Source organism: Paralichthys olivaceus, chromosome 2, assembly GCF_024713975.1.
Source record: "Paralichthys olivaceus isolate ysfri-2021 chromosome 2, ASM2471397v2, whole genome shotgun sequence".
NCBI classification, from domain to species: domain Eukaryota; kingdom Metazoa; phylum Chordata; class Actinopteri; order Pleuronectiformes; family Paralichthyidae; genus Paralichthys; species Paralichthys olivaceus.
Window position 1 is genome coordinate 25,156,214 of NC_091094.1, and position 72,089 is coordinate 25,228,302.

At 40.6% G+C, this 72,089-nt stretch overlaps 3 protein-coding genes across 7 annotated transcripts in view; 1 reads left to right on the forward strand and 2 right to left on the reverse strand.

The window, feature by feature from the left end:
• The window catches only part of wnt4 (wingless-type MMTV integration site family, member 4), a 21,338-nt gene extending 1,731 nt beyond the window's left edge, over positions 1 to 19,607 (forward strand). For 2 of the 3 annotated variants that reach the window (XM_020087057.2, XM_069513200.1), the window contains 5 exons: positions 14,349 to 14,430; positions 15,608 to 15,761; positions 16,058 to 16,189; positions 16,577 to 16,719; positions 17,626 to 19,607. In XM_020087057.2, coding sequence (XP_019942616.1) covers positions 14,349 to 14,430; positions 15,608 to 15,761; positions 16,058 to 16,189; positions 16,577 to 16,719; positions 17,626 to 18,096 — 982 coding nt within the window. In that variant the 3' untranslated portion in view covers positions 18,097 to 19,607. Of the gene's footprint in view, positions 1 to 11,211; positions 11,281 to 14,348; positions 14,431 to 15,607; positions 15,762 to 16,057; positions 16,190 to 16,576; positions 16,720 to 17,625 lie in introns of those variants that run through there. The other variant, XM_069513208.1, reaches the window with a different exon arrangement.
• Positions 19,608 to 29,093: 9,486 nt separating this feature from the next.
• Positions 29,094 to 44,327, reverse strand: cdc42 (cell division cycle 42). 3 transcript variants are annotated; one of them, XM_020086676.2, is made up of 6 exons: positions 44,004 to 44,327; positions 37,537 to 37,677; positions 36,835 to 36,907; positions 36,017 to 36,126; positions 35,179 to 35,376; positions 29,094 to 30,899 (listed from the first exon to the last, which is right to left on the reverse strand). In XM_020086676.2, the coding sequence occupies exons 2-6, from the start codon at positions 37,639 to 37,641 to the stop codon at positions 30,810 to 30,812; spliced, it is 576 nt and encodes a 191-aa protein (XP_019942235.1). In that variant the 5' UTR covers positions 37,642 to 37,677; positions 44,004 to 44,327; the 3' UTR covers positions 29,094 to 30,809. The 3 variants fall into 3 exon arrangements, with proteins under 3 accessions (XP_019942235.1, XP_069369311.1, XP_019942236.1); XM_069513210.1 differs by having other exon boundaries at positions 43,970 to 44,008; XM_020086677.2 differs by lacking the exon at positions 29,094 to 30,899 and adding an exon at positions 33,574 to 33,800 and having other exon boundaries at positions 44,004 to 44,143.
• Positions 44,328 to 44,768: 441 nt separating this feature from the next.
• On the reverse strand, positions 44,769 to 48,240 carry snrpe (small nuclear ribonucleoprotein polypeptide E). The gene is made up of 5 exons (XM_020086360.2): positions 48,012 to 48,240; positions 47,036 to 47,062; positions 46,877 to 46,939; positions 46,184 to 46,262; positions 44,769 to 44,965 (listed from the first exon to the last, which is right to left on the reverse strand). The coding sequence occupies exons 1-5, from the start codon at positions 48,063 to 48,065 to the stop codon at positions 44,910 to 44,912; spliced, it is 279 nt and encodes a 92-aa protein (XP_019941919.1). The 5' UTR covers positions 48,066 to 48,240; the 3' UTR covers positions 44,769 to 44,909.
• Between the last annotated feature and the right edge of the window lie 23,849 nt (positions 48,241 to 72,089).

Genomic DNA, 72,089 nt, shown 5'->3' on the forward strand with positions numbered 1-72,089 from the left:
GTGGAGGATGTTGGAATAGTCAGACTGCAGGGTAACTCTGAGCCTGTAGCTGAGCTGCACAGTGCCACCTCTTCCTGGGGCCGGTCGGTCGGGTCGCATGTGTGTGCCTGCTCTCCCAGCAGCCTGTGGGAGGTGGCCAGGTGGGTTTCTGCATTCCTCCGCAGGCTCCACTCCATTTTGCACTGCCATTCATTCCTCTCGGCTTCTGCTAATTTACAAGCCTCGCTCATCACTCAGGGAGGACCCTCCTCAGGTGATACGAGTTATACCTGACGCTGGTACAGTTACTGCACACTCACCTACTCTTAGAATCTTACGACTGAAGTGTCTGCTTTGCCGACAGTGACTGCATGTTGACTTTTGTATTTGCATTTAATTTCCTTGTGTTAATCCATGTGTAATAGTCATAATAGTTTCACCCCAGCCTGCCATGTTTACATCGGCTGAGCGCTGCAGACGGCCTAACCGACATTGTTGACAGATTCACCAAAATAAGTCAAATCAAGGCCATGCCAAACAGCAGTGCCTACCTCACTGAGTGCAGAGGTAATTGTGCTGTTCAGGGCTGAAGGCGTGGTGACAGCAGCGCAGAGCAGGCATGTACAGGCAAGCTGCCGAGCTGCCAGTCCGCTCTACGGGGTTGCACTGTTGAGGACTGTAAATCTGAGTCCTCAGCACCTTAGTCTCACCTTCACGCTGCTGTCAATACACTCAGGGTCGCAGGATGAAGAGCACTTAGATTACTGCTGTATACAAGCAGTAAGAGATTGAACTGTACAACATGCATTGAGTAAGTCACTGCACATTCAGAGAAGTTTACCACAACACCACTTGATTGGAAACAGCAACATGGGTGTTCATTTCAAGTGTGATACACATGGGGGTATGCTCTCTATTTGTCTTCATGAGCCACCCGCTCACTGCGGCGTCATGTACTTATCTCGTACTCTAGCTCACTGTGGATGACATACTCCAATGAAATGATGTGAGGGCATCAAGGGATCGTGAGACAAGTAAAAGATCCTCTCCTACTTAGGAGCACAAGGGGTCAGGGGTCCCTGGGCCAGTGCCTGATGGACCTGTTCTGTAATTCATCTGAGGGTAGGAGGAGTGTCCATCTACATGACTGAGGCTGTTTTTAATGCATTTTATCATTTCATGTGTTCAGATTAGATTTGTATTGCGTTTATAACAAAACAGTGGTTGCTTTTGGTATTTATGTTTATTTACCTAAAAACTGTTTCAGTACTATAGAGAACGTAGCCATGGCATTGGAAAAAAGTTTGGTGCTGACATCATTACTCTTCTTCATGTTTCTATCCACTGTAGACGTTGTGTTGTGGTTCATACTATTTTGTTTCTGTGTTGCAATTATTTGCGAAAGTGATGACTTTACGACCACACAAAAAAATAGCAAAAAAAAATTCTGGTTGTCTGAATCCTTTCAGGGTTTTGGTTTATATATAATCAGTATTTATTAATCATGCAATTCTCAGAAGATTAATAATAATTACAAATGATGAACAGCGGCCCTCATGCTGTTGTATGCGAAAACTAAATATATATTTGACAGAAGTCCACTGTTTCATCTGAGCTGCTCGTGCTTCACATTAAACTGCAGCCTGGCCTGGACCTTTACCTTTTGACTGGCACCTTCAGCACCTTTACAATCACTTTGCCAAATCTCGGTGGCTGCTGAGTCACGTTCAGTGTGCCGCTGCTGAAAAGGGATTTCAGTGCTACTTTTCATTAGTTTGTCTGTCATCGCCCACCTCCTCAGCCTCTGACTCTGCACTGACTGCTTCTGCTGCACCTGCACGCTGCTCCAGGTCTGCGTATCTGTCTTTTTGTTCATTTTTGTTTTTGATGGAATATATAAATCGCATCGCCCTCAGCAATGGCAAAAAGTCAGTAATTACCAGGCTGGGTGCAGAACAATGGCAACCAGTTGCAATGCAGCACATGCACACAGCTGTTAGCCATAGAATAACTTGACAGTAATATTTTGCAAATTCCAAAAGACAACATCAATTGTTCCAGCGAACTTTGTTGCATTTCTGCCTTGTTTTTCCAAGCATGAACAAATTGGACCGACATCTTCAGGGCAAGAATTTAGCAAAGGAGACACTTTCAATAGACAATGTTTTGACAATGGAAAAGTACATCAGCTTGTTTGTTGCCCAGCATTTAAATGGTTTGTTTCTTTGTAGCTAACATTACTTGTTAATGTAAACTGCGACTGCTGATATTATCATGTATTCTTTTAAGTTCGGGAGATAACACATTTCTCTTTTTGATCTCAAACTGAAAAAGTTTGGGGAACCACTGTCTATAGGGAACTAGTTAAGGGATCACCAACCTGATTACAATTCCTTCCGAGGTGGGCATGAATGCAATAGCTGTCAAGACATTTCATCTTGTGGGGATCATTAATCTACAAAATTAAATCGGACACTCATGCTTCTCTGAGGATGAATAGAAATCATTTTGATCCTCTGACTTGAGTGACATCATCAAATTTCCATTTTTCCAATACTTTGGCCGAACAACATTTCATTTAGCAGACATTAGTATGCAGACACATTAAATAAGATGGTTAACATTATACCTGATTAATATCAACATCAGTAGCAGTCACACAAGTCATGGTGGATATATTCATGTTCAGCTCAAGCAAGCATGGCTTTAAACTCTCTCTACCTTTCTACCATAATTACTGTTTACTCACTATTTTTGACTGAATCAGTTGGTTCAGAAGTTATTTAAAATGTTGAGATGTACTTCAAAAGATCTCAGATACTGACCTGAGTGTAGTTGTAAATCATTTCGCTCACCACTCCTGTGGTAAAAGAAGGATTACATCTGGCATGTGTCTAAAGAAAAGACAGAAAACAAGAGGCCTTGCTCGTCTTCATTTATTTGTTTAGTTAAACTGTCATGAATCTGCTCTGCAGAGAGGATTAGAAACCTCAGATGTTTGTTCAGGAAAGCTCGTCTCTTTTAAAACCTAGAAAGAGTCGAGTGTTTGCTTTTCAAACACTTCACTTTCAGTAGGGAACAGTGAGTTCAAGTTTGGATGCCATGTGCTGCTGTCAACATGAAGCAAGAGATACCAGTGTGGAGATGACTATGATTGGAAAATCATATATTATCACCAAATGTTCTGGTTTATGTTAAATATTGCTTTGCTATTCCTGGTGTCATGGTTGTGTTATCACCCGACAACGAGGCTGGCAATAAAATAGAGTTGCATTAGGTCATTTATTGAACCCCAAATAACATCAGAATAATTCAACATAACCGTGAGGTGTATCAATAGGACAGGCGACAATTGTGTGTGCAATGAGTTTGGCGTACAATTGTGTGTGCAATGAGTTTGGCGTATAGGGTGTTGTATGGTGTAACAAACCAAAGAGACAAAGGAGGAAGGTTGGGGACAATGCCGAGGGAGAAAGAGAGAGAGGAAGGCGGACCAAAATGGTCGTTCTTCATGTTTGAGAGGCTCGGCCCAGATGCTGCAGGTCCAAGCAAACAGTCCTCTCCACCTCGCAGAGGACAAACACAGCAGAGAGAGGGTTGTCACAGTTATCGTCAAAGTCCATTTATGTAAAGCAGGAATAAGACACACACAAACACTGGTCTTTTCTTTCTTTCTGTGTCCCTCTCTTTGTCTTTCAGTTTCTTTGTGAGTGTGTAAGTGCATGTGATCATATATTGTCTGCTTGTCTCCTGGACAACCTAAAGAGATGGCAGCTGATGGGTAACCAGAGAAAGCAGAGCCCTTGGGTATGCGGTACTTCCGGTAAAAGCTGGCGCCTCGTACACACACACGTACACACACATGAATGTGGTAAAGCTGCGGCATGTTATTTCGAGAACTCTTGTCACCAGAGCGTGCGTACAATTATCGTGACACGCTTGGAGCCACAGGGAATCACTCAGGGTGACCAGATTAAGGCCAGGACAGCTCGGGGCTGACGAGGAAACATCAGGGTTGCTGAAAGATGAGAGACAGAAATGAACACACAGAGGTGCACAGGGTTTTTAGGAGACACTACACCGGGCTGTGAACAGCTGATTGAATTCCTAAATGTATACTGAATGCATTGGCTAGACAGCAACTACAGTCACCTTTCTTACAAATGTTTCAAAATATCTCAATCATAGCATCTGCAAATACATGGGAGGGGGAGTTTTGCATGTGGTGAAAGTGTCAGGTGAAGGTCAGTGCTACTGACTAGGCCTGTATGTCAATATGGTCGGCAGTTACAGAACTGTTGAGAGTGACACATAACTCGTGGAGGTACTAAATCTATCAATTACTGCAACTCAGTCAAATCAGACTCAACACAGAAACTTGAAGGGCACAAACCTCCACCAAGGATGATGCCATTTTAAAGCAGTGTTTCCCGAGAGACATCACTTACTTTTTGTTTTGCTCTGTTTCTGTATTGTACAGCTGTGTGAAGTACTATTATGTCCATAAAGTTGTCACTGTCCATACAGACTGTCAGACCTCATAGTTTCATCTGCAGTTGTGCATGATACGATGTAGTTCTGACTCTCAGACGAGAACTTGTCTTTCGATCTTTAGCCTGTATACTTCACTTTCCGTCACTCGGAAACTGCTGCACTACAGAACAATGTTTGTGCGCATGCACGTCCACCCCACTACCGCCATAGGTTGAATTCATTCTGTGAGAAACGCAGCAAGGAAAGTGAAAAAAACTTTCAGTATACACCCATTTTTTTAGATTCACCAACATTTACTGGGTTCTTTCCTGACTCACACTGCATCCTTCCACCAAGTTTCATGATAATCTGTCAAGTAGTTGTTGTGTAATTCTACTAACACACAAAGGAAAAGTCAAATATAACCTCTTCAACAATATACACAGTTTTTGTGTAACCTCTCATTTTGACCTTTATAAAGCTGTTTTCAATCTATCAAAGTAATCAAGTGATTGTTTATCAATAGGAACACTGCACACAGGAAGTGCTAATAACTAATTCAGTGTAATTTAATGTTGTTAATTTTTAATATTTTGCCAAAATGTGAACACAATTATTCAAATTATGATTAAAAACATGGAGCTGAAGTTGTAGCTCGCAGCTCGCTCATAGAATCTGTGGCAACAGTATCTCAGTATTGTCTGTGTGGGGCTCACAGTGGCAGACTTTTAAAATCCCTACGTCCCTGTCCAGGGTAATACCCCCTAATTATCACAGCAAGAGCTAACTGAGCATTAGGAACTTGTAAGGGCATTTAATGTGGTGTTCAATGCTTCACTTTAGTCTGCAAACAAAAAGTCAAAATGTAAAACCTGAGGATTCTGTTCAGGCGAGGTACCAAAAAAGTGAGAAGCATGCTGAAATGAATCCTAACCTTGTGCACAGAGAGTTCTTTATACATACAAACTTGTGCACAACACATAAGTTACACATGTGTGTTAACTGTGTAAACAGTAATCAGGAGGGGTAAATGCTGCATGTTCAAGCCTGCCCACTGTGCATGACTGATTTCAACTTCACAAGCAAGCTTATCTTGTTATCAATTGTGATCAAAAAATGGATTTGAAAATAATACAACCATGAATTCATTGAATTCAGATATGGATGCAACTTACTTTTGATTCAGTTTACAACTTTATGAATTTTTGAATCCACATTTTCAACGTAAGAGATCAAATCATTGGTCTTGTAGTGACTTGTCTAATATCTCGTGTATTATCCAGCTCACATGCAGTTTGCTTCAGTGTCATTGCAAAGTCTTAAACTTGTAAAATTTTTCAAATTTCCAATTGCATGGATCATACCTCTCCTAATTTATTAATATACAAATTATTTGAATCTCATTCTCATCTTGTAGCTCATTGACTTTTAAAAGGCCATTATCAAAAATGTAGCTTACCACACATTTGCCAAAAGGACAGGAGCATTTGTAATTCATTCTAGGCATGGTTATGCTCTCATCAATGTAATAACATCGACACCCATTTTTGGCAAACAAGCTGGGACAAGCTGTCTGTATCTGTGTAAGAGAGAAGATCTTGTGAGCTGTTGGTGGAGACCAAAGCATGAGCTAATGTATTTAGTTTTTGTAAATGTAAGTTTCTAAATAATCAATGTTAAGCCTCTGTTTCTAATCATCAATATGCCATTAACTGTAAATAGCTGGTGTCTTAAACTGTTGGACATTTGAAAACTTTGCTTATTCATTCAATGTTATTTTTGTCCCTTGTCTGACATATAGTACAATTGGCCTACAAACTACTTAATATCACAAAACTGACTTAATGGGTCAGAGAGATCAACGTCCACTGGAAACTGATTGACCACTTACAGTCTTACTGATCGGTGACTTAGATGCTGGTTAATAACAGATTACTTTCAACCTGTCTTTTGGTTTGTCAATCTACCAGCAGATCTGGACATGCTACTAATGCTGGATGTTGTACAGACATGCATGGAGTCCAGAAGATGCATCATACTGACTTTAGTGATCCTATCTTTTCCTCTTGCCTCACCATGATGTTGCATTTGTGTTTTGTAGTTTAACATCCTCATGATTCCTTTACTGACTTGACATGCAGCCATTAGATTTTCAAAATTTCCATTTGTTAAATACTTTTTGGATTTGATTTGTAACAATAATAAACCGAATGATGCCAGAGCACTTAGTGTAACTTTCGACTATTAGTCTTGTGTAGAAAGGCTGAAATGGCAAAATATCACGTGAAAAATCCAAAGACATGTTTCAGCGTTCTAGAAAATACATTGAAAACTAAGGGTGGACACCTGCTAGCGGATGATGTTTCACAGAAATGCAGAGAGCTGCACCAAAGCTATTATGATCACACATGTCGATAATCTTTGTCCAACCAACCCCAACAACACACGTCCACCACCATGCCACTTAGGTGCTGCTTTTAGCCATGTTTAGCAATCCAGCTGAGTTTACCTTCAAACCCAAACGGTCACAGGTACATAGCACAGCAATCAGCAGCAGCCAAGTCCTGCATTTAGAAACAATCAGCTGTTCACAGCTATTGTTTCCTGAAAGCTACAGACAGCGCTGGTTACATCACCTGAAATACAATAGAAAGTAGAACAAAGAATCACAGGACAGTTGGATGAGGCTGGTGCTCACGTACATTATAGTGACACACGTGGACTTAAATACACACACACACACACACACACACACACACACACACTAATTGGTTCCTAGTCGTTTGGGGCACCAGCGCTTACACCAAGCAGTAGGTTAATTTCATGGCTTTTAGGGCCTCTTTTCCCAAATGTGTGTGTTTGTGTGTGTGTGTCTGTGCGAGTGTGTGTGTGTGTGTGTGTGTGTGTGTGTGTGTGTGTGTGTGTGTGAGTGTGGGTTGTGGTATTGGCAGAGCATGTTATTTTTAGGGGGAAATGAGCTCTAGTGGAGCCAGCAGAATTAAAAATACACTCTGACACGTGTGGGCACACACACACACACACACACACACACACACAACCACACAAGTGCTGGCAGACACACACACAATATAAGTGTTGATTGAACTCATCAGGTAGTTTTTATTTTCTCCATTAACTCTTTCCCGTCTCATTCCTCCCTGCCTCCTCTCCTTTTTCTCTTCTGCACTGTCGGACTTTACGTGATTCCCTGCGTCCTTTTTCCATTTTCTCCCCCTCCCTCTTTCTTATCTTTCATTCTTTCCATTCGAGGTACTGTCTCCCTCCTACATTTATTGTAACTGTCCCTGAATACAGAAAGAAAAAGGCTATTTTGAGTGTAATGACTCAAAATTAGATCCACCTAGTCTTTCAATACAATGACCTGCCCACCCATTATTACCACCACCGCCCTCAGATTTGGGAACCATTGACTGAACGTCACCAAAGCTTTGTTGTTTTTTGGATGTTTTGGTTAATTCTCAGTGAGATATCCATCTGTTGAATGGTTTGTGCGTTTCAAAGCACACATTATCTATAGAAAACATACATTTTTGAACTATAGTTTTGATATTCCCATCATCTTTAACATGACATCAACAGCATTGCAATCAAGATAAAGGGTCATTCTAAACTGCAGCCGTTCCCACATCCACCACATTAATGCCTTTGTGTTTATGTTAAGGTGTTTACATGTATTCAACTATGAGCGACAAGTATCAAACAATTTCCTCTAAAAGTCAAGCTCGAGCACCGGCATGCTCTCCAGATAATCTCCAGAGCAAATGTCTGAGGGAGAGGCTCTGGAGTTTCTGCTGAGTTTTTCCTGCTTGCCCTCAAGTGAAAACTAGAATGTCTGAAAGAACCGATGAGAAAACACAGCAGGAGATCCCCACAGACAGGATTCACCAGGAGCAAGTGGGTGTGTCAATGGTGTTTCTAATGTGAGAGACGCAATAATGAAAAAACTAAAAGAATGCAAACATCTCAGGATGAAAAGGCACTGCCTCACACGTAGAAGACAAAGATATCAAGCAAGCTTTTGGTGATAAGTGCTGATGCAGGTGTCAATGTGCTGTAAACAAAAATCTGTGATCTCAGCAGCGAAATTTCTAACTTTATACATCCTGCATGCTGCACGACCCCTGATGTGAACGGGCGAAGAATCTCCAACTGCATTGTTCATGTGTAAAAAGGTAAACTCCGGAGAAAGTCCAGGCCCAGTTCTGAGGACATTCACCGGAGTTCATGTCTGAAAATGACTATAGCATGAAGCTGATGTGCTGTTTAGGTGGTTAATGGCTCTTCTTAATGCAGTGATACACTGTTTTAATGGACATGTGTTTTCTGTCAATTGGCACCACAGAGCGATGTGTGTAATAAGGACATACATTACAGTGAATTTGTGACAAATATGGCAAAAACATTGGATCTGATTTTCAGAGATCAAGGGTCAAGGTGTCAGTAGCAGGACAGGAGCTCACTGACAGTGGACTTGACTCAGGTTCAAAGGTCAGTCTCATATTTGTTGGTCAACAGCGGTCACTAAGAGCCATGTTTGTTTTCTTTGCAGCTGTGCTTTTTCTTAGTCTTCAGGAATATATGATCATGAATGGTGTCAGTACAAGGACAGTACAAGGTGAAGAAAATCCAAGTATTTTATATTTTATCGTTTTTTCCCCACCTGCTACTTTGGAAGGAAAAATAACAGCAGCATGAATGGTCTGAATTACAGACCACAACTTTTTAAAAGTCACAGACCTTTAAAAACTAATAAACACACGTTCAATTCAGAAAACTGATCAAGATAAATTGATAATGTTTCTTTTTTAACCACATATTTGTATTTAAGAACTTAACCAGTACGTTATTCACATTGACATGCAATGGGCAGCTGGAAGACACTTTTCAGGAATAAGGTGAACGCTGTATAAAGTCTTTCCTCAACTGCCAACACACTGACGTCTAAAACTGTTCTCTAGAGTGAGATATCTACAGGTAAACTGGGAGAATAGTGCCCTCTAGAGGTCACAACATGTCTTACATACAGTAGGTGTCCACTGCAGACGGGACAGGGAGGGTTAGCTCAGGTCACACCAGCATTTATCTTTACTTGAAGTCTCCTGCAGCCTCTCTGCTGGCAGCGCTGAATCTGAAGCTTTATTGTTTGTGGTTGTGAAACTGAGCTGTCGCTTCATTTCAGTTTAATTCTCCTCATGGCAGTTTGTTGGTCTGAAACTAAAGAAAAATATTGTGCCTCAAGTAAAACCTCGACTGTAACTTGTTGTTGCAGCGTTGCCTGCAGTTCTGTTGGTTCCTTTAAGAGCCGTGCAGCTCAGTAGAAAAGACGTTTCTTAGACTCTTTCTTGCAGCTCTGCTCCTTGCATTTCCAATCCATGCTATATTTACCTGTCAGTGTGTACCTCCGCTGTGTGCTCAGTGCTGGAAAGGCAAACACCAGGATATTTTCATATAAATACACATTAGAGATGATGGAGGCAGAGAGTGAGCTACAGTTTGTGAGCATTTGTGTCCCTTTGTGCGTGTGTGTGTGTGTTTACTGTCATGCAGATGCATCCAGCTTCCTTACGTCCTCTCCCCTGTTTGTTCCTTTTCTGCACTGCTCTTCCTTTATAGTTAAAGATGTAAAAATATTTTTATAAGCAATATATTCAATGTTGAATTGAGAGAGTTTCAACCCAGAGTTGCGGAAAATTGATTGGTCAGATACATTTCAGCCAGAATGAGTGTTTTATGGGAGTAAGGTATAGGAAGGGTGCATGGGACTTAACCTTGAACTACATAAAAATAGAAAACAGTGGATTGTATAAGGTTGAGGTATCTTAACTACTGACCTAGATTTCCCTAGAATTGACAGAATTAGAAAAGGAATATCTACAAATCCAAAGATAAAAAATTAGGAAATTCTTAAATTTCATTAAGAAGCCAAAAATTCATTTTTTTTAATTTATTGTCTTAAAAAAATACATTTTTGGAAACATACATGAGTAATGAATAATGCCAATTCCATTCAATGTGAGGTTGCTATTCTTAATACAAAACCACCCCAAAAATAGTTTCACTCCAGTTTTTATACCTCAGTCCAGTTTAGAAAATGAGTAACATGTTTATTACAGAGCATAAAGGATGCACATGGATCTTCTCTCAGGCAGAGCTATGCAAGATGTTTCCACTCTTTATGCTCAGCTAAGCTAACTTTCTGCAAGAAATTCATTTCCAGGAAATGTCAACAAAAACTGAGCTTGTGGTGATAGTATGTGCAACAAAATAGGCCATATCTAAGATTCAGCTCCTTCTCTGTCTTCATTCAAAATGAAGCTGAGTTTAGATTGTTTTGTTACGTATGACTTAACTATGATTTGACCATTAAAATTGTTGATTTATTTCTTGTTTTGATCAACTAAAACATGAATCCAGCACTCTTACACTGAAGCACCTAATCTGATAATAACTATTTGAATTGAAAATGCAGTAATTCATATTTAGAAAGGTTAAAAGCTGATATATGCGTTTTATCCTTCGTTTTCTTGTCTGCAGATAAGAACGTGCGTCATAGTGTCTCCTCTGCTTGAAATTATCTCGCATTTTCAGTTTTAGCCTCCCTTGAGTCTGTGGGGGGCTCAGGGTGGGAGGTACGGAGCATTCCACCTGGACACTAGTGTGTTCGCAGGCCGCTGTGTGTTTGTGTTGCATTACACATGGCAGCCTTCACAACATGACTGGCTCCACTGGGCTTAGGCCCCTGGGATTTAAGCACGCAACCACCAGAGGCTAGAGAGAGAAGAGGGAGAGGAATGAAGATGAGATGTGGTATGATGCATGTGTGTGTGGGTGCGTGTGTGTGTGTTGCTCTGTCCTTCTACGGTTTGACTCCTGTGTCTCTGCGTTGAGGTGTTTTGTTAACCTCGTCTCTGGGAAGTGAAGGGTACACACAGTAGAATGAGCAGATAAAACGAGACAGGGCAGCAAACTCTCACACACACTCGCTCAAGGCCTGCACTAGACTTTTCCCACGCATGTATATACACACACGCAGGAACATCACCTGAATAACAGCTTATCCGATGTTTATTAAATGTTTCCAGGGTGAATGTCAGGCCAGTGGGATGCTGTGTGTGTGTCTTTTTGTGTGTGTGGTGCTGCCCGTCGGTGGAGCAGCTCTCTGTTGTTGTCGCGTATTTTCTGTCTGATGCTCTCCCAGCTGGATGCCTCAGCCCGAACGCAGTGCCCTGCCCAGGGCTACGCCAAACAACAAAGGGGGATCAAACATCCCACATGGCTTTGATGAAAGCCTCACAACTGCAGTGGAGTAAATCAGTGCAGGGCAGAGCTGAGCTGGAAGGGGGGGGGCATGAGGGGGACCTGTTGAGAAATAACCTCATAGATAGTGAAGCCTGTTTTGAACCTCTTTTCATTTTCTGGTTTTCTGTTCAAAGAGAGTCGGAGTCACGCTGTTGTTCCTCTAAAATTGTGAAACTGAATTGACTGTGTGATCCAAACTGTTTGTAAATGATGTTTGGTTACATATTTTGTTACATGTGACATTACATTGGCATCCTTGCAACGAATGAACGAGACTCCTCTGTTAAATCTGCACGGATTGATTTTTCTGACCTTGTGGGAGCAGAAGAACGAGCTGAAAACACAGCCGTACTTTCATGAAGAATATGTTAAAAAAACAGTGTAACACGCTCGTGCCACCGCGGGCTCCTCGTCACAGAAGATGCAAGTCAGCAGTCGGTTAACTTAACTTAATTTCTTTTCACACACATATACACATGCATATCTCAGTGTTCGTTAGCTGCGCTTCTCCGGGTTGCCTACAGCCTCTCCTCGTGTGTGTGTGTGTGTCGTGTCCAAGCATGCTACTGATGATATAAGGTGGGGAGAGAGTCATTAGCCAATGCAGTACACCTGTACACAATCAGACTCTCTCCCTGAGCCACCTGCCCTCTCTCTCCCTCCTGCCACCGACACTAACCACCCCCCACTACCACAAACAGTTATCCATTTATACAAGAAATACACAGCAAAAAAACATTCCATTGTTTTACTTAATTTGCTTCCATCCACCTGATCCTTTTGTTTCTATTTTTGGTCTCCACCAGTTCCTTAAGGGAAATACCTGGCTGTTTAGCTGCCAAATGACCCACTATGTTTAGCAGCTAGTCTTTTATTGGGTAGTGTAGTGCCCTTATCAGAGCCAGTCAAGTTTTTTTTTTTTGCAATCCACCAAACAGTCTGCAAAGGTGAGGGAAACTACAGCAATCCTTCACACATCAGTCACTTAATGCTAATGAATGGATTTCCAGACATGAAGATATTGCAGACACTCTGAGGAATATTAATGATAATGACGCCTCAGTGGTGGTCAACGTTACGAGCGAGTGAGGTCACCAACAAGGGTGGATGTGAGCGGATGTGGCTGAGATGAGGTGGAGTGGGAGAGAGCGGGGTTATCACAGCGATGAGTGTTAAATACTGACACTGTCTGGATGGGAAGAGAAGAAGGCAGCCATCAAAGAGGCGGGGAGAAAGAGAGGAGAGATTATCTGGGCTGTTGAGAGGAGGAGATGAAAGGGTGAATGGAGGGGAGGAGCTGTTTGACCTGTGTGAGGATGATATACTAATTATACTACAACATCATGCACTAACGCTAGACGTCCAGTACTTCTGTCCTGTTAGCAACCAGACTCAGGAGGGTTCACAGAGCTGAGATGTAGCTACCAGCTGGACCTTTGAAGATAAATAATCGGGATGTCATGCAGAAATGCTCATACCTATCAACCATGTGCTCTGGTGTAAAACACTGCTGCTAAGACCACTGTCAATAATCTGACGGCAGAATCCTTTGCTGTCTGGATCTGTGTCAGGGTTTGATAGAGATGGGCAGACAGGGCTTCACTGAGGTATGTGTGGTCTTGGGAAACTCATAACCTGAGTACCAGAAAACAAGCCTGAGAAAAACATGTCTACTTGTACTTGCAACAGCCTAAAAGTTAATTTTGCTGGAATTTGTTTTTATTAAGTGCCATTTGATATTCAAAACCTGCCTATTGTACGCAGGATCCTACTTGTTTTCCCATGTGTTCTGTGATTTTTAGATCGTGATTAAACAATCTGAAAACATGAATTAATACTATTTTGTGATAAAAATATAGGAATACGTCTAAATATTCAAATGAGAAAAATCTAAATGGCAACTAATTTCCACTTTTTACAGTGCAACTTGTGGTAAGTTTCTTTGAATCAAGTGCATAGAATAATGTCTGTCAGGTGAGGAATTATCACCTCTCTCTTTGTTTTAGAAAAACTTACTGGACTTACAGACTCAACATGTGTTTAAATGACGTCGTCAGACACTTTGCAGTGTAGACAGTACATAATCAGGGCTGCTCCCTCTGTGGGACACTCACTGAAGAAAACCTATTTCTGTAGGGTGCAGCTGGCCGACGAGATATGAGACTGAAGTGAGGTGAGGTGGATGTGTGAGGGTCAAGGCATCCAGACCAATGCCATTTTCTCAGATTATGATATCTGCCTGACCTGGAGGTGGTGTGTGTGATAAACCACTTTCCCTCCTCTCAGTGTCCTCAGTACCAGACATTTACCCAAAACATTCCCACAACCTCATGGGAACAAACTCTCCTCTCCTGTCGTCCAATTTAACCACCGTGGTTTGAAACGAAACATTAAATGTGGGGGTAACTTGTTGAAATCATGTGTGTGTCTTAGAATTTACCTCTTGAACCTGCAGAGATCAGACTCGGTCATTTCAACATCTCCTACTTGTACTTTAAAGTCCCCTGTGAATAACATTCTTTTTACTTTTAAAATATTAAAAAAGGTCCTTTTGTGTGCTTTTCTTTTTCTGCCAGGTACTTGGCCAAGCTGTCGTCAGTGGGAAGCATCAGGGATGAGGAGACGTGCGAGAGGTTACGAGGCCTCATCCAGAGACAGGTTCACACCTTTAACTACTGACAATTATGATTCAAACATGATAACTCTGTGTCCATGGTTCTTTTCATGCATCCTGGTTACCCAATTAACACAAACGCTCAAACATGGCGGGACTCATTGCACTGCCTGTAGAGGCTTTTCTTAGAAAAGCAGATTCACCTGTGTTTAGTTCGACAGCCCATTCATGGCAGAGACCTGTCCTTTTCAAATAGATGATGTCTTTACAATATGGCTGAACAAAAGCTTTCACATGTGGAGGGTTGCAATGGTGCACCAAGTGGAGCGGGCATGCATCGAAAAGTTTAGATTTTGTTGTTGCAACTAGTTCCTGTTGACCAAAGCATGGAACATAATACAATTCCGATTAAATCTCTAGATTTTGTGAGTTCAAAGGTGAAACAGTGGAAAATAGGTTAGGTTTCTGCAAAATTAAAGCTAAATTAACTAACGCTAACTGGAGACTCCAGAGCAAACAACTCACTGTCTCAGCTAATAAAAGAAGCTTTTTAGCCTGTGAATCAGCCACAGCCATGTCTTCCAAGAGCTAAAACTGTCTTGAAGTCTCGCAGACCAGAAGCGTGTTGACGTGACTGACATCTCTGAACTCGTACCCCTGTCTTTGGCCTTCTCTGAGGCTCGCACAAAATATTTGGAGAAAAATATCTGCACTGTTGCCAAGCTGTTCAGTGAGTCACACACATCTTTGACAGCACATCCCCACATTAAGATCTATTTCGTGGCATATTTCAACAAAAAACTTTGAAATTAAATAACTGATTAATAATAGCAGCAGGAAATACAACTTTCAGATGGTTGAGGAAAAGGTGAAAATTGAAAATCACTGTTGCAAAGATTGAGTCTATAGATGAGCTGTGATAACACATCATTTAGTATCTGTAATTCATATGAGGACAATATTTATTCAGGTACTAGGAGGGATCGCATCATACTTCAACATTACATTCAAAGAGAAGGATTAAATGTGTAAAATAATACCCTGAAGCAGAATTTGACGTGTCATGTACATGCTGATAAACGCCTGGAAACAAATATGCTTCTTTGAGACTTTCAAGCCATTAAAAGTCTTATCTTTCAATCTTGTGTATTTGATACCAACACATCAGTGTCTAAATTCATTTCTTTAGTTTCACGTAGCAACTGTGTGTTTCTGCTCCAGGTTCAGATCTGTAAGCGCAGTGTGGAGGTGATGGATGCGGTGCGTCGTGGAGCCCAGCTGGCGATAGATGAGTGTCAGTTTCAGTTTCGGAACCGTCGATGGAACTGTTCCACGCTCGAGACAATGCCTGTGTTTGGCAAAGTGGTCACCCAGGGTAAGATTACACACTGCAGTGATTCCTCACTATAGAGAACCAATCAGTTAACTTAAATATATACAAAATATTTTAACATGACTCATGTCAGTTTAAAATATTGCAACAACTTTTAGTTTGGTTCCATTTGTGGTTTAACCTCCTCCTGTCCGTTAAAGTCTGGGCTCCCTCCCTTGGACTTGAATATACCCTTTATCTGTACATACACGACTCTTTTTCAAATCCAGAGTGAGAAGCTCCTTTCAGTTCCATGGTCAAACAATATGACTGTGTTTGTGCATGTGTGTGTCTGCTAGGCACCCGTGAGGCAGCCTTTGTGTATGCCATCTCAGCAGCCAGTGTGGCGTTTGCGGTCACGAGGGCCTGCAGCAGCGGAGAGCTGGAAAAATGTGGCTGTGACCACAATGTACATGGAGTCAGTCCAGAAGGTAGGTCTCTCCCTCTCTCTCTCTCCCTCTCTCGCTCACACACACACACACACACACACACACACACGTACACACACACACACACGCACACACACACACACACACACACACACACACACACACACACACACACACACACACACAGTTCTCATTTTATGTTGAAAAGACCTGACAGTAATAATGTAATGTTCGTAATAATGCCATCTTCTCTACATGTGTGTGTATAGACAGATCTTTTACAGCATCAGTAAAGTAATAATATTTTTTCTGTAAAACGTAATATATATACTACCAATGTAAAAGTGTAGTGATTATACAATGTTTTTAACGGGGAGGAAAGAGCCACTCAGAAAACCACTCTGTCTCTATTTGAAAATTGTGTCCCAGGGTTCCAGTGGTCGGGCTGCAGCGACAACATTGCGTATGGTGTGGCCTTTTCTCAGTCCTTTGTGGATGTGAGAGAGAGGAGTAAAGGCCAGTCGTCCAGTCGGGCTCTCATGAACCTGCACAACAATGAGGCTGGACGAAAGGTAACTCACTGCTCTTCCAAGAAAATCAGCCTGTTTGTAGAACACTGCACGTCATCAAGTATTAGAGGAAAATGTTTTCAGAAGTTGCAGGGAAAAAGTTTTTGACCTTGACATAGTTTGTTGTGTGTGTTACATAAGAGTCTGGGAGTTTACAATAGAATCAACACAAAGAGAAATGAAAACCGAGTCGGGTATATTGAAGTCTTTTGGAGAAAGTCCTGTTAAGTTTTAAGTCGTTTTAGTAAAGGCCAATTTATATGAGACAGTTGCAAGTCCAGACTCAGGTTATCTAAGATAAATCCAAGTCAGGTTTTTTAGCAAAGTTCAAGTCAAGATTCAAACAATATAAGTTGAGTCTTATTTAAGTTCAGTCCAAATCAAATCTCAACGAAGCAAAGTTCAAGTCAAGTTAAAAATCTTCAAGTGAAAATTTCCTGTTGGTCCCTGAATGTTGCCCAGTAAAATGAAAATGAAAATATTCAAACCTTTCATTTCACAGCTGTAATGGTGAGTTTTACAAAACTGAGAACACATCTTTTATAATAAATAATAGACCTAAACAATCTTTAGTAAGGATGTCAAGAGACTTAATACATGATTTGAGATTAATTAATCTTATGTAACATCAATATGTGATGTGGAAGTTTTTAGAGACTCTGAAATATGTCTCACAGCAGTTAAGTCAAAAGCAAGTCCCAGTCCGTATTTGTCTGACCCATGTCCAAGTCTCATGTCCACAGCTCTGGTAGCAGTGCAAAACCCTGTTATAGTTGTTACAGTAAGAACAAGAGTTTGTTTTCGAGAGATGGATGCTGGCAGTGGTCTGGAGCACCACCTCTTTACAGATATTACTCATCAGCATCATCTTATTATCAGCTAACCTGAGGTTCTTTGGCTTCTCTGCAGGCCATCCTGTCCCACATGCGTGTGGAGTGCAAATGTCACGGTGTCTCAGGCTCCTGTGAGGTGAAGACCTGCTGGAAAGCCATGCCGCCATTCCGCAAGGTGGGCAACATCATCAAGGAGAAGTTTGACGGCGCCACTGAGGTGGAGCAGCGCAAGGTGGGCACCACCAAAGTCCTGGTGCCTCGTAACTCCCAATTCAAACCTCACACGGACGAAGACCTGGTCTACCTGGACCCCAGTCCAGATTTCTGCGACTACGACCCACGCACGCCGGGTATGCTGGGCACGGTGGGCCGCCAGTGTAACAGAACGTCAAAGGCCATTGACGGCTGCGAGCTGATGTGCTGCGGCCGCGGCTTCCAGACACAGGAGGTGGAGGTGGTGGACAGGTGCAGCTGCAAGTTCCACTGGTGCTGTTACGTCAAATGCAAACAGTGCCGCAAAATGGTGGAGATGCACACCTGCCGGTGATGGAATCGGGAGCGTAGAAGGCACTGCTGATGGACAAAACAAACGCCCCCACACGATTTCTCAATTAACAAGGCTTGAGGGAGCAAGGAGGACTTGTGAAGCTCCTTCTTCCCCTGACCGAACCCCCCCACCCCGCTCGCCTACTACTGGTCAGAGGTCAAAGGTCATTCTATTCATTTCATGCCACCATGTATGGATATGGGTAGTTTATGCATGGGATTTCCTACAAAGCTACAGAGGCAGATTGTTTCTTCTCAAGTAGAGAGCATCTTTCACTTTCAGTCCCCCTCCCTCACTCTCATATTTGATTTGTGATTGATGCTTATTATTTTTGTAATGTTTAACTTATTTGTTGAGACTGACGGGGGGTGGACCTAGGAGGAGGGGACAGATGAGCGGAGATAAGGGACAAACTGGACCCATGGGTGGGCAGGTGGACGGGTGGGATTAAGGGGTGGGGTCAAGAGGAGTGATATTTGCCCTCTCCTTGCTGCTGCTGCTTCGGTGACTCATTTCATGGATGTCAAAAAAAGGGAGACGCCAAGTCTGTCAGAGGACTTGAACAACAAAGAGGAGCATGTCGTGGATGGACTTTCTGCGATTTGCATCCTCGGTGTAACATGGCTGTGCCGCGCTGGGGTTCAGTTGCTGTTAGGTCAATATTTTACCCCCTGCAATGCCCTGATGCTGCTCCACTCACACACACATACACACACACACACACACACACTCTATCTCTCTTTCCTGGAGGATGATGATGTTGATGATGAAAATGATGATGATGATGATGATGAACAGGTGAAAGCCACTGTCCGCTCCTTTCTTTCTGTCTTTTCTGTCGGCCAGTAGCACTGACAGGTGATGGGCATCAGACACAAAACACTCACACACTTCACTAAAACCAACTCCAAAACACCCCTGTATTCATCCATCGCTGCTACCTGCAACAGGAAACCAGAAACCTTGTACTGAAACAGATTCCAGATCAGATCTAAAATGAACATCGTGTTGTGAAAATGTTGCGTGCCCATTTGGATTGATTTAGATCTTGGCCTCCTCCTGGACCCGCCATCTGCCAGATGTTAGTTGGCTTAACGCAAACACAAGTAAACACACAGCAACGTGCATGCACCAGCAAACACACAGTGTAAACACACACAAAGGGGTCTGAGAGGGCTGCCGAGCATGTTCACCATGCATGATGACTGAAGCACTTTCTCTCCAAGCGCACATAGAGCTCTCGCCCCACAACAAGCATCCAACCACATATTCACTGTTTCTATCTCTATTTCTCTGACACACACAAACACACACACACACACACACAGTTTCTCAAGCCACTGTCAGGACTCTCTTGTTGTCTTGTACCACCACCATAAAGCCAAGCTTCCTATAATAACGTGCTATCATTATAGATACATACTGTAGATCTGTAAAGACTTATACACTGAAGAAGACTATACTGCCTATGAATGTATGTTAATACGGAATATATGCTGTGTCAAAAATGACTGGTGTGCATTCTTTCTAAAGAAACTACGTGTCATGTGTGTGTTTATGTGTGTGTGTGTGTGTGTGTGTGTGTGAGAGAGAGAGTGAGAGTGAAAGAATGCCACAAAAACGATGATGCCCAGAAGGAAAGAAAGAACATGAGAGGACAGAAAGATGGAAAGTGAAAGAGCAGATTCTATTCCACCACCAGACCCTGAAAAACACACACACACACACACACACACACACACACACACACACACACACACACACACACACACACACATAAACACACACATGCACACTCAGACACACACACACAGCCTTGCTGACAGACATACACATATTTCAATAAAATCGTCCATTTCCCGTGCCTTTCAGCTGCGTTATTATGTGACCACAGCATGCACTGTGTGTGTGTGTGTGTGTGTGTGTGTGTGTGTGTGTGTGTATATGTGTGCATGTGCGTGCTGTTTGTGTGAGGTACATTACACCCTGAGGTCCTTCCCTGCACCCCTGACACCTATAAACACAATCTCCTCACATACAGTATATCAAGCATCGTTAGAGGGACGTGTTTCCCGCGGCGCTGGGAACCTGGTCGTCTGGTTTTGGGGAAGAACCAGGGCGGCCGCTTGGGTTTCAGTGAGCGCCTGATTGGGTTTGGGCTGAAGAGGGAACAGAGGCAGGAACACCGGGCTAGAACAGGGATTACAGTGAAATGCAGACCACATGGCACAAGCTTTTTCCCTCCTCTTGTCTCTATCAATAGAATACTGCCCCCCCACCACACACACACACACACACACACACACACACACACACACACACACACACACACACACACACAGGCTTTCCTGCTCTTTCTCCTGCAATATCTTTGACTTACGCTGGTTCCAGTCTGCTCCCCGTCTGCATAAAGTGTAACTCTAACCGCTCTCGGCCTACGATGGCGAGGATCTGTGCTTCATTAGGCTGCCATGATGGCCTAGATGAGATGGGTGGTGGTGGCCACACTGATTGGGAATGTCTGTGGGCTTGTGTGTGTGTGTGTGTGTGTGCAGTCTGTCAGACAGTCAGTCAGATAACTCTAATGCCTCTTGTGGTTTGCGGTGGTTGTAGTGGAGACAAGAGGCTGACAGCAGGGTTTTACCACTTAGTGTGTGTGCGAGTGTGTATAAATTAACATGCTACAAATATGGTTTTATGAAGGACGATACATATATTTGTGGAATGAAACTACTCTCAGCTCATTTTTTGTTAATACCTAACATCTACGCAGACTCCTCACAGGGAAAAACATCCCACAGACACATATATGGCTCAATTACTGCTGATGGATCGAAATTCAACATAAGTAGATTAAAGAACATCTGAAAACAGCAGTGATCAGTTTATTCTGTGTTGCTACCATCAACCAGATTTTACAAATCCCTGTAAAAACAATGACAATTTTAACATGTACGCCATTTCTTCTACTTTTAATTGAAACTGAAACTAGAGGATACAAAACAACTGAGCTGTCAAATAGATAAAACATTAAAACTCTCCAAAGAAACATCCTGATATGATTTAATTTTTCAAAACTGACTGACATTAGCTTGCTCTGGCAAGAATATTCCAATGCAAACTAGACAAAGCATTGACACACACCTTATCATGGGTACACCACCACTGTTACAGTCATAGTCATGACGTCACGCCTGTTCCACTGTACCTTGATTTTTCTAAGTATGTCCTCTATTTTCATTATCTAATACAGATCTACATCCACTGCAGCTTTTACTACTAGAGGTTGAACCCTTTGAGATTTTGTTGTTAACAGATTTTAAATAAAAACAATGATACGATGATTTATATTAAATAAAACTACAGCTCCATGCATTGGCTATTAACTAACAAATTAATGAAATGAAAATCATTACCTGGTTTTGTTCGAATCCACAAATTCACACAAAACACTATAACACTTAAACTTATTCATGAACACTCGACCCCCACCTCTGTAGGGCTGATGGGAAATGGGGCGTGTTACAGGCCTCTAAAACAACAAATACTGAATAAAGAAGATTAGATAACTCTCGGCCCTCACACAACATACTGTTAACAAAGGCTCTTTTGAAAAGCTGGATTTTTACTTCTTTACATTATTACAAGTACCAGTAAGATTTTGAATGAGTTTTCCTAACAGACCCTGGTGATAATGGTTGCACCTCAGCTCTGTATAGAGCTCTACAGTGCTAACACCACTGTAAACGCACATGCTGAAGGCCTGAGCACAATGCAATATAATGTGGGTCAACAGCATCTGTCTATTAAATGCTTGTGAACAGTTTGGCCTCCAACAAAATACGGTAATTCTGCAAATGAAGACAAAAAAACATCAAACTAACATTAAATCATACATTAACATAAACGCTGTGTAATAACAGCAGTGTGAGGGGCTATTACGTGGGTGACTGCCATCCATCCATAAATCTTTACATTGACTTTATCATGAAAACTATTTCACAATGATCAATGTGATTGATGTGTCGTCTAATTAGAGTTATTCACGACCAGCTCTTCTCTAATAAATTCCTCCCAAAGGTGGTAAAGAGGTAACGAGAGATGATGGTGTCGTTTCGCTCTTTCACATAAATCTCGGAGCCCGCTCTTCTCCCAGACAGCAGGCAGCTAATAGTTCAAATTACACCTCAGGTACTGCACCTCTGCATAGCTCAGGTTAAATGTTTTTCGGATGCCCCCTCTCTCTCTCTCTCTCTCTCTCAGTGTGTGAGGGGTTAACAGTGCAGGTTGGCTGGATGTTAATGCCACTCGCTCAGAGAACCCAGGCAAAGGCTGGCTTTAGCCCAGGGCCCGGCCCTCCCAGGCCTCTCTCAAACTCCCAGATCTCTTCAGCATACTTCTCATATTAAAAGAAAACAAGTTACACAAATGAGACAGATGGTTCTTGTTTGTGATGACAGTTGCAATTCTTTCTCCCCGAGCCCTCCTCCCCTCGTCTTCCCTCTCGGCTTTCCTCTGGTGTCTCTGCTGCTTTTTTTTTTTTCTTCTTCTTTGCCCTGAAACAGCCACATTGTGCAACATGAGTGTGGCGGGCAAGAGAGTCGGGCTCGTGGGCATCGAGATACGTGGCCGGCACTGGTGCAGCAGACTTTCTATTACCTCACTGTGTTCTGCCTTTGCCTTTTAGGGTGATGCTCTTTTCATCCACAAGTGCACATGAAGTCAATCTAAAGGTGGAAACTGGGACCTCCGCTGAGCATAACGTGCGCTTCCTGTCGTGCTGTTTCAATCCGTGTCTGCTATGAAACACATTCTCCTGCTTATTTGCATGCTCAAAATAAGTTGTCAGTACCAATTAGTAAAGGAAGGATAGGAACCATTAACGTCCACACCCATAACTTCTACTTCATGACCACAATGACACAACTTCCTGCAGTGCGGCTGCAAAGGTAAATCATCGACACTGATAAGCGTCACATGAACATCATTTAGAGGAGAAACAAAACAGGTTGTGGTCACATGGCGTCTATATTAAGGAGGGGGGGCTGAAGACCAGGGTAACGATGAAGAGTTACGAGGGGGTGGTTCAGCAGGTGAGGACAGCCGATCAGTGGATGGATTTGAGGACACTGTGGGAGAGCTGTGACACACACAAACACACACATACACAGGAGACTGGTGGTTGATTTAGTGGAGTGATGTACTGCAGGTGACCCGCAGCAGCTTACTGTCCACATTCCTCCAGCGTGGACCTGTAAACCCCCTGTGGGCTGTGAGAAGACTACACACAGACACAGAGAGGTGCAGCCTGAACATTTGTGAAATCATGAACTTTACTGACTGACTAAACCCTGAGCTTGAACATGCCAGTGTTGTGATTCATGTGTTCACCATGACGAGGCAGAACATCATAAGGTGTGACCGACAGCAGCAGCACCAGACAAAAAGCAGACGTGTTCACTCGTGATAGAAAGACAGCAAGTTTCCTGAATATAATCCCTGTAACATCATGACACCATCTCATTACATTACATTTCATTTAGCTGATGATTTTATCCAAAGCGACTTGCAATGATCAACCATGGTTATTAGACATCAGCTTCTTCAAGGTGTAGTTGGAAGAGATGTGTCTTTAGTCTGCAGCAGAAGATGTGTAGACTTTCTGCTGTCTAATGTCACTGGGGAGCTTGTTCCACCATTTAGTAGCCAGGACAACAAACAGTCATGATTTTGTTGAGTGGCTAGCTCGTAGTGATGCAGCAGGAAGTATTAATAATATTTTAATATGTATATTATATTAATATATTAATAATAATAACAGTTGCTGTAGATTACTGCATATATTCTCCCTGAATGATGCATTTGGGATGGAAAATAAGAAGAGTAGAGAGGAAAAAATTAAGTTGTGTGTTATTATGATTCATTTGCAATTCAAAATTCTCTTTAACTGTTTAAAGTTAAAGAGACTGCACACTTAAATGTGTGTTTTGTGAGCAGTAAACTAAGTTATATAATGCAGCGTCAATTGTTTGGGACGTCTCTACATCCTGACATTTACTCCTTGGCAGAGGTATTTATCATTGAGCTGTTATTCCAAGTTCTGCATGCACTCATCATAATCATGTAACCAAGCAGCATCATTGCAGCATCCCAGTCTCGCATCAGCTGACCAATCATGCAGCTGATTCTGATAACCAGGATGTAACTGCACATGTGATGAGTGCAGTGTTCGGAAAGACCAGCGAAGACTTAAGACTTGACGTGGATTCAATTGACAGTGAGTTATGTGTTTTTCACGTGTCCGTACCAGGGTTATTAAAGTTAACGAAAATTAAGACTAAAACTAAAACTAGCAATGAAAAAATAATTTAGTTAACTGAAATAAAAATAAAAACTACAATGAACAATACAAAACTAACTAAAACTAAACTGAATTGCAGATAAATTCAGCTTCGTTTTCGTTTCGTTTTGTCCTTCGACTACTGCCTCTCCTGCAGGTGATGGTTAAAGAATGAAATGAAAGGGCTTGTTAAACCATATTTGGTGTCACACATTGTTTCATCCTTTTTCAGCTTCTACAAGTCGAAGCTTTCTCTTAATACCTGGAAAAACTAAGACTAAAACTAAATAAAAACTAAACTGAAACTAGTCAATTCCTCAAAATAAAAACTAAACTAAAACTACAAAATCACTTGTTGAACTAACTCAAACTAAACTGAAATAAACAAGCAAACTGAAAAACTAAATAAAAATAAAAACTAATGAAAATTTCAAAACTATAATAACCTTGGTCCATACAGACGCAGTGACAGAGTGTTGGACTGTGGCTAACACTCAGGCTACATTTTATCCCAGCATGGACAGATCAGATAAGAAGTGAAAGTGACAACACACAACTCCCACACACACGTAGAGGATCAGGCTGTTGATGAGGGCTTTAGCTGCCACAGCTTCATCTGTGGATGCTGGTATGGAGGATCATTCTGAGCTTACCTCTCTCTCTCTCTCTCTCTCTACAGTGCTAAGAGCGATGCATCTGTCCTCAGGGAGATTTCGACTAAACTCAGAGAACTTTCCCTCAACACCTGGCTGGCACACACACACCTAAATACGCACACATCTTCAGGTGTGTGTATGTGGGTGACAGGGGTTGGAGCGTGTGTGTTACATGTATCTAATAGCCAACAGCAATCTGCCGTGTCAAAATAATCCTTGCAGTGACCAGTGGTAGCATCAGACATGTACTTGCACACACGCACACACACACACACACACACACACACACACACACACACACACACACACACACACACACCACTGTTTTAGAACACAAAACTACATCACGATGTTCGGATCTCTAGACAGCAGCAGCAATAATGACCAAAAGTAGATCAAATTATATTCTAAGAAGAGAGAATCATAAAAAAGAAGAATTAGACGAATGAATGCATGGGTGAAAGATAAAAAAACAGATGGATGGGCCAAGTGAAATATTTAAATATTTCATCTGCAACATTAAGGTTGCACATTGAACAACTTCAGTCAAACACAATAATTCATGAAACATAAAGAAGTTTATGTTCCTGAGTGACAGTCAGTAATGTGCCTTGTGGCATCAGTGAAAACTGAATGATTACGAACCAGTCACAATCAACACCAGATAAATGGTAATAATAACAAATCATTTGATTTAAAGCTTAATGTCCGTTACTGTTTGAAATATAAGCCTGGAGCTGCTCATTTACCTACAAACACAGCTACAGCCATGTTGTAGCTGAGAGATACTTTCCCCCTGATTTACATTACGGCCTAGTTAAAAATAAAGGTGGCCCCTCTCTGTTTTCTCTCAGTGCGGCCCCTCCTCCTACCTGCTGGAGAGCATTTAGCCCGGGCTGAGCGGGCCAAGCCTGCACCTCTACACCACAGCCAACATCTACATGAAAACCACATTGTGTTCCATGTGTTGGCAGGAGCTCTGGACACTGGAACAGCAGAGACTGTCAAAGGTTCAGCACCGGCACGGCTAAGCAGGCTGTGTCCTCGCTTCAGCCAGCAATGATTTACTTTCATGCACACACACGCACACACACACAGACACACACACACGCATAGTTGCATGGCCCCCGCACTGTGTAGATGAGATGTCTGAATACTGATTTAGTGCTGAGCTCTGATAAACTGCTAAAATCCTCAGCGTGCTTTTCATCACAAGTCGGTATCTGTGCAGATCATCATAAAATTGTCTCCTAAAAATGGGTGCAGCACACACACACACACTATGCATGTGGAGAGTTGCCTTATGTGTGTGTGCACGTGTGTGTTCCAGGTTTCTCAAATGTCTTGGTGCATTGCCTGGTCATTACATCCCCACTTCTGCCTGCTCACTTCCACCCAGAAAAGACGCTCCACCGGGCTCGAAGGTGATTGGTCGACCCCAGAGGACAAAACATTTAGACACATTTGTCAAACATGATGAAGACCAATGGAGGCCAGGTGGTGTCTCTCTGCATTTGTGTGTGTAGAGGGCTAAGGAGCATCTGTGGCGTGTGTGTGTGTGTGTGTACACCAATATTTCAGCAGAGAGGAATGCCCTTCGTTCAGCCTGTGTGATAATTAATGGCTGTCAGCGTCTCTTTAGCACAAGAAGGCGCTGACAGACAGCACTCGAGAAACGCAGGGAATGTGTGAACGCCTCACAGGGGTGGATGAGGGTGGATGAGGGTGGCGGAGGGGTGGGGGTGGTGGGGGGGCAGATGCTCCAGGTCACCAAAACTGGGGTATCACCCTCATTTATTTGCCGTTTGAGGAATTCCTGGACATGTGTGTAAGAGGTGTGAAAGAGATACTGATCTCTCAGCACCAACATTACTGCAGGTCTGAGAGACAAGTGGAGGCTGAGCAACAAATCCAAGCTGTCTACACACAATAATACATTAATGGAGGAACCTATTTTCAGTGCTGTATAGTTTTGCCTCTGATATGTATTTTTACACAACGACTTACTCATACAGTAAATCACATACAGACTTCAAACATATATGATGAAAACTAAAAGATGAGCATTGCTCTCAAGAAGCAGCAAAGTGCTCTGATCTTTTTCATCAATTACCACCAGACAAACTAGCAGAGCCTTGATGTTACATGTCATGTGTTCAGGAAACTCAAGTCACAAATGGCAATATAATCTTTGGCTCTGATGATGTCATTACAGAGAATTACAGGTATTGGTTTTAACATTTTTAAATACTGGTCAACAATTTGTGGGTTTCCTCTTGCTCCGCCTCCCTACCAGTCCAAAGACATGCTGATAGGTTAATTGGAGACTCTAAATTGTTTGTGGGTGTGAATGTTGTCTCTAGTAGGTTGGGTATGTGCTGGCGACCTGTCCAATATCAGCTGATTGGCTCCAGTTCCCCTGTCCCCCTCAAAAGATAAGCACTATGGATGGATGGATGGAAAAAAATTAATTTGTTACTAACAATGTTGTTGCTTCCATTGAAACAACACTACACATACAACTTCATGTTGACTTATCTGAGGATGTTGAGTTTATCATTTTCACAAATACAGTACAGCTCCTTATACAGTATCTGCTTGCTTAACTCAAGTCGACCCACAATCTACTTTTCATTAACTCCACTCAACAGATCACCTATTCAAACAAAACAGAATGTGAAAGACTAAATGTGTAGTTCTCTTTACCCCTACTGAAGAAAAGGTCGGTAACAGTCTTCAAACGTGGTCTTCACGTACAAATGCGACTGAATGACAAAATGAACCTCCATGTTCACACTGATAATTTTGTAAAAGCATTTCAAAATAAATTGTTTTCCTTTTGCAGCCGGAAGAAACTTTTGCATGTATTTGGGATTACAGTGAAACGCATTAATGCATCAGACTAACAACTGCATTGGACTTGGTCATGATCATTCATCTCAATGTGATGTTGAGTGAACTCAGTAAACTCCATGCTGACCTCTGTTAAATGCATCCTGCTGTAATTAGACCAGATCGTGTACATGGTTAATTAGTGGGTGACCTGTCCCAGAGTGAACTGGTTAAGCTTCATGAATGGTGGATCCTATAATCCCCTCCAAACTGAAGTGTGACAAAAAAAATCATCATGAGTAGTTCTGATGTGGAAAATCATCATTACCTATCAGAATGTTACAGAATAAACCTCTTTATAAACAGTGCATGTAATTAAAAAAGTGATTATTGATCACAAGTTGTCTGGACCCCACTCTTGACTAATTCAGGCTAAAAAGCAGTTGTCAAGCTTAAGTAATTCTCTTTATTCTCGCCCATCCGAGAGTATAAAACATGCAGCAAACAGTTTTGAGGGTTGTTAATTCAGGATGATGTTTGAATAACAACAATTCAAACAATATTTTGAAACTTAATATTTAGATTCTTCCACATATTTTATTTGTGCATCTTCCTACATTTGTTTTGCTTCAGTGTGTGTGTGTGTATACACATATACACACAAACACATGTGTATATACACACACACACACACACACATATATAGGGGTGTGTGTCAATGGCATCACAGCATCAGCTTCACTGTTAAACACGTGCACAGCTGGTGATGTTTGGTTGTACAGCACCTCCTACTGGCCACACATGTCATGACATCATTCAACTGTTGGGTCTCCAACATTGATGGTGAAAACTGCCACTCAGAACTGAACTGATATCAACATCAGTCGTATTACTGAGAGAAAACCAGATATATGTACACACAGCATTCTAAAGACTTTGAAGTATAGTTCCACCTACGGTATTTGCATGTGCTACCTTTGGTATTGTTACAAGCTGACAGAGGATAACGTCTCCTGTGTTGAGGGTGAAATAAAATCACTTGTTACTTGATGCCATTGAAATATTAGAAGTAAGCTAATATACAGAAATAACTTTTTAAATCATGTAGACTGATCGGTGATGAGTGGGTTTTTTCATAATACACAAATAAAAACCAAGGGGAAAAGTGGTAAAGGCAATTAAGGTATAAGTTTAATATTTTTGAAAAGAATGCATATACAAAGAACAAAGACTTTAGACAAAGCATTTGGTTTTGCACCAAAACAACAACAGGTTATAATAATTATATTGACTTGGGCTGGACGTCAACCCAACTCTAAGCCACCAGTAAAGAAAAACAAGAACCAACCAATCACAAATAATCTTTATCAAACAGTCTCTCTGCCATTGGAGGTTTTCATTCAACTAAACCAATCAAGTGGTTTCCTTGGTATAAACTGGCAGGTAAGAGTTCAGATGAGTTCCGACCCCTAAATGTAAAAGGAGTGAAAGTAACCTTTTTTTAATATATTTATATATATAAAATAAAAAAACAGCACAAAAAGAAAAAATGAAGAAAAAAAAAAAAGATTTTGGTAAAAACACCTGGAGCCTACATCAACATCGTCTGCCAGCTTACATTATAATTACATCTGTTAAACCTATCATTTAGAACAGAGACCAAGGTTCAGCTACATGCAGCGCAGCACACTTTGAATGGGTACGGCAGACTGGACAGCCCTTCACACCGCAGACACTCGGCCTGGATACAACAACACACTGCAGGAAGGCACCAAATTCTGACCTGGCACAGAAATCTGGTGGAAATTAGTCTTCATTTGTAAGTCGTCTACATATGGAACTTCAGCCAAGAAACGGTAGTTTTTACCCAGATGTCTCTGCTGTACCCATTCTAAGTGTGAGGTGATGACGGTGTTCAAACAGCGTCCTGCTTTACTCTTCCTTGGTCCCTGGCAACACATGAAGAACACACCGCTTGTTCTGCTAACACTGTTTAAGTTCCCTGCATCTAAAAGGCCAATTCCTGTGGTCAACTAGCAGACCCATTACTACTGGATGCCTTTAGCTCAAGTGATTACCACACTCCAAATGGACTGCACGGAGAGGACTGAATGGCCGATGGCGATATTAACCTGTTCGACTTCCTCATTGAGAGAGAGCTGTGAGGAGTTTTAGCCTGACTGCTTGAATGAATGAGTCCTATCAGACCTACACAGTTTCTTTAGTGGTTCAGAGTGCGTCTATCTGGAACATGAAATAAATATATCTCGACTTGTCGTGTGTTTCGGGAGGAGGGAGGGTGTTGGCAAATTAAACTACTCTGTTTGCAATTCCTTGAGTAACATAGGGGTCAGGCGATGAGTGTGCTCGTCAAGGGGGGTAGGGGTGGGGGGGCAGGATGACCAGCAGTATGAGCAGCCTCCAATCAGTTGGCTGGGTGGGGCTTATATCTATAGAGGCTTTACAGTGGCGGAGGACAACTAAAAGGCTGGGCCTCTTAAAATTGATGAGGCCACAACACTGACTGAATTAAAATCAATCTATAAAAAGCTTGAGAGTGAATTCTACTTGGGTGTAAGCTTGGTATCTGGATCACCTTCTGCTGGGAGCCCACAGCGGCCTATTCGCAAGGTTAGGTTCATCGTCTGTCCGAACTCAGACCTCGGGTGAGGCTTATTCTTATTATTGCAGAGAATTATCAGAAACTTGGTGAGCGGTTTTCCTTCTTGTGGAGGACAATGCTGTCAACCAGCTTTAGTAGAGCAAGGGAAAGGGGTTTGGGGGGCAGGGGTGTGTGTGTGTGTGTGTGTGTGTGCGTGTGTATGTTCTTAAGGATGTGTGGATGTGTTGTATGTGTGAGTGCCCTTTAAAAAGGTAGGAGCCTCTCATAGCAGCACACATTTGCGTTTCTTCTTGGGCTCTGGGGGCTCCAATGCAGCCAATATCGCCTCATCAAACACATTCTTTAGGCCTTTCTGTGAACACAAACACACAAACACACGGGCTCAGTGAGGGGGCATCGCAAACAAGCACACACACAGGCACACAAAAAGGTCAACTAAAGAAAGGCTGAGCACGCGATCAGCTTGAACAGAGGCAGAATAACCAGGTGAAAACAGAAGAGTCACTGAACATCATGTATTGGGGTTTCATAAACACGATGCAAGACCTGCTGGGGACAAAAAAAAATTAAACAATAATGCAAATAAATGACAAACACCTTTTTGTTGTTTCAGTAATTTGTGAGAGACGGGTCAGGGATAAAGTGTCAACAACATATCACATGCATGTGTAAGTGGAGCTGAAATCAACCAAGAAAGTGGAGGAAAAACACAACTCAGTCCCTGATGCCCCAGCAACACATACACACACACACACACACACACACACACACAACACACACGGAGTGGCCTTTTTATTCCACACCTCCTGTGTTTCCCCCCTGGCTCTATTCTTCAGATTAATACTGATGACTAATACCCAGCAGGAACACATCCAGACCGACAGAAAATATACAAGTAAAAAAACTTAACTGTGAATGTTTTTTCTCTCCTTTTGCCCCTGAGCAGAGCGGCTTTCACCATGAGCTCAGTCATGTGAAGTAACCAGAGCTGCTCCGACACAATGCTGCACTATGCAATAAACCAGTAAACCAGTAAGCCCCTCAGCCTGGCTCAACTCGCTGTTAAATTCTTCTCTGACAAAGCACTGGAAAAAGAAGGGAGCCACAGAGAAGAGAGCAAGTTCATCTGTCCTTTATTAATTTGTTACACAGGTCATTTCACACAATCATAGCTTTTATATTATCTGGACTTCCAACACAGCAGGATATGCACCAAAGCTGGTGGCGTCGTGTATAGAGAGCATTGGGCCAAATAAGTCAAACCATGTTATTTAGATTACAATTTAAAAGAAACTTGAAGCGTAGCTTGAAAATGAACCAAATCAATAGTATTATAGTACCAAAAAGGACAAGATATCATCTCGTGGTTATAATGACAAAATGGCCAAACACACTCTATCTGACATTAGCATTTAAACGTCCTACCGTGCATTCACAAAGTATTTAGAAACCCATTACTATTTTCACATTTTTAAGTTGCAGCCCTATGCTTCGATTGTTTAAAATGTTTTAAAATGAAAAGCTCAAATATCACACTGAAATATTTAGGTCCATAATTCAGTGTTAAATTGAAGCGCTTTTGGCAGCGAATACAGCCTCAAGCCTCTAGTACTTTGCAAAGATGTTGATTGGGATATAAATCCAGGCGTTCGCTGATGGGAAGGTGGACTTTCAGCTCAGTCTCTGGACCAGGTTTACTTTAAGGATATCTCCTTAAATATCTTTAAGGATATTTACTTTTTCACTTAACACCGATTCTGTAGGGGAAAAAAACAACTACACAATCTGATGCTGCGACCACCATGCTTCACCATTAGGATGGTTTTGGACCATTCTCTGTCCTTTGGGTGCTTTCATGTGTCTCTCAGTATGGAGAGGCTGATGTGTGACCACTCTACCATGAAGCCAAGATTGAGTGCAACAGTGATGCTTGTCCTATACGTATTTCTTTACTTGTCACAGGATCTCTGGAGCACATCCAGAGTGACCATCAGGTTCTTGGTCACCTCTCTTACCAAGACTATTATCTCTCAATCTCTAAATTTGTCTTAATCCTTTTTAATCCAAACCTCTTCAATTTAAGAGTGGGTGGAGGACACTGAGGCTCTTAGGAAATAACTATGAATGCAGCAGAAAGTGTTTTTGTAGTTTAACCCAGATCTGTGCCTTGACACAATCAACTTCATGGTTTGGCTTTTACTCGGATATGCTTCATCAGCAGTTAGGCCTTGTGTAGACAGTGAGAGTTTTTCAAAACCCTTAGTCAATCATTTATATTCATTCCTATTTAAGGTATTTTCATTCAAGGTGTAGAAACATCTAAGGAAATAGAAGGTGTCTGACCTAAATTTCAAGTAATAGCAAAGCATCTGAATACTCCTATCAATGTGATATTTCAGTTTTGCTTTGTTATAGTGAATTAAATGTAAATTGATAAGGGGATGTTTTTTTTATTTTTTATCATAAAGCTGCAACAGTGACAGGGTGTGAAATTTCTGAAAGCACCATATATGTAACATAGTCATACTCTTACGCTCTGTTTAATCATCACATCAACAGTAGTACAAAAAATACATTAGCATTAGAAATGGAAGATCTGTTTAGTCTTTAGATTGTTTTCTATGTGAAGCCACTGCCCCTCGCTGTGGTCTGAACCCCCCCCACATTCACTACTACTCCAGGACAGAAGGGAGAGAAACTAAAACAATGGCTACATCCCAAATTACATCCTGCATCCTCTGTAAGATAAAGTTGTACTGCTGGCCAGTGGCCACATAAACGAAGTACCGGGCCAAAGAAGGAAAACTAAAAATGCTAGAAGATTTACAATTTAAATAAAGTGGACATAAACCACTCCAGAAATAAGACTTGAAGTTAATTACCACAGTAAACAAACTAAATGTCAGCAGTTAGAGGTTAGGCAACAAGTCACTAAAGTGAATAAAAAGGCAGTAGAGTGAATGAGTCCAGAACACAGATTAGTTGTAGTTAGTGGCGGGGATAAGACTAATATCAGTATGATGGACTGGTTAGATGTCTGAGATTGAGACTGGGTTTAAAAAGCAGCACATGTAAAGAGATAGAATGAGGAGAGGAGAAGAAAGGAGAGAGATGGGGGAAAGGAATGAGAGAATAAGAGCAGTCATAAGAGAAGTGGCAGAGTTTAAAATATACAGCATTTCCCTTTTCCCTGCGTCTCAGGTGGCTCAAGGGCAGCTAGGATAGCTTCGTCAAATACATTCTTCAGCCCTCGCTACGACAGGAGAAAGGAAGAGAACAACAGCACAGTTAGCGGAGAAAACACAGAAAGGGGTAGGTGGAAGAGAGGAGAAGAGGAACATGGCAGAAGGAGGAGCAAACACAGAGAGGTGTAAGAGATACATAACCACTGTGTGAAGGAGAAGCACAAAGATGAAGGCGTAAGTGCAATAGCGGGCTGAATGTGAGGTGTGGACCAAATGCTGAGATCCCAGACAGGAAACAGGAAATGACATCAGCAGCTATGCAACAGTAGTGCCAGGGGAGGGGTGGAGGAAGGAAGGAGCAGGGAGTTGGGGGGGGGGCTCCATCAACACTATTGTTCTCTGTGTGAGTGAGTTAGTAAGGTGCAACTCATCTTATCATTTGAGTCGTGTTCCCATCATTCCCTACTTAGAGTCTCTATGCATCAACGCCATCAAGTATGCCATCAAGTACAAGAGTTAACCTATTAAAACCTGAGGCGCAGATTAAAGACACCCTCTAAAGTCTAAGCATTGTTGGAAAACATTCACCTAAAACCTATAAAGGGTTTTCCGAAGAGCTGACAGACTAAACATGTCTCTTACCAATTGAGTCTTGGTCAACAGTCTGTGTCTGAATCATCTTCATTGTAATTTTCATTGTTTTTATCATTGAAATTAATCTTGCTTGTGTCACTTCAGCAGCCACTGTCTGAAACGCAACTTCAAAAAAACTTTTCAGAAAGGTAAGGGCTCTAACAAACAAATGATGATCAGGGAATCACAATGTATTTCATAAGTCACTTGTCAAACGATGACATGGTGGAAGAGACACGTCTCATCTAGCCTCAATGGGTTAAATTAGTCCATTCAATTCAAGTTATAAGAACTAAGATACCACATTATGTGATTGTGAGCAAAATAATCTCGATTTTATAGTAATTCCTTTCACACACTAGACATTATAACTCTCATTAAAAACATTAAACTAAATGTTACATGCTACTGAAGACACTAGCAGTAGGCTTGTCTGCACATCCACTTTCCGATTACTCAAAGTTATCTCTTTAACTTCATCTAAAGCAGCACTTCACATTACAAGATATTTTACCTTCGAAAGAAAAAATGACATCATTTGTCATTGAGTTATTGATGTTTTAATATTATTTGTTGACCAGCACACATTCCACTCTGGTTGTGGGTGGCAGGCCCTCTGTACAGGGAAGGTATCTAAGTTATATGAATATGTAACATCGCTGAATTCACAACATAGAACATGCAAAATAAACCAACCACAGCGTGCACAGGCCAGGGGGATATGTGGACAGGTTCCTCTTTCCTCCACTTTCTTATTTGGTGTGAATGGAGTGTATGAGAATTGTGTATATGTACATAGTTACTGTGTATTACCTGTGTGAGGGCTGAGCACTCCACATATTTCACAGCCTTGAGGTCTCTCGCCAGCTTCTCAGCTGTCTCCGGGGTGATGGGCTTCTGCTTGTTCTTGGCCAGCTTCTCTATAGTTGAGGGGTCATCCCGCAAGTCAATCTGCGTCCCAACTAGGAGGAAGGGGGTCTTTGGACAGTGATGGGTGATCTCTGGAACCCACTGAATAAAAACACAACATGCACACATGCTTTTAACATCAGATTATCAGACCAACTGCTGCCCTTTTTCTGAGTTGTCCTCCAGATTATCTACCAGACCTTAATATCCATTTTGGATATCATGTGTACTGGACAGAATAATTTAAGCAACTCAAAAAAAGTTAAGAGAATTATTTCTTCTCATTCAACAAACCTTATGAGCCTCTGATCGTGTCCAAGACTAAGGAGAACAATACACTTGCCGACCAGAATGCTTGCTGTTACGATAGTAACTGAATCAGTATTCAAATGCTGTGTTTGTTCTCGTTGTATATAACCACAAAAATCTCAATAGCCCCTGGAATAAAACGAAAAACCTTTTCATTTTGTCAGTATGGTTGACTGAGTTTAGATTGATGTTTGAAAATTGATCTACAAATCAATAAAGTTTGCAATACTACTGAAGTATAATGAAAACATTTGTGATATTACTCACTAACAAAAGCTACAAATACACATCACAATGTCAAACTGGGATTGCTATATAAAAATATTTTTATGAGAGGATTTAAGAACTACTGATAATAATAAACTTTATAATTCACAGTTCAAAAGAACAAAATTCCAGTGGCAAGAAAAAAAGGAGGATGGGCTGCACTTGCCTTTTCTTTAACGTTTTCAAACGAGGAGGGAGACACAACAGAGAAACAGACGAGGAAGACATCTGTCTGAGGATAACTCAGAGGTCGTAACCTGTCGTAGTCTTCCTGACCTGGAAAAACCACATCCAAACATGTTTAATTACAAACCACAGGACTCACCTCCGTCTAAGCGTGAGAACTACTTGCAACTATCACACTGGACATGAACAAATGTTAGTCTGTGGATGAAATATAAAGAAATACTTTTTATTCATCATTTCCTTTTAGTTCACTGTACAGTGCATGAGGACAGGGGCTTAAGGGATGTTTGAGTCCACAAAACACGGAGTATCAGGGGTAAACAGTGTTACAGCTAAATCCAAAATTTAAGTAAATGGTGAGTCCTTCAACGTAAAAAAAAAAAAACATGCCTCCATGCTGCGTCTGTGGTGTCATCTAAGTGTACATAAGCCCCAACACTCAAATGACTCGAAACTGTGTCATTCACACCATGTTTTTAGCATAAATGTCCTCTGATATCCTCCCCCAGACCCACATTCGGTTGTGGATGACCTTGTTTCATTTCGTTTGAAGAAGGACTCCCCATTTACTCCAATTGTATTGGATTTGGCTGCAACGCTGTTTACCACTGAAACTTCAATAGTGTTTTGTAGACTCAGGCACTTCACCCAACCCTCCATCAGCATAGTGGTGAGTAGATAATGAGTGAATTTTCATTTTTAGGTGAACTATCCCTTCAATAGACAATAATTACATAAAAAGGAGAACCTGGATGAACCAATTTAAACAAGTGATGGTTGGAAAAATAAAAGACAAACCTGCTGTATCAAACAAGCCCAGAGTGTAGGGCTCGCCTCCAATCATTACAGTAACAGCATAGTTATCAAAGACCTATAACACACACACCAAAACCAAGGGTTAGTTATTATAAATGATCTATGCATTGTGTAAATACATTTTGTGAGAAACATGGTGTTGTTAGTGAAACACTGAATGAGTTTATATATTCTAAGCAAAACATCATTCCATATTGTTAAAATGGCTCTACAGCTGCATTTTCAGCTGCAGGTGGTCAAAACAGATTTTACTATGGTTTGATGCATGTTGAAGGCAACCAAAAAAAACAAGATACATTTATTGTTATGTATTCAGAAGAACTGTAGTGCTCAATAACAGCAAATGACCTGGAAGTCTGACTAGCTAAAAGGCTGGGCTAACCTTTCTAAACATCACAAATAGCCAGCAATTAGATTAATTAAGACTTAGTATTTGGTTCACAGCGTTCATCAAACCGACACCAGTCATGTTTCAAACTGACCATCCTGTTCTCTATTGTTCAAAACTAATGGCATTTAGTTATTCTAGCAAGTATATCAATCTTGGTAAATTGTGCACAGAGGTAGAATAGAAATCATATGTCAACTGTGAGCCAGCAGTGGCTAAAAGATGAACCACGTTTACATTTACATACCGTCAGTAGAAGTCCTGTTAATCAGTGTAACAGTCGTGCACTCACTTACCGTAGGTACATATTCAGAGGGAAACTTGTTTGTGGTGTAAGAGATGAGCAGGCAGGTTTTACCCACAGCACCGTCCCCAACGACAACACACTTAATGGTCTGCATAGCTGTGTTTTACAGTCTTCGCTACTCATTCAATATCTGGGAGAAAAAAACAAAAAGGAGACAAAACTTCATTAGTTAATGGCACCGAGAGCAGAGACAATCACCATAAGCAAATATTAAAACTGCTGCCCAGAGTTCAGCCTCTTTGGCCTTTAAGCTTTGTTTTACAACACTGAATCACAGTGGATGAAATTCTGCTTGGTTGGCATTTGCACATCGACTCACTATAAGCGGTTGATTACTATAACTGAATTATGTAGCATCTGTATGATAGTCCCAGAACTTGAGGGAAAGTAACAGCACTTATTAAGATAAAGGCTATAGTTTAAATGTTAATTTGTTTGAAATGACCGCCACATTGTCAACACTGATCAACACATAATGATCGATACGTTTGAGTGAGTAAAATCACCTTTGAAAGCGCACATTAAACGCTTTGAGTGGTCATCAATACCAGAAAAGCACTGTAAGAATTCAGACCATTTATAGAGAGACCATTCACTCTTTCTGCTACACAGGGCTTACTCTCACCTGGACAAAGGGAGCGGCACATTGAGGATTATTATTGATTTTTCCAGTGCCTTCAATACCACCCAGCCTCTCCTACTGACACAAGCCATCAGAGATGAGATTGGACTCAAACCCGGTAACTTGGATTACTGACTACCTCACAGAGAGACCACAGTATGTCAAGCTGAAGGACTGCATCTCTGAGACTATGTCAGTAGCACTGGGACACTGCAGGGGACTGTGCTCTCTGTCTCCTGTTTTGTTTACCGCCTACACTTCTGAGTTGTAACACTGCTCAGAGTCATGTCATATGTAGCAGAACTTTTGAAATGTGCAGGTTGAACCATCTACAGCTGAACCTCCAAGATCAAAGAAATTGTCGTGGACTTCCGGAGGACCCGGCCACATCTGCATCCAGTCTCCATTGAGGGGGCTGATGTTGAGGTGTTCAGGACCTAATAATACCTCATACTGCAGCTGGATGATAGACTGGACTGGTAAGTGAACACAGGCACCCTGCACAGAAAGGGGCAGAGCTGGCTCTGTTTCCTGAGGAGGCTGGGGTCCTTTAACATCTGCAGGAAACTGCTGCTGATGTTTTACCAGTCAGCTGTTACGAGCATCCTCTTTTATGCTTTGGTGTGCTGGGGAGGCAGAGTAGAGAGATGCTACGCGGCTGGACAGACTGGTGAGGAGAGGTGGCTCTTTGGTGGGCACTGGGCTGGAATCCCTCATAAGGGGCAGAAAGAAGGACCCTGAACAAACTGCTGGATATTATGAACAATACAGACCAACCCCTGACAAGGCAGAGTACATTCAGTGGCAGACTGCTTTCTCAGTCCTGTTCAACAGACAGACTGACGAGGTCTTTCATCCTCCAGGCCATGACAGTACAACTCCTCTCAGACTTATTCTTCACTCATTTTAATTCTTTTGATTGACTGTTTAGTGTCCAACTGGATGTCTAAATTTCCCTTGGGGTTAATAAAGTATCTGACTAGCCATCAGAGCCTTGTATATTTGAGCATCACTTAGATCTAAATTACAACTTTATTGTTCAACACTGACACTGTGTGAGCAGGACTTACGGAAGGAGAATTAAAAAAAAAGGAGACCAGAGAAGCTCAACGCCACATGCTGCTTTAATTTCTTGACAATTACAAAAAAACCTTGAACAAACCTAAATCTAAAAATGCTTTTAACCCATATCTGTGTAAAAACTAATTGACACAGGGGTTCAGCTGTATTTATGGGGAGATAACGTCAACTACCCAATGAAAAAGTGCAACTCCCCAATCAAACAAACATGGCAGTGTCCAGACATCCGCATGAGATTTTTTAATTCAAGGAATCCAGGGGCCAAACAGATCCACAGCTGGAGACAGACCATTTAGATAGAAAATAACATGTTATCAATGTACTTCAAAGAAAAGATGCTGCAAATTTTGTGACTGTACAAAATTAAATGTATTAGGAAATCAAAAGACAAGAGATGGGGGTTGTCTTTCCACAAAATTCCCATGAAACAGACTAAAAATCAAATCAGCAATTGTCTGAAACAACAAAGATGGCAAGGAAAATGGCTCACATGATCCTCGTCTGACTGGGCTTTATGTTTACATATATTACGGCATTGTCAAAAATCTCACAACAACCAAATTACCTAGCATTTGTATACAATCATTTCAGGGGTGTCTTGTGACATTGTGTAAAACTGAATGCTGCAGGGGTGGAAGAAAACTGGATGTCTGTTCTGGTATCACTTCAGAAGAAACTTGAAAATAAGATTTAAGTGTAACCCTTGTCTGATCACCAAAACGTATATACACTCCTCTGATAAAGATGTCACCATAAACAAGCACAGTCACCTGGGTTATAAATATCGCCTCACAACTGAACATTTGAACCCAAAACCATTCTGTAAAACACATTTTAGCAAGATGTGGTCAGACCACTAGCTCACACCGATGCTGAGACTGAGCCTAAAAATCTGAAGCCAAACAATCATTACATGACAATTTTTAGAATCCAAACAGTGTTGTGGTCATGACAGGTTACCTGTTAGACAACACGACAGTGTTCTGCACAAGTGTCCCTGTACGCCATGACAGTAAGCCAACAAGCATACAGCCAGAAACCGAAAATTTAAGTTGCAGCATGGAATTTAGTTAAAGCTGAGAAGATTTGTCAAGTAATAAATAAGAGAAAATAAATAGTCGACTACCATGATAATATTTTTTGGAAATCTTTCAAGGCAAAATGTCTTACGTAATACATGTTTTCTGCTGCTTTTCTTATCTCGGCTACATCGACACTGCTACATTTTTATTTGAAAACACATCAACTCAGCATGGATTGCTCACCACCTTGCATCCATACTACTACAGAGTTTGAGAGCTGAAGAAGTTTGGAAACACTGCGTGTCCAATTTTAGCTTAACAACTCCTGGGTTGCGTTTTAGACTGGACAGGCAGGAAGAGAGATGACGGAAACAGTTACATACACACTCACAACCGATTGCTGAGTGGTGCATTGGGTAATGACGTAGCCTTCGCTGATTTGTCTGGCTCCAATAACATGACTCCTTCTGGAAGAAAATATTAGGCATTAGCCTCTGCAAGCCAGCCTTACTGGCCCTGTCTTCTTTGTAAACGTCTGTTCTGCAGTTAAATTCTGCATTTTTTGCAGGGTTGCTGTTGGTTTCGTTTCATTATGGGTTGTATAAGTGCTACCCCCGTACCCCCTGTGAGTCATGTGTCCTAAAGTGTGAATTGTAGTGAAACTTCCTGGGGCTGGAAGCATGTATTCTGCATATAAAACAATAAAATAATTACCCGCATATTAATCCATAATTAAATATGATGAAATAATAGCTGGCTGCACCTGTCAGTTAATTAAATCATTATCTGTATTCACACTTGTGGTTATCCTGTTGTGTTGTGAAAACACCTTCATAAAACTTGACCTTGAGTCTGTCTGGAACATGGCAGTGCTGCCTGGTGCAGTGTGCATTTTGAGTCAACACATATTATGTGGAACACACCACAGTATTCCCCCATTTCTGCTCCACAAGTTCCAGTATGTCAGCGCGAAGCCACTGCAGAGCTCTGCACCAATGTGTGGGGGTGGGGGTGTCATTGAGAGAAGCAGGAGGGACAAAACTGCAGACGCCAAATCTTTCAGTGTGATCGTGGTTTGACAAATAAATAGTGCACAGGTGATGTGTGCTCACAAGAAATCGAACAAAGTAATTTCTTTAACATGAATTCCTTTGCAACCTAGGCTAGAATTATGTCTGATAGGTCTATATGTAATATTTTGCACTGCTGCCTATATCAGTCACAACTATTTATTAATCGTATTAACCACAAGACAAAAATCATATCAACTGCCAACTGTGACTGTTCACAGGTGAGAGTGGTGGGGGTTTACATCCCCACTGCTGTAAAAGTGACTTCTATTGGTTTGTAGATGAGCCACAATGAAAGGGGACCGAATAGCATGGACATCCCAGTTAACTTCTCTCTAGCAGGTGAAACTATCACCGACAAGGACTACATCCTGTGAGCAGGTGGTATGAAAGAAAATTGAAACTGCCTCTTCTGGCAATGTGTTACCCTACTCCACAAGGCATATAACTATCACTTATTAAATTGCCAGTATATTTTTGCAGCCAAGTGCATGACTGAAAGGATAATATGGATTAGCAAACACTTGGATGGTAATTTGGTAACACAGGAACATTAACCTTACAGAAAGCTGCTAAATAACTTGATGTGATTTCAGATCAGACAAATCCTTAAATCATCAGGTTGAGAAGAATAACAATTTGATGAAAGAAAATACAAGAACAAGTACTTTTGAAAAGAAAATGAACATGTCTTGATAAAAGTATGTTAGACAGGTCTCATTTCCTTGGGCAGATTGTTCCAAAGCTTCAGGGTCATGACAGCAAACACTTGCTCCCTTTTATTTCTCAGCTGAGGATCTAGAGCAGATAGAAGACCTCTGCCAAAGAATCTAAAAATGCCTGTACATACTGGTTTAAGAGTCTGGCAGCTGAATTCTGTACAGTTCAGTGTCAACCATTTTTTGGTTCAGGAAAGTAAAACTGCATTTGCAATGCAGACGTTTCAAAAAGAATGTTTGTAGAATATCAAAGATAATGGACACACAAGTGCACAAGCTTTGTATTGTTGTGTTCAATGATAATATTACTAAAAATTTTAAAAGACAATTTTATATGGTGAGGACTATAAAAGCAACAGAATAATCAATAACTTAATTGAAATGAGTTGATCTGTTATCTTTGGAATACTGTGCTCAATTCAGAGTTTTCCCAACATACTGAGATATGAAGTGAATACATAGTCATTTTAATATCTCAAGTTTAGAGAAAGAGATTCAAGCTAAAAACCTTTAATAAACAACATCATGGATAACTACGCCGTAGGCACCATTTCAACATCTTTACCACTGTGGACTGTGAGGCAACCGTATCACTGCACAGTGATCCACGTTTCATTCATTCAACAGTGTAATGACTAATTTCTTTCTGCTATATGACAGAAGAAAATCTAAAAACTTATTTTGGGTGCAACTGTGAAATAATTGACAAACTCAAAGCAAAGCACCTCAGTGTGCAGGTGGTCAACAGAGGGAGGCTGCAGCAGCATTAATGCTGCCAGACTTAATCCACGCAGCCAGCACTGAGAGGGTGGGTCATCTTAAACACTGGTGAAGGCTGCCAACGTCGAGCTTGATGTGGCTTTTTATCCCAACATGAAATGAACACTGTGTTTAACATCTAGCAAAATCATTTACAACAAAACTCAATAGATGGGAGCACTGTGCATCTCTGTAGAGCTGAATACTTGTACCAGCCAGAGTCCCACATTAGTGCATCCTAACAGCGAACATCCTGCGATTACACCGGATTTAACATTTCCTTAACAATTGGTCGAAGCTTCCCCCTCATTAATCTGAGACAGATCATCTCCCAGAAAACCAGCGACACGCAGATCGCAAATCACAGAACCCGCAAGTATGTTCGTCTGACTTCCACCCAAATAATAAGAGTTGTCCGAAAATGGAACGTCACATTAGCGTGGTCAGTTTACGACTAATGAAAACTTTGAGTACAGACACTGTGACAAACTTCTGACCATCATCATCCTGCACGTTCGACCGACGCTTACCCACTGCAACACTTAGGACCACCACGCAGAGATGACCAGTAAAAGCCATCGTTAGCTTGGATGCATTAGCCTGAGCTGCTGTATTTCGGCCATATATCCCCGGCCTCAATCTGGCCTCATTTCCTGCCGGTTGTCTAAACCCGCGTTAAACTTACCAGCTTCCTCTCTTGAAACACAGTCAATGATATTTGAACCAAACATCAAACTGTACAAACACAATTCCCCAGACTCGGTTTCGATTAGGAGAACATTTAATGACCTGGCGTTTGATACTCCTGAGCTCGCTAAGCAGCTAACAGCTAACTAATAACTACCTGCTTCTTTAACCATTGACTGACTTTACTTGAGGACATATTAGAGGATAAATAACTGACCTATATAATAATTGTAATTTACAGGTTGTTACAACTCGCTGAGATTGATTTGCTAGCCTCCACTATCTGCCTGCTTTGCTAACTATCCTCCCCAGTCGGCTTGCTAGCTAGCTAGCTGAGCTAACCTTAGCGGATGCTGTGGCCGAATGATATTTATATAATCTGTCAATTCCAACTACTGTCCCACAGACGTACAGCTCAGATGACGCTGACAGGATTCAAAAGAAAAAGCGACAACAATACCACCTCAATGAAAGAGAAGCGGACATTAGCTTCTTACCGTCTCCTCTGTTTGTGTCTGTACGCCGGGCGTTGGCAGCTCCGTGCTAGGGGCTTCCCAGTCAACAGCACAGGGACACGTTGCGTGTTGAACTCCTACGTAATTACGTTAATAATTTTACTACGACCAGGCCGCTTCCGTCTCATTAGGCCCATAAATAACTCAGTAGTTCTGTAGAGTTCCAGTCCTGAAGACTGTACGACAGCTTAAAAGTCATGAGATTGTAACATCTGAAAAGGTGACCTTTAACCCAAGCTATAGTGCTGTATGTACAGTATTTAATGTCAACAATCACGTTCAGCTCACTTTGTACAAGTTTCAGACAAGAAATTTCCCTACAAGGAATTTCCCTACATCTATTTTGAATCAATACTAAATGATGTATTTGCTTGGTGAATGCAATACACACCACAGGACAGCCTGTACAGATGATTGCACAACATGATTGAATTCTGCTCCATTTGATTAAACCTGCTTTCATCTTTTTAACCTTTTAAACATGCATCCTACTCCACCAAAACTACAGAGACTTGTAACTGTCCACCAACAGAACATATGACAAAACCAAACAGGTGGCAAATCCAAAATATGAATTCTAAATCAAGTAAATGTTATGTGATTTGGAGCAGGGAGTGAGTTTGACCTACATAAGAGCATTGTAATACTGTTGTCTGCCAGTAGATGACAGTGTAGTACAACTAACTAAATACCCAACAACTGTTGTGAGGGTTTGAAAGCAGAGTAAATTTAGATACAAACAACAAGTAGTAAGAAAAACAAACTTTATTCTCAAAATGGATCCATGAAGTTACATTAACAGAAATGCACTCAATCTTTTACAGAAAAAAAAAATTAGGAAAAACATTTCTTCCGACAAAAGTTAGGATTGTAGGTGATTGCATTGTCCTAGGTGGACACACTCTGCAGCAGGGTAATGTTGTCTCCTTTCAACATGATCCTCCCTGGGAGACACAGACAGAGGAACAAGGGAGGAGGATCAAAGTAGGATGACGATGGATGGAAAGAAAAATTGGGAGGCAAGTTATTCCTTGTGTTAGTATGAAATGAGACACAATTTATCTACAGTTTTAATAAAATTCACAGTCAACCAAAGAAGTCAGCATGATAAGCAAAACTGTTTTTGTGGGTTTACAGGAGGAATCTGTCATTCTCTAATGAGGCCTATATGTCAATTTAACATGTCAGTCCTTTTGTCAAGGCTGAGAAAATTGTTAACTGACCCTTATGCCAGGCTCAGACAACGCAACTTTAAAAGTTGATGGATGGCTGTGCACGTTAAACAGCATGCTATCTTTTGATGGCTAGTCTTGTTGTCACCTACTACACAACCTACTGGCGACAGGAAGTTACATACTACACTACTATCTTCAGGAGAAACACCAGAATGGTCCCAAAACCAAGCTTCCAAAAACACAAAAGAGACACCTGACTGATCCTCCAGCTTTTCTGTGTCATCCTGTTCAGACAATCACACGACAGGCTGGAGGAGAGGTCAGGTGAAACAAAATTGTCAAAACTTATTTTCATAATTTAGGGGAAATAACTTTATATCTAATAAACAGACTCACATTTTGATTTTGTGTGGCGTATAGTGGAACTTAGTTTAGTACAAAATCAATTTCTACAGTACTGCATTTGCATAAAAGCAACATGTAAAAGGCAGGGGCCACATTACTCCTTCATGTACCTTCACTAGCGTCACCCCATCCTGCACTCTGGTTGGCTGCAGTTCGTCTAAATATTAACCCAGCTCAAAAAGCAGTCGAACTCAGCAAAATGTCAGCTGTAGTGAGAACTAAGCTTTAGGCAACAACATTTTAATGTATAAAGGAATAGATGTGCCTCTGTTAAAAAAGAAAACACCAATACTTTAAAATAATATTTCAAATAACATGGGGTTCAATTTTACAATGGAACATCAAGTTTCACACGTTACAGACACCTACAGCTGCTGTGAACAGACTAAAACGCACCAATAGGCTGACAGTTCCCCCATAGTTTCATAATGATTACATTTTTTTACACTTCTCAAAATCACACAATAGATCTCTACCTTGAAGTGTTGTACTGTTGTTCCATTGTATAGCTGTGTGCAGCTAGCTTGTCTTAGGAATTATTGTGTAAAAAGGGGGGACTTGAAAAAAAGGGTGTACTCTTACCCAGTGGCTTTCTGTTCTTAGTCTTCATGTGGACTTCCTCAGAATCATCTAGAACCAGGTTCATGTACTCGTCAAAACCCTACGATTGAAAAGGAATAGTGAGGAAAACCCATTAACGTCAATGGGACCCATGCAAGAACATTTTAACCTAATCCCTTCAATACTACATATATTTCTGAGACTAACTAGTGTAAACAACTTTAAATAGTTGAGCCTCTAATGACTGCTCTAATATACAACCATACACTAAAATATATGTCCTTCATTGGGTTGTGTTAAATCAAGTGGCCTTGAAATTAAGCTGGGACAATTTTCTGTGCACAGTCATGTTTTCCCACAGCATTTATTATAATTTATATAACATTCATTTGTACGTGTTCAGTCTCTTCAGGAAAATTGAAATTTAAGAAAAGATGAGTTAGTTGTTGATTTGAAAACAGATGCCTCAATGATCATTGTTTATATCAGAAGCAAGCCCTTCCACAAGTGGTTTTCCTTATTAGCCAGTATTTCATTTAGCATCTCATTATTGGCAGGTTTCGTATCATTTACCAAATGTACACCCATTGTCAGATTATAACCATCTCACACTGGACAAGGGCTCACAATCTTGTCAATTAGCTACATGTGAATGAAATTTAAATTCAAGTTCAATACAACTACAACAAAAAAACCAGCAAACAGACCACTTACAATAATACAGCCCTCTATCCTCATGTTCACCTGTTCATACAACCAGACCTGGATCCGTGAGCGCTGAGAATTGGAAGATCAAGGTATAAGAATACAATTTTAATATATAAACACACAAATCATAATTGATTGTAAAAAATTGTTGGACTTAATACTTACATTTTGTAGATACCTGAAAATAAGGTTCTGGTGCATGAAGTTAAGGAAATTCAATGTTTATATTCAGACACAAATACAAACAATGTTTATGCATTCATTGGTTCTGATAATATTCAGATTGCACACCTGACCAGAGCTTTCAGGAACACAGTGTGATGAGCAGTACTGACAACACTTTCAAACTCAATCTTATTTTCATTGCTAATAATAAAGGGGTACAATTAGCTCATTAAAGTTTAGGTTACAACCGTTGTATCTTAAAACTTTGTTCTGAAGAAAGCTAAATGAAGCATGCTGCAGAAAAGTGCGCACGTTTCCGCAAAGGACGATACAGATTAGTTGCTTTGGATCGTTTGTAGTGAAACTAAGGTAGGTTGGCATCATCCTGCAGATGAGTTTCTGAACTGATCAGGTAGTTGTTTGGTCTGTAAAATGTCGGCCAATAGTTCTTATTCCATTAATAATTAGAGAGACAGTGTATTCAAGCATTAGATGACCATTTATGTTTAGCTCAATGATGAATCGTTCCATTTACAGGTACATTTTCTAGCTTATTACGTATTTTATTGTTTCGGCTCTACCATATGTCCTGTTAGCTAACCACGTAATGTATGAGCCGAAAGTTATTACAGTCTGTTCTCACATATAAGCTGAGAGAATGATCATGCAATAGATTTCACAATATAAACAGGAGAACTGTTGTAGCCAGTTCGGCTGTGCTAAGGCTAGAGCTCCACGCTGGTCCTGTTAATGAACACAAAGAAACACAGCAGTTAGTAAAGATATCCCAGCTCACAACACTTTCTGCTTCTCGAACCGAGTATTAGTTTCACAACATTTGAGTTGAAGTGGCTTAAATCCTTCGCCTTGCTTGGAAATGATTGGCTAGCTGGCTAGCTAACAAGAAAAGGCTAACCTAGCTGCTACATTTTCCCAGTTCAGGCGCGGATGTCGCTCGACGCCATGAAAAGGATACGATGGGCTGCACCATCACCTTCTGGACCTTCTGTCCCTGTCCTCTGTACGCCATGTCGCCACAAAAATACCAGCGGAGGGAAGAAAAAGAAACAATTAGCACCGTTTTCAGAAAAACGTACTTCAACGAAACACTCACGTTGAGAATTCGCTTCAATGGCGCGTTTCCTTCCGCGTGTAATGCCTGTGCCACTAAAAAGTATCATGACGTCAATAGAGCGCCTCCACAGGTAGGAGGTCTTTACCGCACCTACACAGTGCTCCAGCACGTCCAGTACATTTAATACACCAAGATACTATAAGAATACAATAATACATCAACATTAATGGGCTGTTAATAACAAAACTATAAACTAAACAAGTCTTTCTGTAAGTCAGTGTGGGAGTACAACATTGGTCAACCATAAAAACAGACTTCATTCGTTTTTTCACATGACCTACAGTTGCTGTCTGTACATCCTATCTGCACCGTGTAAACTGTCTGAAGTCCGAATCCAGGGGTGGTCAGATACACACACAGATGTTGGAGATGATAGTTTGGATCATTGCCCTGTTGAAAAAATGGTTCCCCCTTTTTTACTTTTACTTTCTTAACTGCATGCTGGACACTTTCATCCTGACTTTGCTGATGTGTGGTGGAGTCTTTTCTTCCATTTATATGTGTTTCTCTTCATCAAGTGCTCTTTTTCTTTTCTCCCACATTCCACAATTACTCATTAGTAATACACGACAAGATGTAGAATTTATTCCCAGGCACAAAATATTTTATATAACTGTACATACTGTATATATAGAGTTCATTATTCAGCTTTGCAAATGCATTGGATTAACTACAATAAGCATTGATGAGCTCATAAGCCTATAATGATCTAAGGTCTCCCCAATAATTAAAGTGTCTTTTGATCTATCCAGAGATTTAACCGACTTGAATACCTTTTTTTATAATTTATTTTTCTTCTAGCCATGGATTTTATAATTTTTTTGTGAAGCACTTTGTTTAGATAAGTGCTATACAAATACATTTATTATTATTATTATAAGCATAAAGCTTTTAGATGTCCTCGTAGAATGTGAATATTAAGACACATTTACCTCCACTTACAGTGATGTGTGGAAGGATCTTAAGTAGCAGCTTTCACAGAATCACAGGATTAAACACATGCTCACCCTACTGCAGTGTTCAGGTTACTGATATTTTACTTGTGATTAATTATTGTATATGCATATTTTAAGTGTTTTAATTTTTGTAAAATCCTTTATACCTCCAATTGACATATACTATTATATGTCATTATAAAATAGGGATTATAAAATATGTGTTAATTCAAGGAAAGTAAATAATTGAAAATGGGCTGAAATAGTGACAAAAAGACAATATAGTGAGAAAGAAACACTATGACATAAGAGAATTCAGTAACACAGTGACAAGTAAAAAACCTAAAGGAGAAAAAAAGGAAAAAACTAAACAAATCAACGCCAGCGTCAATTGAAAGAAACTGTTACACCCTAAGGTTAAAAGAACACTGCTAATATAAGTTATCATGACCCGTGCTATTTTGTAAATTTACAAAGTGTGTGCAAATCTCTTACTTTGGATTGCAGTAATTCAGGATTTATTCTTTAACAAACACCTTGAACCAAAAGCTCTCTTCATCTTTTTAATTCAGAATGGAGGTGATAAATTACTTTAATAATCACTTTTATTACAAGTTGGCAAGTTGTGATATTAACATTTATCTCTCTCTTAAGTCCAAAGTTTCATTTTTTGATGTCGCTGAATTATATATCCAAACTAATTCCCTTATTCGCCTCTAGAGTGCGCTGTGACACATCAAACGTCACAAGCACTTGCGCTGGATTTCTGTCAGAAAAAGTGTTTGCTGAAATTTACAGAAGATAAATAGAAATCAACATTCGATCGTCATCAGGGACTTAGCATCTCCAACATATTAGAATAAGCTTTTAGAAATAGTCTCCCCTTATCTTAACTTTCATAAAACCCCGTCAAAAACACCTCCTGCTTCTAGTCTGTTGATGCCATTGATACATTATGACAATCAGCCTGCGTCTGACCATAACTGGCCAAGGTATTCCCCCTGATATTTATAGAGGGTATTATATAAAGAAGGATTGTCAATTTATCTGTTGTGCACAATATACCTGTAACATGATGAGCTCAGTCTGGGGGGCCAGCCTTGAGTGTGCAGTTAACAATGGTATTAATAACATACAACACAGGCTTCTCCCCCTGCTTAGAAGAGAAAGTGTGACGTAAATTATCAGCTGCAGACAGACGAGACTCAGCGGGTGGAGGGAAAGAAAAGACGCAAGGAGCCTTGGTTGGCGCAGGCCGAGGTGTCGCCTTACAGGGCAGGGACCCCTCATCCACATCTTAAAAGGCAGGGCCTCTGCAGCTTGTGGTAGCATGCGTCGCTCATCGGGCATCGCTGTCAAGTGCCACATGCTTGTCTTTGTGCTATGGGAGCAGGAATGGGCTGTTGACTCTCAATGCCACACGCCTGCTCACATTCCCAAGGAAGGCCGAGAGGAGGGAGACACTGCAGACAGTGGCACTCCAGCTGGCCAACACACTGTAGAGGCCCTAGAGTCAAAATAACAATGGGGGAGGCCGGTGTTAACATGCACAGAGTGTGGTGCCTCAAACTGCTGTCATGGCCTCATTCCCGGCTAAGGTCACACGGGCATCTTAGGAAAGAGAGTTGTGTACATAAAGGATGACAATTTAAAAGGATGAATTATATATATATATATATATATATATATATACATATATGAATAATATGAAGCAAATATCCAAAAAGCAACCAAGTAATACCAAATTAAGTTAAGCAAAATGAAAATCATTCCCTATAACACAAATGTAAATCACTCTTTGTTAACACCACAAACAACACAATAAGACTACCGGAATATCCTATAAATAGCAGTCTGTGTTTTTCTCTCTCTATCTCAAACACACACACACACACACACACAAATGCCCAAACAGGATACTCTGTCATCACCTGCTGAGTGTGTATTTTCTATGATTTCTCATTTCCAGGCCTCATGTCTTTCCTACCTTCTCTTTCCCCGTCTGACACCACCATCCCCACCACACACCCCATCCCGCCAAAGGAATTGGCCCGGTTAGATGAACCTCCTCTCTACATCACTTCCTGTTCCTGTTGGTGGCAATTGTTCTGAGGGGAAGGGAAGGCAGACGGGATGAGGAAAGAGGAGGCGGGAGTTTGGGGATGGGGATGGGGGGCAGTTGTAAGTGGTTCTTTGTTCCTGTGTGTGCCTCACCTGCCTGACCCCCACCTGACAGGCCTGACCCTGCCGGCCTGGTAGAGCCAGTCAGACAACCCGCTGGCTGCCTGTTTCCTGTCTCACTGACTGACAGGATATTCATATCGTGCTTGGGACACAGTGCAAGGTAAACTGCTGCTCTCAACACACTCTGGCTGTAACTGAAAAATTCCCACTGCTGAATCACATTCAAAATTAATTTATAAGGATAAACACACTGACACATACCGTCACATTTTCAACATATATCACGATCACTACATAAAAAATGAAATACAGTTATCAAAACAGTATCGTACAGACAGGCAACAGTAAAACTAAACAAACAAATTAAAAAAACTGACTACAATGGACCACATACAATAATTTCAGCCACAAAGTTGCCAAAGTGTCAACTCCGATATAAACCGTGTTTGAGTGGATCACCAGATACATCGCCAGGCATGAGCATACTGTTTATATAAATAAACACACACACACACACACACACACACACAGTGACAGCTTCATTAATAACCAGAGCAGTCCATCTCTAAAAGAAGACAGAGCATGCTGAAACATACCAAGTGAGGAAATGGGTTTTATATCAGCTAATAAATGATTCCAGACTGCTTTCTATATAAAAACTATTTCTCCAATTGTCTTCTTTGCACAGAAGACAGAGAAGTAGATAAATGAACCGGATCATAATTAGATAATTTGAAGTAAACACCAAGATATTGTTGAAAATAAGAAGGGAAATTGAAAGGAATACATTTGAATTTTCATTTGCAACCAGTGAATGTGTCTTCTTACATTTGGAGATGGCCATTTAAGTACATTTGGACAGTGATGAGTGAGAAAAGGACAACCAAGTCTATTATTTGTATATGAATTATGCAGTTAAAGCAGTGGTCGGTAAATGGGTTAAAATCACCACCAGATCATTTTGATGTTTTAATCATTTTTATTTCATCATGTTGGACTGTAACAGAAGTTCACTGGTGTTGGGCACTGGTCCACACCATCGCAACAGCATTCATAGAATCACTTCTTGTTTGGCAATTTATCTTCAAAGTTAAAGCACCACATTTGTTTTGTTGAAGCTATTCTTTATATTCAGCTGGATAGCAGAGCTTTTATTTAGAGAATTTGGGAACTTGGGTCTGACGATTTGTTGCTTGCTTAACAGACCTCTGAAATAGCCAAAATGTAATGTATGAAACGATAACAGCAGTTCAGTTAATCATCAACAGATGTTGCAACTCTAGTCGCAAGAAAGATAAAAGTTCAAATTACATAAATTACATCACTTTCAAGATATATCGACACACAAGTTTTTCCATTTAATCAAGGGTCTTGCAGAGGATGTTGCACCTTGTACAGATTATTCAGACCTATGAGGCAAACTGTGGTTTGTGAATGTGGGCTATACAAATAAAGATTGATTGTTTGATTGATTGAAATGCCCTCACATGTCCATATCTCTGTCCAGTGCCACAGTTTGTCTCAACATGGATAAAGTCAGAGTCAGTGGCTTTTGGTTTGATGAGTATTGTGATGGTGGGTTGTTATAACCGAGGTGAACCACCTACCTATTCATGCACACATTTATGCTCAGAGTGACACATAGGTCAGTATATGTAGTGCAGCTGATGGTATCATGTATCAGGAAGGTGATAGCAGTCATATGGCCTTTATCAGAGAAACATGATTACTGACATGTTTATTCCCCAGTTTATTCAAAGTGGACAATCAGTTTGTTTCAGGGTGGAGTGACTTGTTATAGCGCTAACCTGTCATGTAGGACCCAGACCATTTATAGAAACATGTGAGCTCATGTTTTGATCCCCTGTGCCCTGACTTTACCAAATAAGGACTTCGCTAATGATATAATTATCTCACTGTGCTACTTCAATTTACAACATTTTTCAGTCAGTAGAGAATATTTTCCTGAACTATATTTGTCTGTGCACCTTCAAAACCCTAAATGTTATCATCCATTATCTCTGAAATCACAGTTTTGAGGATTTTCATGTTTCAGTTTTATACTAGTGCAGTGTCTGTCTTAAACCTGCCTGTTTGGAATGGGCAGTTTGCTTGGCCTGTGGTGATGCTGGTTGCAACTTCCTTTCTGAAACTCTAAATGATACCTGCGGTACTTGAGACACAGCAAGCGAAGACCGGCAGTTGGACTCAGTCCACAGAACTCTGAAACTGCATACTCTCCGCTGCACCAAGAACTGTTAACCTGTTTATTCAAAACTCAGTGAAGCTCTACTCAGTACACAAAACCCCCAACTGAGAATCAGTTGTTGTGCCGTTGTGATTGCACTGTTGTCATAAACAACAATGTCACTTCAGTTGATAAGTCCCACTACATAGCGCTGGTCGAATATTTATTGAAACTTTATTGATATTATAGGTTCCAGTTTTCTAAATTGTGCAAAATTCAACACGGCACTTCCTTGAGACCTAAACAATACACATGTCAAGAGTGAAAGTGAGAAGATGAATGATTCTCGAGCAATGCGTTCCACATAAATACAGACAGAATAAGTAGAGATGATGATTTAAAGGTCCAGTGTGTAAGATTTAGGTGAAAGGGAACTATTGGCAGAAATTTAATGTAGAATAATCTTCATCCTTTCTCTAGTTCATTTAATCTAAATTGTATGAATTGTAGTTTTCTTTACCCCAGAAAAGACCCTTTATATTCAAATACTTTATATTTACATGAAGGGGACCCTCTCTATGGAGGCCGCCATGTTTTTTACATTAGTCCAGACTGAACAAACTAAACACCTTTTGAGTTTTATGATAATTAAAGGCTGCCACAGGTTCTTTTTCATGTTTGGAAGGAGAGGGTGAGGTGAGGGGTGTTCAGCTGCAACATGACATTTCAACACTAGATATCACAACATTCTACACAAAATGAAAATTGCAGATTGATCATGAGGCTTTGCTGAAACCTACAGAAAAAAAGAAAAACATTATTTAAAAAAAGACATGGTCATCAGCTGAAAAGTAATGCTGCTTTTGTTTTAATTCATGCAAAGCTGTCACTTTCTTGATACAAGGCGAGTGTGCCTGGCAGTAACAAAAGTGAATAAAGAGGTGAAGTCCTTCATGACCAAAGGTGGTGAAACCTTGACAGCTGCTGAACATGTATAAAGCTCTTTATGTAAATGAGAGGAATAACCTGTGACTCATTCTAATATACAGTATGTTACCAGTGTGCTCCTCTCTCCTTCTCTCTCTATCTGCAGAGGTTCACTGTGATGGAAATGCAAAAGCTGCTCACTGTAGTGAATCCACACAAATGTATATCCATGTTGGTTAAGTTACCTGTTTTTTTTAAGGTGGTGATTGTGTGTTTGTGTAGTTTCAACGTGCCTGTGGCCAACACATTTGACCTCTGACCGTTGTTTTTGAATAGGTAGTGCCAAAATCAATGACAGTCAACAATGACATCTGCAGGGGAATTACCAGGTTGGTCACAGTAGCCACACCAGGCCTCGGTGCGGGAAAAAGAAGGGAAAAAAACTATTTCCAACTTGTTCACACTTTCTCTATTAAACAATTCATTCAATAGCCACTGGCTCAGACTCGCTCGTGTGGTTCTTATCTTGTTTTAACAGCGCTGCTGAGATGCACAATACATTTATTTTCCCTCCAATTAACACGGTGAATAATACGCAGGTCCGATAAGGGCTTTTTGTTTTAAAACACTGTTTGTGAAACCGAGGAAATGTGGAGGCATTTTTCATTGTGAGCTTGTTTGGCTGCAACGCTGGGGATCTGATGAACATGTTGGCCAGCGGCGCTCCAGAAGTGGCAGGGGTCAACGTGCAGAGGCACTGAGGGGGGAGGGAGGGGGGCGGAAAGCTTCAGCAGTATCTCGGACAGTGGCCATCTCACTGCTCTTAGATATGAATTACTATGATTCCAAACCAATATTTTAGAAGTATCTTCTGTGTTTACATGCTGTTCAGTGTTAGACGGTAAAGCTGTTTTCAGACATGACCTGCGGATAAAGTCCGGATAATTGGGTCCAGGCTTCACCCGCAGTTTGCGTTTTCACACATGCACAACACAGCGGGAGGTTGTTTTCTTACGTTTGAAGAATCGACCATCATTTACTTCAATTGTGTTGGATTTGGCTTCAACGCTGTTGACCCCTGAAACTCCAAAAGTGTTTTGTGGACTCAAACACTTCACCCACCCCTCCGCTGGCATAGTGGTGAGTAGATAATGGATGAATTTTCATCAGGACACTTCTGGCCATGCTTTGTTCATTTAACAGCCTGGTAAGAAGGATAGATCTCATAATTGCAAGCACACATGTAAGATGGACGGCAGTGAAAATGAGGACCCAAAAGTACAACCTCAGTGAAACAGACATGAGCACACATGTGATTTTTGCATAAAAATGTGATTCTGCTTGTTAAAAACAAGGATGGAAAAAAACCTCTGGACATCACTGCTGTCTCAGGTGTGGCCTGGGTTTTGAGACCTGATTGTGAGACTTTATAAAGGTAGGGAGGGTATAAGAGCATCAGTGGGCTGCTGGACAATAGCTGAAATACAGTTTAAAGAGTCGTAAGACAAACAGGAAGAGACATACTCTCAGCTAAAATGTCCCTCAGTAGAGTGCATACGTCTGCCAAGGCCCAACAGTCCCCTTATTATGAAACCACATTTAAATTCACTAGATCATCTTATTTATTTGAATCTGCACCAAATGGCTCACACCCATAGATATCAATGCCCTAAATATGCTTGATTTTCATCAGGATTCATGAATTACTATCTGAGAAATAAATGAAAATGTTCTCGCAATGTTAAAGACAAAAGATTATGCCACGCACAGTTTCATTATTAAGCAACATTCTGCTAAGTGATTCTGAAACAGCATAAGGATTATCTCTGGAAATTAGTGGTTCACTGACTGATCAGACAGTGAGGAGGGCATGACATGAAGTCAACTTCTATGGTGCGCAGTTAGAAAGTCATTCCTCACAAAATGCGAGAGCAAGAATAAACTTTGGCAGAACATGAAAAGAGGCCTGATTAATGTTGGCATCACCCTCTATGGTCTAATCAAACCTAAATACATTTGTTTATATCAATGGGGTTTCATTCATAAATTAATTCATAAATTCATAAATGGATAACAAAAATAGCTTTTTTTATTTTTTTATTTGAGTTTTCCTGTTCAATATGAGAAGAATTATGGAGTCACAGTAAGTTCCTGTCGTAATCAGATCACTCTGGGCTCAGTCTTTGTGCTGCTGTTTCACTGTGAGCACTAACAGGATTTCTCCCTGAATGATGTCATCAGGACTGCCTGTCCCTCTGCAGCTCAACTCCTGGAGTTTATTTCTCTATGTTTGTTATGTTACTTTTTTGTGCTTTGTGTTGTTCTCCTAAAATTTGATGGAACAAATAAGCTCAACTTCAGGACGTAGAAATTGAAACTGAGCTCTGTCTTATATAATCGATGTTCAGAGAGGGTACTATTAGTTTAGACATATACTGTACATAATGTTGGCATTGTAATTTTGACTTGCTCATGTATTTTTTATTTCTTCTATTCTTGTTATTTATTCAAGTTTTGCTCTTTCTATGTTTCTATGTGACCCTTGTCGCCCCTCTGAACTTTAACAGAGCCTTAACTCATCTTATCTTATTAAAGAAATGTCATCTATGTTTATGGTGGATTTTTATTGGCTGTAGTAATCCATGTTCACACTTTTGATTTCATTATGTTGACAAATAGATGTCATTAAAACAGAAAAAAATAAAGCACAATAGTAGTATAATATAAGTACATTGAACAGCAGGGGCAATGATCCACTAGTGATCTTTAGTTTTGATTAAATGTGTACTTTCCATGAAATATATCTAAGGAAAGACAAATATTGTATATTCTATGTCAGGTTCATGTGGGCCAAACAAAAGAAAAGCCAATCATTCCACTGAGAACTTATCTTACCTTAATATATCTGGACTCTGTGGTCCATAATATTTACTAATGCTGGGTGTATATTCATTACATATCTTCTATTTACTATAACATTGATGAATAATGAATGTCTTTTGCATCATGATAAGGACAATTATGAGTGGCTGTTCTTCCTCTAGAAAATAAAAAGCTGTCTCCAAAACAGAAAGAGTAAACAAAATAATTTCTATCAGATTTTATTGCTGGAATGATTGGAATGATTTATGAACAATTTTTTTGTTTTGGCTGTAACTTTGACAACATCTTTTTTTTTTATCTAAGGCCTCTATCTCAATCATTTCCTATCAATTTCTTCTTCCCAATCATTAGGTATACCGTATACTGTACTGTATATCGGCATGTATTCGATTTTCATGTGTGTTTGTGTGTGTGTGTGTGTGTGTGTGTGTGTGTGGTTTAGTGATAATAGTTGGACTCAAAGACCAGAACAGAGACAGATGAAGGTTTAAAGGACAACAGACTATGTGAAGGAGTCTAAGGGAGAACATGGATGGATAGATAGATGGATAGACATATGGACAGAAGTATGGATGGAAAAAAGACATTATTTGAATTCCAGTTTTCTGGTTTAGAGAGTGCAAGTCTGTATTATGGAGTGAAAGTAAAGAATGTTGAAGTCAGAACTGCTTCGTGTGTCACAACTGGAGTTCATTACCTGTGTCCAGAAGTACTAAAGTTGAAAAGAGTGCACATTAGGAATACAAACAATTAGTCATCTTGCAATATGTGCTGTCTTTTTGTCTATAAAATACAGTTTCTTATCAAAGAGGATCCCAACAAATCTAATTTTTAGGTTTTTCAATAGAACTAAAAAGGGTTAGGGTTAAAAAAGAAAAGAAAAAGACACTCTTGGCACAATAGAAGAACTTCATGAAAAAAGTGTGAAACACATAAGTGTCAGGGGGAGCACAAAATAACTCTGTAAGTGTAGTTACAGGGACAACCACCATTTATTTTATAGTTCAGTGTTAGATATTAATTTAAAAATATATCCTATAAATCCACGAACATGTTAAAGTTAAAGCCACAGAGGTATACTCTTCCACAAAATAATTTGAGAATATAAATATCTAGCTTTTATCATCTTCCCTGGTACTGTGAAGTTGAGCACCACTCCATCCTTAAATCACTGCTCTGGCCTCCAGCATGACAAAGGATACATTTACTCGTCTATAAAGCACTAAATGGTCTCAAGCCTAAATATATTTCTGATCTACTTGTGCGTTATGAAGCATCCAGACCCCACAGATCTCCTGGGACATGTAGAATCAAAACCATGGTTAAGGAGCTTCTCGTTGCTGTTGATGTTGCCAGTGTACCTGAGGTCTGCTAAAACTGAGAGTTCATTTGAATCAGGGCTTAAAACACAATTGTTTGTTTCTTACTAGTCTGCGATGAATTAAAAAACATAATGTAAAGTTGAACTATTTTCTTTTGTTTTTTATTGTCTTTTAATACAATTTCAATGTCTACTTCTACATTTTTTCTCAATTGTTTTTAATTATTCTCTGGCTCTGTAAAGCATTTAAATCACCTTGTTCTTATTGTCTTTAAATGCAGTTTTAACGTCTGAGCTAATTTCAAAGCCTTTGTAAATCACTTTGAATGGCCTTGTATCTGAATGGTGCCATATAAGTAAACTTGCCTTGTTTTACTAACATTCTCAATTAGTATTTTATTGATATCCTTTATACACTACACATTTACACAGTAATCGGTGGCTGCTATTGAAAGCATCACCAAAAGAACAGGTTTTATTTTTTTTTTTTGTTATTTCCATATTTAATTAGCTGTTACCTACTGTACATTTAAGACAGTGTCTTTAAAATGCTTGATTGATTTGCTGACAGTAGGCTTCGTAATGTTCAGCACAGGTGGTTGTTATCATTGTTTTGTGCAATTTTCTCAATCAAAGTGACATTTGTGGCCTGACCTGTTAGTGCACAACAATGGCCTGAAACTAACAATTGCATGAGAAGCACAGGAACAAATATTCATCTGTTGTTGCTGCTGCCTGTCAACGTCAGAGGTAGACAAATTGCTGAAGGCTTCCAAACATTTTTGTTTCTCAAGGAAGAGACTGGTCTGTTCGTTTAACAAAAGCAGCTCAGCTTGCAACTCGAACAGCTTCACTTTACACTGTCTTCTGTATTAAAACTGAATAAATCTTAATCTTAAAAAGTTTGAGTAGGCCTGAAGCCATGCTAGTGGGGCAGGAGGAGACATTTTTTTGTCAAGTAGTGATGCTAGCAGAATTTTACACAGAGGAAATTGTTGAGGATTTTATAAATAGGCCCTGATTCCAAATGTATAGTGATATTTTACCAACAAATTATATTTTATAATAATTATCCTAAGATGACAACCTTGAGAAGTTTCAAAGCATTAAAATTATATGCAAAGAGTATATAAGGAGTACACTACCACACACACATATAGAAAAACACAAACAATATAAAACATAAGAAGACAATCCAGGGAGAATAACCTAATGCAAAAAAGAAAAAAGAACAAAGATATAAGCGATGAAACATATAAATTCCGCAGCAGTGATAACATCATTTGTTTAAAGGACATCAACACCCACACGTCTACATCAACACCCACGTGTCTGCTCCACAAACTCTCTTGAAATCGTAGCCAGTATCTTCTCTGTGTATCACTCCACTTTTTCGTTTGAAGATATTTGAGATAACTTTTTTCTTTTTGTTTTTTTTATATTTGCATCTGTCTTGTGTTAGAAGCATCCTCAACCCCCCCCCCCCCCTCACCCGCTATGAATCATGTTGAGGATCCCCTGCTGTGTTCTCACATTGACTTCTGCTGACTTTTGCCGAAATTTATAGGCTACTAGGGGATGATGCAGTTCAGTGCATGTCTGAAAGGAGCTTTAGTGAAAGCAGCTTTTTCCATTAACCCCATTGTCCCTGTGACCAATGAGATGGGGGAGATAGTGAATATTAGATATTTGACCAGCTGTGGAATGGGCAATCTGATGCGGGGCCAGCTGAGTGGAACTGGGTGGATCTGTTGAAGACAAAGGCCCCATACACACCTGGTATTTACTGTTAACATGGGGTTTTTGTGATCCGATCACAAGTGGACAGAGTGAGTGCGTTCACACCCGGCGTTAATATGTGGCCCCACATGCATCTTGTGATTAGATCTCACATTTCTGTTCACGAAGACCAACTTGTTTTTAACCAGTCTGAGTACATAAGTATGTCCGATGACACTGTGTTTGTGAGTGTGTGTGTCTCGAGCAAGCGAGTCAGGAGAGTCCGAATCAATCTTGTGCAGCTGTGATGTGAAGAAAGATTTTTTACCAATTTAAGGAAAGTATCGATCATTGTGTGGTGATCAGTGTTAATATTGTGGTCTGGTGGGATCAGATCTATATCCGATCTGAGTGTGTTCACACCTGTACTGAGAGCTGTGCACTTGTGATCAGATGAAACACCAAATGTTAATACCAGGTGTGTGCATAGTAAGAGAGGGGATTAATAGTGGAAAACTCCCCTGTGCTAAAGCTTTAACTCAGAAGGGACCTGGCTTGCACAGGGGGCACATGAGGAGACCTGTGACAGCAGCTTGGTCCAGCTCTGGAAGGGGTTTCTGGAGCCAATAGCCATAAATCACAGTCACTGGAGGAATCGCTCTCATATTACCACCGAAGCCAGTGGAGATGGAGGTTTAGGGGGATGCATATCCTGGATCCCTTCTAGTTTCATAGTCATCTGTAAAGGTCCCTTGTGGAACCACTGATCATGCTGCTCCTTTCAGCTCCCACAGCAGCCAACAGCTGCTCATGTGCACCCTCAAAAGCAACCTTAAGTCTGGGCCAGCACTCGACCACCCAGTCCTGTACTTTTTCTGGTGCAGGACCCTGGAACCGATCCAGAAGAAAGTTGACGGTTTCATGAGGATGCATCTAGTCAAAGACTAGACCAGTGAGAATGGTTCCTCCTTTGCTTACAGCAAATCATTTCATGTTCAACTTGACATTCTGTAATGGTTTACACCAAGAACTAACAACCAAACCGTCTCGACAGATCTCGACAGATCACAGATAGAGCCACAGAGTGTAGCGTTTTATTTCCTTTTCTATAAGACATGTACATTTTGTTTGGTAGATCTAATCTTTGCTCCTATGGTGAAAAACAATCATCTTTCAGGGTAAAGTGCACTGCCTAGTTTACAGACTAGAGAGATAATTACTCTGCTGTAGCACTTTGCTCAATTTAAAAACTGAACTGTAAATGTCAAACCTTTAAGTATGGGCTCAAAGTTGGTGATGTCCACAAATGATTCCAAAGTTCTTATTGTAAACAGTCTCCGTAAACCTTTAAAATGTATTTGCACGACAAATGTATAGTTTGAAGTTTGTGTGGGTGTAGAAAATACCCTAATAAGTCTGTTTAAAAACATTTTGACTTGTCACAATGGGGGAGGTCGAGGTGTCCCTGATAACATTAATGAAGGTTCCATTCAACAGTCTCAGTCAGTCATTTCATTATTGATACCAGTGCTTTTCTTACGGTGCCATGTCAAAATGTCCTCTGTGAAAAAGGCCTATTTGTAGAGAACATTGATATTTCTAAAAGAAAAAAAGACACTGTCAATAAAATTGGTGAACAAATGATATCAATGGTGAGCCTAAAGGTCCAGTGTGTAGAATTTAGTGAAATCTAGTGGGGAGGTGCATGTTGCAGCTGAACACCCCTCACCTCATCCTCCCCTTTCAAACATGAAAGAGAACCTGTGGAAACCTTCAGTTGTCATAAAAACTCAAAAGATGTTTAGTTTGTCCAGTCTGGACTACTGTAAAAAACATGGCTTCCTCAGTAGAGAGGACCCACACCTGATGTAAATATAAGGTATTTTAATACAAAGGGCTCCTTCTAGAGTAAAGAAATTACACACTAGTAAAAAAATACAACAAACAAACAAAAAATCCCTTTCACCTAAATCTTACATACTGAACACTACAGTTCACTACATTCGCATGGACCACAATGTTCCGAGTATTAGCCTTATTTAGAATTAGACATTAATAGAACATACCATTCATATTCCTGTTTACATGTTACAGAGCATATGCCGATAATGACGCCCGTCATAACATCCACTACATCATTATGTCCGACATAAGTCCGACAGTTTTAGAACACCAACCTGAAATAGTTTAAGTACTGTATACCATTTTGCTCTTTGGCATGGAGCAGTGGGTAACTGCTGTGTGTCATTGTGGCAAAAGGCTCTGAAAACTCATACATGCTAAATTAGAATGGGATTAAGATGTTTACATGTCCTCATAATGTTACTAAGGTTGGAATACTCCATGTCTCAACTTAATAGTTGTTTATTCTGAGGATGGCCATATCAGGGTCTGTGTTCTGTAATAAAGTAATATTATTTCAATTCTGTACCGACACAGTTAAAGGTGAATCTTTGCCTGTATACACTTCATCACATATGAATGTTGACACTATATATCTGGCTTTGATGGAGTATCTGGTATATTTAATGAAACCAAAGGATTTTTATACATGCTCCTCTTGTGCATCAGTCAATCAGCAGGACTTCTTCTTAACATTAACTTTTTCATAACTTCTGTGCGTCATCTTACAGGTTTTTATTATAAAAGTACAAACATAAGAATTTTTCATTACAACACCTTGTACCATTTTGCAGCTGAATACATAAATAGAACACATCTAATGAGGAACATATGCATTGCAAAAACCGATTCAGGAGTTTCTTTAGCACATACAGCGTGAGCTTTGTAATAGCGCTCGTCCCACAGGTCTCTGGTGGACTACTGATCCCTCCTTCAGGTCTGTCAGGCCCACGACTCCTGATCCATGTTTCCCTCTTCTCTATCAGGTATCTGTGTCATTAGGTGATAGGTTGTCCATGGTTTCTGAACATGGCAGGCCGTTACAATGTCAACAAAAGGCTGACAGTAATTCACTCAGTACAATGCCCGTTCTTCTCATCACTGCTTGTCTCAGAGCACAACGAAACACAAGGGCGATGTTTCATATTACCAGAATCAAGAGCTGCACACGGATAAAACCAATCTCCCCCTCTGTGATGCCTGCGAGGGCTTTATTTCATCTCAGAGTAATATTTTATCTAACTTCCTGTTTTTATGTCCTCTTGAAACTGACACCTGCTCACACACACACACACATAGAGGCACACACACATTGGCAGCAGATCCCTATGAAGTGCCTAAATGTGGTGAACAAAAGGTCTGCAGGGGAGTGAAAGGAGAAGTGGAACAAAAAACAAATAAGTAATGAAATTATAACAATACGGAGAGAGGAGGAGATAGAGACAGAGAAAAGAGAGAGAGAGAGAGTAGAGTTGCCACAATGGAGAGGAACAATCGCGCCGCGTCAATGGAAAAAGAGAGGTGGGGGGGAGAGGGCTATCTGGACAATAGCGCCGGTGACAGGAGTACAATGGCTGCAGTGTTTTCAATTAGACATTATCTCATAGACAGAGTGGCAGGTCTCATTGTGCGAGGGGGCTATTTCAGGGCTGCCTTTGTGTGGGGCAGTGCCATACTCCCCCACACCCCTCTTCGATCCTCACCCACCCCACACACACATACACACACACACACACACACACCCTCAAAGGCCCTGTTATCTTGTGCATGGCTCTGTTTGTGCATGTATGTGTGTGTCCGTAGATGCAGAGCCGGCCTTTTATTTGGCTTGTTATTTGCTTTCCATCAGGAGGGCAAAGTGTAGTCGGTGTCGCACCAAAAAGTGATTCCTCCGTTCAGTGGAAAACTGAGTTTAATGAGTTGGATTGCCACCTTAAATATATTTAAATATATTTAAACTGGTAAAATAGTGAATGGTGTTGATGACCACTCAAACTGCTAAGCAGGACAGTTTTGCCCTTGAGCCATTCACACACACATTCATACAGTGCATCTATGTGCAGCACTTTCTCTCTCACACATCACTCACACACTGCCAGCACAGCCATCAGGGACAATTTGGGGTTTGGTGGCTTACATAAGGACACTTAGGCAAACTGAATGGGGAGACTGGGATCAAACCGCTAACCTTTTGGTTAGAGGACAACCCACTCTACCTCCTGAACCAAAGTGGATGAGGCATTTTACCTCATCCCCAATCTAGATCATGAGAATAATTGCAAAGATTATTGCTTTAATTTGCTTATTTAACGCAACTGTAAATCATGTTAACTATAGTCTAGCTTCCAAATAAAAAAAGGTGATAGACATAAGTTACCAAACGAATATTGTAAAAAATAATATTGCGCATAATCAAATATTACGCTCTAACACTTCTTTGGCCATGAATGTGATTATTCAGAAACAAGAAATGTTTTACATTGATTTTACACTGATATATATTAACCATCACCAAGGACATGAAGTGTGAGTACAAGTTTAGATTGTTTGATCCAGTATATAAACTTGTCACCATCACTATTTTGGTGGAGCTGGTGGGAGAGGGGGGTAGCGGGAGATAATGTGGTGATGATGTTGGTGTACAGAGTATAGTGTGTGAGAGTGTACAGAGAGTATCGCTGACCTGCGTTGGTCCAGTTCACCGTCAAGTTATGTTTTTTGACACTGATCAGAGAATCCTCTGTCTTCCTGAGACTTTCTGTAGAATATTGTTCACATGGCTATCCGCTCAATCAGATCACTGTGGTCATCGTATCTTTGTAGGGGAATGTTGAAATATTGATAAATGCAGCGAAAAAGTACTTTACAACTTTCACACGCTTTCGGAGCGATGTTTTATGCATTCACCGGATGAGGTGAACGGAAAAGAGGCATTGCTTCTGAGAAATGCAAACTTTGTGTAGGGAGGGGGCATCTGGAAAACATTGACACATTTATTAAAGAAAGAGTTGATTCAACAAGTCTTGTTTAGCTGCCCTTCTGTGGTTTGATATATGTCGGTATGTCAATGTCTGTGGTTGTGTTTGTCGTTTTTTGCATGTTGGTAAGACCTCGTTGGGTGTAAATGCACTCATAAGCAGATCTGTGTGATCGCTGCAAATTGTGTCAACAGAATAATCTCATGAGGTTTTTTCACTGTTGGTGTCTATCTCAGTGTCAGTCAGTGGGGGGCCCTCCCTCTTCTGCCTACGGTACATTCCATATTGAGGCTGGATGTCCTGGGTCAGTATGTAGGGCTGTTATGAAAGTGTTAAGTTTGAAGGTTAAACGTTAAATCTCATCATTAGGAGCAAGGTGTTTACATATTTACATACTTCAAGTGCACATGCATGGAAGTGTTTCTTAAATAGTAAATAATAATTAACAGTAATTAACAATTAAGTTATAAAACCTTAACTTCATGATGACGTGAACCTTAAAACAATAATTCAGCCTCCATAGACCTTTAAGTTTTTGTGGTCAAAGGACACATAAAATGTGGCTGTTTATATAATTTTCTGGAATTCAGCACAGAAAATGTACATGGTTACTGTTTGCTTGTCATTGCCACTGTATAGCATTATAGGGTCATTGTTATTGCAGCATTTGAATTGTAATAGATGTCTGCAAAAAAAATTAAAAAGTCTTGTTTGGCAACATGTCCGGGAAACAATGACTCCAGAGATGGTCCTCACTCATACAAAAGAAATTCCTGTGGGTTTAAGATAATTAAAGAAAATAATGTCAGAGAAAGGCAAAAGTTTACTTCAGATTCAGTCTGGAATCTGACAGGAAAACATTACTGAACCTGCTAATTCTACTTTTTTAAATATTTAATTTGTTTTTATTGAAAATGGTAAAAAAGTTAATTAATAAACTCTATTTAAATATAATGATACAAAGTCAAATAAACATTCTGAAATCATGAGGAAACAATGTGTGTTGAAAGGACCTTATAGTACTTTAAATAAAGCAAATGATTCATCCACAGTTGTCTTTTAAATTTGTGTTTGTCTTTTAATTGAATACTACAGAAATATGGAAAGTTAAATTATATGTTATTTGTCTTTTATTCATTAATTAAACATCAATATCAAAGACAAATACACATAAATACTCAAGAAATATATTCTCTCTTTTTGTTCATCCATAATGAACAGATTGCATCCTTAAAAACTGTAAATTTAGATTATTTATCTATCAAGATTGCTAACTGCTGCCAAAAAACTACAATGATCTCAATAAAGTATGACCATGCTACAAGAATAACATCGACACAACTATGAATATTTGACCGATTTAACAGTATTGATATGACATATTGATCTGAGGACATTTATTATCACTCCTGTATGACCACTACAGGTGGTCAGACCCTGTGACTGTATACGCCTAATTCTCTCTTCTGTCTATTTCTGTTCCTTGAACCAATTCTGTGACCCAACAAACTTCAGCGTGGTTCTGTGAGGGTCATTTTTTGGGGGGGGGGGGGGGTGACAATTCTGTCTCTCTCTGTGGTTTTTCCAAGCATCACGGCCCATGGACAGTGTTCAGGTCTTTTGACTCCACAATGTTACAGCATACTCAGTGATTATTTCCTGTATCTGCTTTATTCAGTGCAGTGAGCAGGTGAACTGATGCAGTGTGACACTTTGTATGGACTGGACAGAGAACTATATGTGCAAGATGTTGTACAGTTACTCATCAAACAACAAGGAAGTTTTTTAGATAATATGACAAACTATTTGAACTATGTGATCCCTTATTTTCATGAAGATGACTCGGATGGTTATGGATGTGTGTGTGTTTGTGTGTGCATGCTTGTGCGTGTGTGTGGGTTGTTTGTGTATGTGTATGTGAAGCAGCAGGTACGCTGTGTGGTCAGCTGTCCTCAGATAGCGCAGATATCTATCTAATAGCACGGTGGGGATACAGCAGCCCAGTGACCTGATTCAAGGCTCTACCATCAGGGTCTGGCAACCCCAGAGAAGTAGGGCAGGCTGGGACACAGGAAGACAGTGTGGGTAATTGACTCCAGTTGAGGTTGGGGTTGTTATGACACATTGCATGTGTGTTACGTTGGGCTGCGCATACTCAGCCTCCACAAGCCTCCAGCAACTGCCACTGTGGCGAGAGGGGTTTGTTTTGGGCACATAAAAACATATTTGCTCTGGTAACACATTTTCTGTTATTTGTTGTTTACCACAGAAATATTTCCGATGAATTTTCACACATTACAAAGAGTTTATAATATGTGTTAATACACTTTCGTTCACCATGTAGCCGTTGATTTAAGAAATTAAGAAAACCTCTATTTTATTCAAACCTGCCATTTTCTTTATTTCCTTCATCTCACTGAAATATTTACTGACCATTCCACTTCTACTGAGATACAGCGGATTTCAGCCTTGGTGCTTCTTGAACAGCATTCTTTTAAACAACGCTATCAGTCCAAAGACCTGCACTGGTGTTCAACAGGGTTGAGATCTGAGGGCCACAGTAACTGAGTCGTATCCTTTGTATTGTTTCGTGCATGAAAAGTCCTGTTTTCAGATGCATTTGAATTATGTTTCGCATGTAATGAATTTTCCTATTCTTTCTGTGCTATCTGTGATTTTTTTCTTAATTCACATTGATATGACACTCCTTCTGAATGTGATACATCACTTTTTAGAATGTAGACGGGTAATGGACTGTGGTCTTGTTGAGGGCGGTATGGTGGAGCGGTGGTTAACACTGTTGCCTCAAGAAGGTTCTCTCTGTGTGGAGTTTGCATGTTCTACCCTGTATGTTGACCCTGTCATATGCTGGTTACCTATCCAGGATGAACCCCGCCTCTCACCCATTGTCACCTGGGATTGGCTCCAGCTCCCCCTGCAACTCTCGAGAGGATAAGCGTTATAGATAAAGAATGGATGGATGGATGGATAGTGTTATCTTCCACTTAACGGCCTTGACAGCACAAGTCACATTCACACATTCACATACACATTCACACAGCACTATATGCTGCATTTCGTCTATCACACTTTATCACTCACAGCCAGCACGGCCATCTGGGTAATTTGGGGTTCAGTATCTTGCCCAAGGACACTTCTGATTGCAAACTGGAGGAGCAGGGGATCGAACCATGAGCTTCCACTCTTTCTCCTGAGCCCCATACATCCTCATATGATGTTTGCCATCTTTTTAATTGATGGGGGGGGAATCACAGGCTCAATCCATCAAACTTGAATGAGTTAGCACCATTACACAAAACTCTTTAATGCATTAATAATAATAGTACCTTATAGTTTGTGAATAAAACTCTAAGCACAGCGTTTGAATAAAGCACTGTGGGTAAAAGTCAGAGAGGAAGAAGATAGGCCAGCAGGCTAAGTCTTGAAATGAGGCTGACAATAACCAGTGAACCAGTAAAGATACAAGAATTCCTCCTAACATCACACAGTCATTTGATTCATTGTTAACAGAGAAATATTGATTAACGCAGCTTTACTGATTATGCTCTTTTAAATATGGTAATAGGGCAAGACTAGTGCATCAAGCCTGGAGATGAGTGACTCTACACTATGACAAGGATCTCCAGTGTTAATGTGCATTCCATTCACATATTTCTATTATTTCTACACTATATTTCTCCTTTTCTCTGCTGTACCCTATTATTTGTTGGTGCAGTGGCTCAATATCCTCATGACAGTTTCATCCTCTAATCAACCCGGCACTCGACTGTGGAAACTGCCAGGAAAATCTGGTACTCTAAGAGTACAAATATATGTTGAGGTTGTAGAAAAGAGAGCACTGTATAATACAGGAATATATTTTAGAAACCACGGCTAACATGTGGCTGAAGGTGCTGCAGCATGGTTCAGCCTCCTCAGAACAAACAGAGCAGGCTGGCACAGCTCAGAAAGTCTTGGCCGCAGCGTCACCAGCCAAGACAAAGGTGCTTGACCTGAAAGGTAGGAGAGAGAATAAAGCTACAAGATTGTTTAGCTTGGCACAACGCTGTGGTATGTGGTGACTCAATGACATTTAGAAGCAACATTGTATGAAGACTGAGCAAGTCCAGTTTAGTGCAGCTCATTCAAAAAATATTACTGGAAGCCATTGCTGATGGTGACGATGAATGTAGTGGTACCATGTGACCTCTGCCAAACACAACAAACAGCTGCTGTGAGATTTGGACAATTTTTAATGCACAAGCAAAATGAGTCAGGCTGTTCATGATTCTTGTTTTGAAAATCTCTTAGACGATAAAATGGGGAAGGTTTTTGAGTTAAACAGGGAACTGCATTGATTTTACACATCAACATTTGTTAACGGTTGTTGGGGGTGCTACTGCATTTACTTCTATATGCTGCATAGCCTTTTGTGGCCCCAGAGGAGCTGTGTGACATTTGAAAATGAAAAAAAAAAACCTGTTGCTGTGGACTGAGAAAGAGAAAGAAGCAGGGCTGGGCCGGCCGTTGGATACTACAGGAAGAGCCCCATAAGGCTGCTTCAAGACCGAACCAGACAGTGGTCAGAGGATTTTTATTTTACAATATCTGATGTTGTTTACTGTATAGTGACACTGACAGGTCGGTCTGGCCCTTGTAGTGGAAGCTGAACACTGTCTGTGTCACTTGAACTTTGGTGGAGCCTTTTTGGCAGAAAACAATAGATAGATGCAGCTTGAGAACCATACTGTGCAACAGTATGTCAGAATGCTCTAAATAGTTCAGTGGTAGAAGTTGATCAGCCATTTCTGTGGAAGATTATTGCGTCTTAAGGTCCTCAGGAAGAAAAGGCATTGTTGTGCTTTCTTGACCAATAGTGCGGTTTATATATATATATTCTAGTAACTATTCATAGACATGCGACAGACATCAGGACAAACAGGACTGTGCTACGTCCTGGTGGGAGCAAATATAAAATCCTGACAATAACTGACATGAAAACTTGTGCCCACACAGTGGCACAGTTTACTTCACCAAACAGATGAATAATAAATCTGCTTATGAAAATACCACTTCCTGTTTTAAAAGAAGGAAAACTGTATTTTAACGGTTCAACAATGTATAAATACTTTATAATATAATACTGCCTTGTAGGTGACACTGAGTGCTGTTAAAGGCGCCTATGAATACAATGGATTATTATAAATAATATATACATTTATATATTATATAAATACTATACACTGATAAAAAAAAAAAACATGAATTCAACATTTTTTGGGGGAAAATAATATAATTGTACAAGAAGAAAAAAAACAACAAACCTATGTTAAATTACACAAATGGAGCTACACTTGCGAGCTAGTTCAGGCAGCCAACTCGAGCTGCGCTGCTCCAGTCATGTGACATACACCATCCCTCACTCTCCACAATCATCTATAATACTCACGCACATTATTAGGCGGTCTAGTTAAGCAGCGAAAAGTTCCCATCACTCCCTTTGCTTGGCCCACTGCATGCGTCAGTATTGCTACCAGTTGCTTCAGCCCCTCCACCACCCCAGCATCCACCTGTAGGCTCTGACAGGGGGGTTACAAGTATTTGCTCATCACTCCCATTATCTATTTAATCATATGTTGAGTGGTTAAGTCGGAGCCTAGACGCCAAACACAAACCTGTTCTACTGCTGCAATAAACTTTTGAACGTGAGTTGTCTGACTGAACTATAACTTTATTTAATTTTCTTTCTTTTTTCCGAAAGGCATTTATGGTATTGAACGTTACAGTTTCATCTATTGAAAAAAAGATAAACATCTGTTAAATTATAAATTTGTTAATGTATTTTTCAGTGTGTTACTGTTGTGTTACCTCTTGAGGCCACACTTGCTGGCTGACACACTTTTTTTTCTGAAATGAGAAAATGTATTTTTTTATTTGACCAAAGCATCCTCATTGCTCTACAATCTGAGCCGAGTCTGTCGAGCCTTACTTTTTTCATCTTCCCTTCTAAATTCTAAAGTCGAAGTTTCTTTTATTGAGACTGCAGCAGGAGATCCTCCGCAGGATTCAGGCCAGTTGATGATGTATTCTTAACACATCTTTATCTTTTAAATAAAACTGCAACAATTTCCATCATATTTATGTTTTTGGATGGCTGGGAAAAATATTGTGGGCTTAGGGAGCCTCTGGGTGTTCCATGTGGGTGTAAATAGTCGAATAGCTGCAGTGTGACTTTTTCCCCCCCGGTCGCAAATAGACAATGGATTTATTAACATACTAACTGAATGATGAGGTGTGTCAGTAGGTGAGTAATCAGTTATATTGCATGTGTGCAAATGAGTGATAATGTAATGTAAGGTGTGTTGGTTGGTGCAACAAACCAAACAAGGGAAGAATGTTGAGGAGGGTGCAGCAGACCAAAGAGAGAGAGTGAGAGAAAGAGAGACAGAGACAGAGGGAGAGAGGGAGGGGGGAGAGAGAGAGAGGGAGACAATGCCACTAGGGCTGTCTGTCATTCCATTGGGACGACCCGCCGACTTGGACAGGTATGAGCAGATGACTAGTCAACTCCTAAATCTGCAGAACAAACAAGCAGCAAGGGGTATGTGAGGGGTCGTCACACACACATGCACGAATGTAGACACACACAGACACACCCATAAAGGTGTTTTCATTAGTGTGAGACGGCAAAACCCTCAATTCAAATTCCTTCTGAGGTCTACACACATCTCACCCACACTCTGAACTTCTCTCTTCATTTTTGATCCCTTGAGCACAAATGTTGCTAAATATAAACAGTGAAAGCTGCCCATGTTTGTTGTGGTACAATAACACACGACAGTTGGTGTTCTTGTAGGATTTACGGGGTCGTCTGCCACCAAA

Bases quoted from the DNA above. Each gene is read 5' to 3' on its own strand.
- cdc42 (XM_020086676.2), bottom strand. From the start codon at position 37,641: ATGCAGACCATTAAGTGTGTTGTCGTTGGGGACGGTGCTGTGGGTAAA. The intron at 36,908-37,536 runs GTAAGTGAGTGC...TGTGTGTTATAG, and splicing joins CCTCTGAATATGTACCTACG to GTCTTTGATAACTATGCTGT. The intron at 30,900-35,178 runs GTAATACACAGT...TTGTGTTCACAG, and splicing joins AGTGCTCAGCCCTCACACAG to AAAGGCCTAAAGAATGTGTT.
- snrpe (XM_020086360.2), bottom strand. From the start codon at position 48,065: ATGGCGTACAGAGGACAGGGACAGAAGGTCCAGAAGGTGATGGTGCAG. The intron at 46,940-47,035 runs GTAAGTATTAAG...TCCAATTCTCAG, and splicing joins TTTTCAGGTATCTACAAAAT to CGCTCACGGATCCAGGTCTG. The intron at 44,966-46,183 runs GTAAGAGTACAC...TGTGTCTCCCAG, and splicing joins TAAGAACAGAAAGCCACTGG to GGAGGATCATGTTGAAAGGA.